Source organism: Thermobia domestica, chromosome 4 (assembly GCF_964235325.1).
Source record: "Thermobia domestica chromosome 4, izTheDome1.hap1.1, whole genome shotgun sequence".
NCBI classification, from domain to species: domain Eukaryota; kingdom Metazoa; phylum Arthropoda; class Insecta; order Zygentoma; family Lepismatidae; genus Thermobia; species Thermobia domestica.
Window position 1 is genome coordinate 89,395,813 of NC_137457.1, and position 72,089 is coordinate 89,467,901.

The following is a 72,089-nucleotide window of genomic DNA, read 5'->3' on the forward strand; positions in this document are numbered from 1 at the left end:
TCTCTGTTGTATTATTCTCGAGTCTTGGAACGCCTCCGTGGTTTTCCTATTTAATTTTCGTTATTTTCATTTATGTCTAACCGTATTCATACTATGGGCACTAGACGTTTTCTTAGACACAGTCACCATGTCTTTGCGATCATTTTGAAAACGGTGTCTCATGTCGAAAATTTTCTTACAGAAGCTGTTTGATATTAATTTGTCTATGTAACGTGATGTTACTCGCTTCAAGCTGCTATTTGAAATTTTCAAGTTGGCCCCGGATACCTTTCAGTTGGCCCTTGGAGTCACCCCGACAACACCTCTCGACGTGCCTTACGTCAGTTAGCTACTCCAGTTTTTCTTTTGTTGATTTATCTCCAATCGCTTTCATACTACGGGTGACCTTTTCTCTGACACGGATACTATGTTTCGGCGGCCTTTTGAGAACACTGCCATTTCCCATCAATCGTTTTCTCCTGCAATATGTTAGATTTTGCAAGATTTATCGAACGAGGTACCACTCGACTCATGTTACTATTTGAAATTTTGAAGTTAGCCCCCAAGACCCCTTTAGGGAGGCCACTGGGATCACAGGGACCATACCGTTCGATATGCCCTATGATATTTACGTATTTCAATTTTGTTCCATTCATTTACCTTCCATGGTTTTCACACTACGAGTACTGGAGTTTCCGAACCATATTATGGCGGCCATTTTGAAACCGATGCACAATATGGAACATCTTTTGGTACAGCGATACTTAGTTTTCCAAGACCTTTCGAACGAGGTATTACTCGACCCATGTTCCCATTTGATATTTCAAAGTTACCCACCGTTACCCCTATTTAGGGGGGGCGGAGAGGGGTACTTTTGGCGGAATTCGGTTTCCCCCTTAGCAATATATAACGTGTACTTGAAACATTTGTTCTATGTTTTATCATTTTTCAGATATTTCCGTGGATTAATTAAAATGGCCCACCCTGTATATATATATATATATATATATATATATATATATATATATATATATATATATATGTATGTATAGGGTGTTCATGAACTATATCGACAAACTGTAAGTGGTGATTCCTCACTCCAAAATGAGAGGAAAAGTTCATATCCACCTATTGCGAAAAGTGCATAGTTTCAGAGCTAGAGCTGTCCAAATTTGCGAAAAAGGTCAATTTCAACATACCCTGTTTCGAATTCCAGAAACTGTGGATGGTTGTCCTTATCAGCGTAAAGTAAGCCACGTAATACAAATCCAAAAGTGCATATTTCATCTATTTTCAATAAGTGTACAGGGTACTCCCTACAGGGTGTAATTCTCAGATATGCTCTCAATAGAATTTTCAGATATGCCTGGAGGAGGGTCCAAAGGAGGCAGTACTAAAGCCTTGAGGTACAATGGACATCCAATGTTTCGGAGGGAAGCCGGATGTGTTAAGAACCGGCAGCTCCTTGTTTTCTCTTGTGTGTGTGTGTGTGTTCGGAATAACGTGTGATGCGATGTATTTCGTCATGGTATAATTCACGTTTTTTCCACTTACAAGCGTGAAAGAAAATATCGCATCATGCGCTCTCCCGAGTACGAAAGACCATGCTGGTGACAATCCTTAAAACTTTCGACATTACGCCAAATCATTTCGTGTTCGCTGCTATCAAGGCTTATCCTTTGCCTACTTTGGAACAATCATAAAATCAGAACATATCTCAAAATTCGGTTGATAGCATGTTTGGGAATTTGACTCTACAAGGAATAGGTCTACTCTTCACATCCATTGAACATTAATGAAATATGCATTTTTGGATAGCGTATGCATGACTTCATTTACATTGATAAGGACCACCATCCACAGTCCTAGAAATTTGAAATAGGGCCGCTTGAAAGTTTGCGATTTTGGACAGCCCTAGCTCTGAAACTGCACTTTTCACCACAGATCCATATGAACTTTTTCTCTATATTGATGTGAGGAATCACGTCTTACAGTTTATCGATATAGTTCTTTAACACCCTATATATATATATATATATATATATATATATATATATATATATATATATATATATATATATAATATGCTCAATGATAATTTTCGTTAGAAAATATTCGATTTTGGCTAGTATGTCGTACTTTTCTTTGAGGCTTCCCGGTTATTCCGCATTCAGTGAGTTAACGTCAGTAAGAAATAAGTTAGTGGGTTTACCCTCCTAGCCCCCGTGCATTTCTTTTAGAGTTCAAGGATAAATTTTCAACAATTCATTCGGTTTCGATACAATATGATGTACAATTCCTATGACTCTTTTCCGTCATCCCCGTGGCTTGGGATTAAAATCCTCAAGAACGAGCGGTTAATTTAACCAACTCATGTAGCATGGATTACCCTCTTCCCCCTCGATTTAAAAAATAGTTTTCACGATAATTTCCGTTACAACTGTTCGATTTTAATGCGATATATCGTATATTTTCCTTAAGGCTCCACAATCATTTCCACTCCTTCGATTTGAACTGAGTGAACTTATCTCTCTCTCATCAGGTTAATTTAAATAATACTAGCTGAAATACCCATTCTTCTCATGGGTCAGATAAAATTTCTATGTAAACAAACTCAACAACGAAAGAAAAAATATCGATCATTTTCTACTACTTTTACATGTCTCAGTAGACGCCTTCCCCCCCTGAGACCAACTGATTCGAATTAAAAAAATAAAATCGGCTTGGACTGGGACCTGGACCAAAGTACTCGTGACTAAAATTATATATATATATATATATATATATATATATATATATATATATATATATATATATATATGTGTGTGTGTGTGTGTGTGTGTGTGTATGTGTGTTCTGTGGTAACTCTTGTCTAAAGGCAGAAAAGGTCCTACAATCGTTTTGTTATTGGGAAAAAAGAAAATGTTTATTAATGTAAAGCATGAACACAGGAAAAGATTAGAAGTATACACATACGTACGTGCATGGTAGAAACGAAAATTTGTATCATGGAAACAATATACACAAAGTAAGGGGATGCGAGTAGTAAAAATGGATCGATCTGGCTCACCTTCGGACAGCTTCGGACAACATAGGACAACTCACATAAAGCCCCTGGGAAATTGAACACCGTACACAGTGAACCCACGGTCTTTTACGACCTCCATTTTAAGGGTGAATTTGTTCCCTTTTTTGAGCATATTTTTCAACCCCTACGAACATCACACACCAGAGCAGATAACACATAAGAGTACGTAAAATAACAAGGGTGTATTCATTCTCTTTTATGAGCACTTTTTAGGGGTGTATTCATTCTCTTTTATGATCACTTTTCCAACCCCTATTTTAACATAGCACATAACACATAAGATTACGAACACATAAAAGAGCAGATAACACATAGCACTATTTTAACATAGCAGATAACATATAAGATTACCAACACACAACAGAACATAAGACTACCTAACATAACAAGGGTGTATTCATTCCCTTTTAAGATCACTTTTCCAACCCCTATTTTAACATAGCAGATAACACATAAGAGTACGTAACACATAGAAGATCAGATAACAGATAAGAATATGAAACATAGATGGGGTGTATTCGTTCTCTTTTATTATTACTTTTTCAACCCCTAGCAGAGACTATGAACACATAGCAGAGCAGATAATACATAGCACAGCTAATAAAAGAGTATGGCTTATTTTCTAACCCTTATTTTAACATAGCAGAAATTACACTAAGACTATGAACACATAGTATAGCATAAGACTACGTAACACACAACAACCTTCATTTTAGGGGTGGACTCGTTTCCAACCCCTATTTTAACATAGCATAAGACTACGAACACATAGCAGAGGTGTATTCGTTTTCAACCCCTTAGCATAAGACTATGTAACACATAGCAGAGCAGATAATAAACAAAACAATATCCATTATGAGCATATTTACAACCCCCTATTATAACATAGCACAGATTACATAGCAGATCTAATACGGCTTATTTTCCAACACTTATTTTACCATAACAGAGACTACGAAACAAAGCGGACATAGCACAGGGGATGTATTAATTTTCTCCACCCTAATTGAACATAGCAGAAATTACACTGAGACTACGAACACACAGCAGACAAGAGAATACATAAAATTCATTCCCTTTTATGAGTACATTTTAAGGGGTGTACTCGTTCTCATTTATAATTACTTTTGCAACCCCTATTTTACCATAGCAGAAATTACATAACATTTTTTTTAACCCCTGTTTTAAGACAATGAATACCTATGTAACATAGCGATTCGATATGCTCTTTGAACCGATTTGGATGAATCTCGGCATATGGGGGTTTTCGACCATGCTCAGTACGAATATCATACTTATTTATACCTGGGTCCTATAGTTTATGTGGCATACGCCCTTTCTATGACAATTTGAACCGATTTGGATGAAACTTGGCATATGGGGGTTTTCGACCATGCTGAGTACGAATATCACACTTATTTTTACCTGGGTCCTATAGTTTATGTGGCATACGCCTTTTCTATGACAAATTTAACAAATTTGGGTGAAACGCGGTATATGGAGGTTTTCGGACATGCTGATTGCGAATATCATACCTATTTTTACCTGGGTCTTATAGTTTATGTGGGATATGCCCTTTCTATGACAATTTTAACCTATTTGGATGAAACTCGGTATATGGGGGTTTTCGAACATGCTGATTACGAATATCATATTTATTTTTTACCTGGGTCTTATAGTTTATGTTGGATACGCCCATTGTATGACACTTAAAACCTAATCACTCGTAAACGAAGCAACATATTGAGGTGCTGTTTCCATATAAGTAATCGGTCATCAACTACTACAAGTTCCAAAAATAATGACCATCGAGTTCGAAGGTCAACTTACTTAAAACCTAATAGCCCGGAAACAGAGTCAAATATTGAGGTGTTGTTTTCGCATTTAGTAATAGTTCTTCAATCACTGCAAGTTTCAAAATAATGACCATCGAGGTCAAAGGTCAAAATACTTAAACCTAATAACTCGAAAACGGAGCCAAATATTGAGGTGGTGTTTTCACATTTAGTAATTGGTCATCAACTACTACAAGTTTCAAAATAATGATAATCGAGGTCAAAGGTCAACATACTTAAAACCTAATAATTCGAAAACTGATACACATATTGAGATGCTGTTTCCACATTTAGTAATCGACCACCAACTACTACAAGTTCCAAAATAATGAGCATCGAGGTCAAAGGTCAAAATACTTAAAATCTAATAACTCGAAAACCGAGCCACATATTGGTATGATGTTTCCACATTTAGTAATCGGTGTCCAAAGACCACATGTCGCAAAAGTGTAGACCATCGATGTCAAAGGTCAAAATACTTAAACCTAATAACACGAAAACGGTGCCAAATATTGTGGTGGTGTTTCCACATTTAGTAATAGTTCATCAATCACTGCAAGTTCCAAAATAATGACCATCGAAAGCTCGTAAACGGAGGAACGGATAAATTTTGTACCAAGCAGAAAAAGTGAAGGAGGAATAAATTTGAGTGGCCTATTGAATTTTGCACCAACAAGCAATCTAATTTGTAACTAGCTCAGAATTTCTATACCTGTTGGGTTATTCCAAATAAACGAAAAGAATAATTTGGATGGACTAACAAAAAAGAAAGCAAATATATGTCATTTTAACTAGCTGAGAATTATAAGTCTTCTCGTACTAATTAAATAAACGATGGAATATTATACCAATGACAAATGTCATTTTTCTATACCATGTTCTAATATTTAAACAAACGAAGGGGTGAATTTGAGTGACCTATTCAATTTTGCACCAACGAGAAAAAACCGTATTTTAAATCATTTTGTACTATTTAAAGAAACAAACAATCGGATAAATTTAACCGGCTCAGAAGTTCAATACTATTTTGTACTCTTGAGTGAGCTTTCCAATTTTGTAGCAAGAAGGACCATTTTTTAAACTAACACAGAATTTCATTTCATTTTTGTAATACTCAAATTTGGATGGAGTGTTTAGTTTTGTACGAACCAGAAAAATTTGATTGGATTATTTCCTTAGGTACCAACTGGAAAAAGTGAAGGGCCATTATTCAAATAAACGAAGGAATAGAGTATTTAGTTTTTTACCAACTAGAAAAAAAGAAGTGAAGTATGAATAAAATTTAGGTGGACTATTTTCTTTTGTACCAACTGGAAAAGAGAAGATCTACTTTAACTAGCTCTTTATGCACTGTTTAAAGAAACGAAAATTGACCATTATGTAACTTTTGAACTACTGAAATGTTCTATTTTTGTATCAATCAGGAAAAAACGAAGAAGAGCCATTTTAACAAGTTCATAATTTCTGTAACGAAAGAATAATTTCGATGTTCTACTTTTTATACCAACGAGAAAAAATGAACTAGCTGAATATTTAAATATACGAAAGAATAATTTTAAGTGTCCTATTCAATTTTGTACCAATGAGAAATGGCTCAGCAAAAGGCGAAGGACTATTTTATATAATTTTACTACTCCTTCTTCTCCTTTTCTGGTTAGTACAAATTTATACCTTCGTTTACTTGATTAGTACAAAGTGTTAATTCTTTCCTTTTTTCTGCTTGGCTAGTTAAAATGACCCTTCTTTGATTTTCTTCTGATTGGTACAAAAATAAAATTTCGTTTATTGGAGTAGTACAACATGGAATAAAGATCTGGGTTAGTTAAAATGGTTCTTTTTCACTTCTTTTTTCTGGTTCATACAAAGCTAAATACTCCATCCAAATTTGAGTAAAATAGTTCATGTTCGCTTTCTCAAATTTAGCCCTTCGTTTTGTTTAAATAATACAACATGCACTAGAAATTATAAGCTAGATAAAAATGGCATTTCTCCTTGGTACAAAATGGAATAGATCACTTAAATTTATCCCTTCGTTTATTTAAATGGTTAATATGGCATATCTTTGCTTTCTTTCTTGTTACTCCATCCAAATTAATTTTTGCGTTACAGAAATTCTGCGCTAGTTAAAAAGGTCTTTTTTCGCTTTTTCTTTCTTTTATTTGAGTAGTACAAAATGGTACAAAATACTCAGCAAGTTAAAATGGTTCTTCCTTGCTTGGTATAAAAAAGTAGAACACCCAAATTTTTTCTTTCGTTCATTGAGCTAGTATAAAGGTATATAAATTCTGAGTTAGCTAAATTGGAACTTCTTCGATTTTTCTTGTTAGTACAAAAAACAGGTCACTCAAATTTATCCCATCGTTTGTTTAAATACTACAAAAAGGTACATAAACTCTCAGTTAGTTAAAATGGGTCTTCTTCGCTTTTTCTGATTACTTCGTTTAATTGATTTTAGAGTTGACACAAATTATAAGTCACTCAAATTTATTCCTTTGTTTATTTGAATACTCCAAAATGGTGCAATTTCTTTTTTTCTTGGTGGTACAAAACTAAATACTTCATTGTTTATTTGAGTAGTAAAATTATATAAAATAGTCCTTCTTCGCCTTTTGCTGAGCCATTTCTCATTGGTACAAAATTGAATAGATCACTTAAATTTATTCTTTCGTATATTTAAATATTCAGCTAGTTCATTTTTTGTCGTTGGTATAAAAAGTAGAACATCGAAATTATTCTTTCGTTACAGATTATTATGAACTTGTTAAAATGGCTCTTCGTTTTTTTCTGATTGATACAAAAATAGAACATTTCAGTAGTTCAAAAGTTACATAATGGTCAATTTTCGTTTCTTTAAACAGTACATAATGAGCTAGTTAAAGTAGCTCTTCTTCTCTTTTCCAGTTGGTACATGTGGTCTTTGGTGACCGATTACTAAATGTGGGAACATCATCTCAATATGTGGCTTGGTTTTCGAGTTATTAGGTTTTAAGTATTTTGACCTTTGACCTCGATGGTCATTATTTCGGAACTTGTAGTTGGTGGTGGTCGATTACTAAATGTGGTAACAGCATCTCAATATGTGTCTCAGTTTTCGAATTATTAGGTTTTAAGTATGTTGACCTTTGACCTCGATGATCATTATTTTGAAACTTGTAGTAGTTGATGACCAATTACTAAATGTGAAAATACCACCTCAATATTTGGCTCCGTTTTCGAGTTATTAGGTTTCAGTATTTTGACCTTTGACCTCGATGGTCATTATTTTGAAACTTGCAGTGATTAATGAACTATTACTAAATGTGAAAACACCACCTCAATATTTGACTCCGTGTCCGGGCTATTAGGTTTTAAGTATGTTGACCTTCGAACTCGATTGTCGTTATATTTGGAACTTGTAGTAGTTGATGACCGATTACTAAATGTGGAAACAGCACCTCAATATGTTGCTTCGTTTACGAGTGATTGGGTTTTAAGTGTCATACAATGGGCGTATCCAACATAAACTATAAGACCCAGGTAAAAATAAATATGATATTCGTACTCAGCATGGTCGAAAACCCCCATATGCCGAGTTTCATCCAAATCGGTTCAAATTGTCATAGAAAGGGCGTATGCCACATAAACTATAGGACCCAGGTATAAGTAAGTATGATATTCGTACTCAGCATGGTCGAAAACCACCATATGCCGAGTTTCATCCAAATCGGTTCAAAGAGCATATCGAATCGCTATGTTACATAGGTATTCATTGTCTTAAAATAGGGGTTGAAAAAAATCTTTTGTAATTTCTGCTATGGTAAAATAGGGGTTGCAAAAGTAATTATAAATGAGAACGAGTACACCCCTTAAAACGTACTCATAAAAGGGAATGAATTTTATGTATTCTCTGGTCTGCTATGTGTTCGTAGTCTCAGTGTAATTTCTGCTATGTTCAATTAGGGTGGAGAAAATGAATACACCCCCTGTGCTATGTCCGCTATATTTCGTAGTCTCTGTTATGGTAAAATAAGTGTTGGAAAATAAGCCATATTAGATCTGCTATGCAACCTGTGCTATGTTATAATAGGGGGTTGGAAATATGCTCATAATGGAGGTTGTTGTGTTTATTATCTGCTCTGCTATGTGTTACATAGTCTTATGCTAAGGGGTTGAAAACGAATACACCTCTGCTATGTGTTCGTAGTCTTATGCTATGTTAAAATAGGGGTTGGAAACGAGTCCACCCCTAAAATGAAGGTTGTTGTGTGTTACGTAGTCTTATGCTATACTATGTGTTCATAGTCTCAGTGTAATTTCTGCTATGTTAAAATAAGGGTTGGAAAATAAGCCATACTCTTTTATTAGCTGTGCTATGTATTATCTGCTCTGCTATGTGTTCATAGTCTCTGCTAGGGGTTGAAAAAGTAATCATAAAAGAGAACGAATACACCCCTTCTATGTTTCATATTCTTATCTGTTATCTGATCTTCTATGTGTTACGTACTCTTATGTGTTATCTGCTATGTTAAAATAGGGGTTGGAAAAGTGATCATAAAAGGGTATGAATACACCCTTGTTATGTTAGGTAGTCTTATGTTCTGCTGTGTGTTCGTAATCTTATATGTTATCTGCTATGTTAAAATAGTGCTATGTGTTACCTGCTCTTTTATGTGTTCGTAATCTTATGTGTTATGTGCTATGTTAAAATAGGGGTTGGAAAAGTGATCATAAAAGATAATGAATACACCCCTAAACAGTGCTCATAAAAGAGAATGAATACACCCTTGTTATTTTACGTATTCTTATGTGTTATCTGATCTGCTGTGTGATGTTCGTAGGGGTTGAAAATATGCTCATGAAAGGGAACGAGTTCACCCCTTAAAATGTGCTCATAAAAGAGAACGAATACACCCCCTAAAAAGTGCTCATAAAAGGGAACAAATTCACCCCAAAATGGAGGTCGTAAAAGACCGTGGGTGCACGGTGTACGGTGTTCAATTTCCCAGGGGCTCGTGAGTTGTTCTATGTTGTCCGAAGCTGTCCGAAGGTGAGCAAGATCGATCCATTTTCTACTACTGATGCGCTTTTCTTTTTTCTCTGAAAAAGCAGATTAGGGGGCAGAAGCCCTTCCGGAAGTTTTTAGGCTAGCTTTAAAGAATACAGTAAAGCACATCCAATTTCCTTTAAACTTAGTGCAAACATAGAAACAATAAAGAAGGTATAATGTTTATTCTCCTTTTCTGTGAAAACTGGAATAAAGAGTTAATGGTCCCTCTCGAAATATTTTGCAGCTAAATCCGAAAATAGAACAATGTGACCAATACAGTTGTAGCTTCGTTTATGCGTACATTACAACGATAAAATAAGGTAATATGATTTTATCTTTTATTTGGAAAGCCCGTTTAAGGGAAATATTTTCGCCCCTTCCGAAATATTGTAATGACAGTTGAGAAACGGTAGAACTTGTATATACGTACATACTAACGATAAAATATGAACGTTTCTTTCTTTCCTGCGGAAACCCGGGAATGGGACAACACATCTCTATACATTTTGCAGCTAACTCCGTAAGTGGCAAAATCCCCTTGGAATTATTTAGTAGAGGTGGTCGAATTCGTCATAACAATACGTACTATTAATTTGAAAATTTTTACAACAGCTGAATAGGAATGAATCCAGAGGTTAGCCTGGTGGAAAACACCACAGAAGTTCAGAATTTACGAGGTAAAAACATAAAACAATTTAATATTATCTAGGGTTTAGTTTTATGTATTTTAAGTGAATGAAGCAAACATGTAAAAAGTAGAATTTCTGTGTTACTGTATTTACAGTACAGTAGAACCTTAACAGATACAGATACAATTTATAGCCACTATTATTACACTAGAGTAACTCCGAGATTTTACTTTATTCACGTTGTTTTTAGAGAACTGAAATTCTATATTATTTTCTAAGGTTGCTAAACATATCGATTTATCGATTTATACAGAACACTCACTCCTTGCGGACGAGTGACCTGCGTGTTGCCTGGACGAGTGACCATATTAATTGTGTGGTAAGAAAAAATTGGAACACTTGGTCCAATATTCGATTCCAGATGAAACAGAGACTGGGTTGGTATCGTCTCGAATTATAAATTTATCTCTGCTTCGTGTCGACCTATCGAGTCTCGGTCTCATCTCGAGACAGTACCGTTCGTCTTAGTATAGGTGCCATTTTTGCTTTGAAGAAAAGTGTTTTACTACTCGTGTTTATTAGAAAGTTTGTCTGCTTTGCTATAATGAACTACATTCCATACTTGTGTATTTTTCATCCGCAGGCTGTATATAATTGCTGAATGTATGGCTACCAACAGTATATAGCTATGAAGTTGACAGCGCGGTAACTGGGAAGTTTTCCTGGAAGGGCAAGGACTAATATTTGGGTCCGCAGAATTTAAAATCTAATAAAGATTTGTATTACTTTTAGAATCACCAGTTGGTGTTTAGTGGAAGAAGAGTACGAATTACATTTATTTTATACGTCACTTTAGATTTTAAAGATGATGTTGGGCTAGCAGCAGCATTTTAAATTGTTTTCAGTTCTTTTAGAAATGACATAGTGGGTCCGGATAAGATCATTGAAAATATTCTCTACAAAGTGCTGGAGGGTCTTTAAGCAGAACGAAAATGAATTGAAAGGTCTTGAGAGGGGGAGGGCAATCCCTGCCTCTGAGCAGCACATCTGTTCGCAAAGATCAAATTGGAGCCGACAAACTTCAATGTTACCAAAAAATGTTCGTTACTCTTGATCTAAAATTAAGCGTGAAATTGAAACAATCATCCAACTTCTATTGCTTTTCTGTGTACATATGGTGCACTTTTAGTTATTGAGTACCATACTTCATTATATATTCATGAAGTAAAATTTACATGTTATCTTATGACTATGAGGACTGAGAAACCAGTTGTAAAAGGTATAAGAATCACAATATTTATTAGCAGATGTGAACTCACGTAGCCATAAATCCAAATTTTTCTGCTTGTTGATTGCTGAAGCCATAAACGATAGTGTGATGATCTGCATGAAATTCGTCTAAATTTTAGGACTATTTTCCCGAAGGTCTGCTTACACAGTTATCCTCAGGAACTCATTAGAACATGCTGTTAGTCGTTGGACGAGGGGATTATTTTCCAATGTTTTCACACACAAGAATATTTACAAACCAATGGCGTATGGCACGTTCATTCACCTGTCTTGGACCAAATGCACTGTCAGTATTTCGCTGCTAGATATAAACAATGTTCCAGCTTGAACTCTTGAAGAAAATACTAATCGCATTTAGGTGTTTTCCATGACACGCCTTCACGATTCTGTTTAATGACAATGGGCTGCAATGTTTCAGTAGTGGAGCATTTATCCCTGGTTCGTGTGGTCTTTAGTTCAATCCAAGCTCGCGCCAAGTCGGCTTTTGTGGTGAACAAGCCTCATGTGCGTGAGTTCTCCTGTTTCATTCCACTTCGTTGCCGTTGAACGATCCGCAGTGATAATTTCTCCTCGACACAGAAAGATATGATGGATCACCACCACCACAAAACATTATCATATCAGCATTTTCTGCGTGTGGATGGTGGTATTGGAAACAATGTTCCTGAAGTGATCACAATCCAACTACTGTCCTGACCATTTTCGGTGGTGTCTAAAGTCCTGATTGTTTACAATTGCAGATCTATTTTTCACAATCTAATGCAGGAAAACTTCTCGGCTTTTCCATACCTAAAGAATGGCATACCTTTTAACGGCAATATTAGCCGATGTCAACTCATGTAGACATTAATCCAAATTTTTCTGCTTGCTGATTGTGTGGAACCTCGAACAATAGTTTCATGAACTGTATGGAATTCGTTTACAATTTTAGGAATACTTTTCCGAAGATCTGCTTCCACAATCATCCTAAGCAGCTCATCAGAACATGCTATTGGTCGCTGGACGCGGGGTTTAGTTTTCAATGGTTTCACTGGCACGAAAGTTTACAAACCATTACCATATAGTATGTTCATTCACCACTTCTGGAACAAATGCACTTTGCATTTCGCGGCTAGATGTGAACAATATTTCAACTTGAACTCGTGAAAAAAATGCCAATCGCATTTATGATTTCTCCATGATGTATTTTCACACGATCCTGTTCAGCGACAAAGGACCGCGTGGCTCAGTGATAGAACATTCAATTTTTTGCGTGGGCGAAGGTAACATGAATTTATACGAGGATGACAATACATTTTGAGAGGATCTGGGAACTGCATTGAAAATCTTGAGCTTCGTTCCGTTGTAGTTTGCGTTAGCGCAATGCAAATTTTGTACTTTAAGTATTCTCTGATAGTCGACGTGGATATAATTACTTCTTTCATTATTTATTACATTGCGAAGACTCATGTAGACTGGGCTCCTTTGTCCTAATCGCATATTTCAGCGTTCTTTATAACTCGCACACAGTGACACACCAACTGCGTCCAACGGGTTTGGACTCCCCTCAAAACATCGTAACTCTACAAATATTTGTACACTTTCTCAATAAAACTATTTGTTCAACATGCAAATGATTGATGTAGCATGAAAATTTCATCTTACACTTAATCTGCACACTTTCTGTTATGAGGCAGCGGTGGTTCACTGGCAGAGCGTTTACTTCTAGTACGTGGGTTTCTGGTTCGATCTCCGCTCCGCTAATATAATAATAATAATAATAATAATAATAATAATAATAATAATAATATAATGTACAAGTGTTAAAAAGGTTAGTGGTAGCCCAAGCCATCAAACCAGTTTACTCCACTGCTATATACTAGTTTTCCTAATTCATAATCCTTTGTTCAGACGCGCTACTCCGTTTGATTTAGTCAATCTTAAGCAGTACTGAATGGGCAGAGTCGTAAATAATCTGTGCTCTACTGGTAAATCATTTGTAAAACTAATTTACGAATGACCTCGACTTTGACTTATTTCATTTTTTAAGAGAAAATACAGGCCAGGGCTACTCATCAAAGTACAAAAAACATAAAACAAATAGGTTTCTGTGGTGCAATATTTTCACAATTAATATTGAAACCTCAAAAGGTAGTAGATTTCTACCACTTCCGGTTTTAGTAGAGAGATCAGAATACAGACGAAATGTATATTTTTGAAACGCTTAACTGATCGCATAAAACATCTTCTTGTTATCTATTACAGCTTTTAATATATAACTAATAACGTTAAAACAGGAAGTTTCTGATTCTCTGCCACTTCCGGTTTCAATAAAGGCTTAAGACAGAAGATGGCAGCTATTTTTCAAATGTTGAATAGAATGCAGAAAACCGTTTCTCACTGTTACCATTTCTATTCTATAGATATGATCATTGAAACTGGAAGTGATTCATTCCTACGACTTCCGATTTCAATTGAAGATCAATAGAGGACATGAAAGGTATTCTTGCAGTTGCGTAGGGAGAAAATCATCAAAGGGGCGCTCACACACAAGCATTTCATATATATATATATATATATATATATATATATATATATAAGAGGGGGCTATAGGAGCTATAGCTACCCTTGACGCTCAGGTATACACTGGATAAAATGGGCTTCAATTCTGCTTTACACTGAATAAAGCTGCAAACTATGGTTTAGCCCCTCCCTTGATCATATCTTGCATCCGCCACTGCGTATATATATATATATATATATATATATATATATATATATATATATATATATATATATATATATATGGCCGGATTTAGGGTGCAAAGGTGCATGCACCTTCCCCCCTTCGTTGTAAATATACACTATCTATAATGAGAAGCTAGTAGTGAAGATAGCAGCACATTCCGAAATGTTTGCCATCATGTTTCTTTTTGGGGCTTAAAAGAAAGTAGAGCTTTGCAAGAGCAATAGTTTGAGTTGATTTTCTGAAGGTTGAAGGAAAAAGATTCACCAAGCAAAATAATATAACTTTTGTCAAGTGGGTAAGAAAATATAAGGCAAGAGAGAAGGACATTTTTGTTCTGCATTCCACTTGCGGCAATGTTTAAAATACTTTCCTTCATTCTATGCATCAAGGGTAAAGAATATTGTCATATGTCACTTTGAAGAGTTTCAGTATAATTGGTGCTTCTGGTAGTTATAGGTGCACCCCCTCAGACAATTCTGGATCCGGCCCTGCATACATATGTAAAGAAACAAACAAACAAACAAACTCTATGATCTTGTTGCTGGATTCATACTCCAGGTTTCGTCGCCAAAATCATTACGGGCATGAAAAGAAATATAGCGTTCGGAGCGAATAACTGACCATGTACAGGGCCAAATGAACACATTCTCACACCCAAGACTATAATTTAGCCCCTCCCCTTCCGTCAAACAAAATATATTCGTAGTTCTTGTATTGTAAATTGCAATGATCACATTGTTGTCACAATGAATTCTGCTTTTAGTCACAATTACAGAAAATTTCACTTAGAATGCTCGTTTGGGCCGCATCACTAAAACACAACAGTGAATTATAATATGTAATACAGAAATGCCCACACAGAAAATTTCTCTATGGATCTATTTAATATTTAATATACAAGGCGGGGGAGAGGGCGCAAAATATGTGGCCCTAGGTTGGACCCTTGGCCCTAAATAATGCCTGACCATTATCACCGGGACTTATGTGCACCGTGTGGCTGCTTAGAGTAATATTATTTTTAGTTTTCTTTAGTTGCACGGTTAGTGATGAGCAAATACAAGACCAAGACCGAGACCGGTCTCAGTCTTGGTCTTGCACATTCAGTCTTGGTCTTCGTCTTGCACTGGAACCCTTGGTCTTGGTCTTGGTCTTGGTCTTGGATTTGCTTGCAAGTGTCTTGGAAGTGTCTTAGAAGTTTTGCATTTAAGAAATCCAAAGCTTTTCATAGGTAAATTTTACTATGGATATAAGAGATAATAAACTCTACAATGCGCCAATAGTAACGGAAATATAATACATCTTTCTAAATGTAATATAGTTCAACTTTGTGTAAGTATCATGATGGTGTACAACCTTTCCTTTTTTAATGGGTGCCCACGCTTCACTGCTTGTAAGATAAGCCTAAATCACAACGTTTCGTAATCTGTTTATATTTTCCTTAAACAGATCCGACACTCCATTGGTTCGCAAAATTATTTTTACACTCTAAAGTCGTCAGATTTTTCTTTTCAACTACGATTGGATAATTTTTGCATTAATCAAACTTCAAATTAAATATTAAGATTTTGTTTTACAGATTCCAATATGTACTCTATGGGACAGAAACATTGACATTATGCAAAACTAATGAAAAATTGCAGATTTTTCATGGACAGGGAGAAAAAAGCAGAAATTAGCTGTGTTGAAAGGACAACGAATTAAAAGGTGTTAAAAAAAGTAGCAGTATTAAAAAAGGAAGAATTATAGATATTGTTAAGAGGAGGAAGAGGAACTGGTTAGGATATTGATTGAGGAGGAACTGTATTATGAGGGACGTGCTGGAGGGTATTCTTGAAGGAAAGAGAGGGAGAGAGCAAAGGAGACTAGTTGAAGGAAGGTATTAAAACAGAATATTGCTACGTCAAGACGAAGAGACTAGCTGAGGACCACCGAACGTCAAAGCTTCTCAGCTGCAGCAAGTAACCTGCCAATAGTAGCAAAGTAGCTATTATGAAGATGATGATATATTTAGCAATATTGACTAAAAAGGAGAGATTGAAAGTTAAAATAATAATTATTATAATCAAATTTCTTAATAGTTTAGAATAAGTTGAGTGAAAACTGAAAACGATTCAACAATCCATATAAATACTTTTGACGTGTATTGCAAATGCAAAATAACGGCATAAAACTGCAACTTATTTGAAGTCTCACTTGTGAATATGGATTACTAGCATCAATTACCCACTGTGTTGGGCAAAACTTAAAAAAAAATAATAATATATTTCGTTAGTCAGTCACTTTTTACTGTTAGTAAAGCGCCCTGTGATATTGGTTATTTTCGATTATTTTTATATTTCTCTCTCTCTCCTCCTTCCCAACTTAGGGGGCCGAATTTGAATTTAAACAGCATCAGAAGTGACACTGTTCGTCTCAGAGACCCCAAAAACTAAAGATTTGGCACTAATATCGGTCATTTTCAATAAACGTATATATCTCCTCCTCCCCCATGTTGCGAGGTACGGCATCGGAAGTGTCATTGTTCATCTTAATGACCTCGAAAACCATGCGTTCGACATTGATAATGGTAATATTTGATAATTTTATATATCTTGTTCCCCCTTCAAGTTGCGATGCTGAATTTGCATTTAAACGGGATCGGAAGTATCAACGTCCACCTTAGCGACGGCGGAAACTGGACTCGACACTAATATTTGGTCATTTTTGATCATTATTATGTATTTCTCTCTCCCCAAGTTACGAGGCTGAATTTGGTCGTAAATGGTATCGGAAGTGTCAGTTTTCAACTCAGCGAAATGTAAAACTCCGAATTCATATTTGTCAATATTTGTCATTTTCGATCGTATATATTTTCTTCTCCTCCCTCCGCCATGATAGGGACTGAACTTAGATGTAAATATTATCGGAAGTGTCACTGTTTATCTCAGCGACCCCTAAAACTATAGACTCCATTTCAATATCGGTGATTTTCGATCAATTTTAAATATCTTTCATTCCCCATCCCCTAAACTGCACCGTCAAGGTGATATGACAGGAACCATCTCAGGTCCGATCCTCATCTATGTTGAAAATTCGATCGAGATCGATTGGATGGTTCAACAGTGATGAATTCAGGAAGACATCACTTATATTTTTATTTTTTTAACACACACACACATGTATTATATATATATATATATATATATATATATATATATATATATATATATATATATATATATATATATATATCCCTTACTCCACCCGTAGGTTCAACTATCAAAGTGAAACAAACTCTAAAAAACTTTCTAGAACCTAACCACATAATGTTAAAAATTTGATTGAGATTGGTCGTTTGGTTCAATAGTTATTAAGTTTTATTTATTAATTTATAAATCCCCATTCTCCCATCCCCTAAGTTTTACCGTCAAAGTGAAATGATGCCAACACTCCCAGGTGCAAACCTCATCTATGTTGAAAATTTGATCGAGATCGGTCAGCTGGTTCAAGAGATTAGAAGTCACAAAAATAGTCACTTTCAATTTTATAATATAAATTTATTGTTGTAGTATAATGTTATATCGTTCAATCCTCGATGTGCCGTATACCTAAGGAGGCTATAAGTTATATTAATAAACAACTATTCAATGTATAAGCATCCGCCCATGAAATCAAACTTGCGGTCATATGCACTTAGTTTTTGTCAATGTCATAAACATGTTATTTCGATATTAGTTTTAAGAGTACACATTGAAAATTTGCAACGGATGCTTGAGTCTCGGAGCCAAGGCCATGCCCACGTAGTCGACACCTATGGTGTAGTTAATTACCGATGTTCAATAATACATTTCTCTTTAGTTTTGGAAGAAGAACACCCCGAATATGCTTTGAATTGAAATGAAGTATCTAGTTTAACGTCCCACGGATGTGCACCAAGTGAGACAGTGATAATGAGAAATGACTGAAATGGTGGAATGAAGAAAATAGGAGAAAACGAAAAAATGCCGAGAAAACCAACGCACAAGGTGTTTACCCACAAAAAAAACTCACATGGTGCGAGATGACACCTGTGTGGCTTGATAACGAGTAATATCTACAGAAAATACGAACAACCAATTCAGAAAACGACATACTGTTGCTATAAGCTACATGAGCAGATCGACTTGCACGGATTGCATAAACTACATTATATATACATTTTTACATTATATATATATATATATATATATATATATATATATATATATATAAAATCAAGTAGTGCCGATACTTGTGCAAACCTCTTGCGCAAAAGTCTTGGTCTTGGTCTTGCAGGTATGGTATTGCCCCCCTTGGTCTTGGTCTTGGTGTTGCATCAAGGTTCCTGGTCTTGGTCTTAATCTTGCATGCAAGACTCTTGTAAAAACTCCAAGACCAAGACTCTTGCGCTCATCACTATGCACGGTATTGAGAAATTGATTAAATTTGCTTAGAGGTAGAGGGAATTTGTATTAAATTTCATTTCACCACAGACCATAAAGATCTCTGACCTGCCAGATGGCGCTCTATCTACTCGGTTATGAGTGGCTAGCCAATCACAGCCCAAACGCCATTATTTTGGCTTCCCGGACTGGAGTTTGATAGCTTTGGATTCAGATAGCACCCCAATTGACTCATGATACTAAATTAACACTCGATAATTTTAGTGCTACCACAGGGAGTAATGGACCCTTCACATCAAAGTAGCGCACACAAACAATTATTCTAAGCTGGAGCTCAGTAATGTAAAAACACTCCGGTATATATTTAATTTTAACAAACATTTTTTGTTTAATGCCTTCCATTTGCTATCGAAGTTAGAAAAATAATAATGCCACTGAAAAAGATGAAGGATACTGTACATAATAATGTGTTGGAATCTTATGTAGGATTAAATCCTGAACGTCCAGGATTTTTTTAAAACATGACTAATTGTTTATTTCTTTGTGATAAATTATAACTAGGAGAATACCGCCAGTGGTTGGAAGCTCGAACTCGGAAGCTCCTAGTGTGCGTAGCTGTGGAACACAGCCTCTGCGGCCGATCCCAGCCGAGCCGAGCCTGTATATGGCCAGGCTTGGAAACCAAATAAAGTGATATTTATTCTTAGATTATAAGGTACTTGTCTAGCAAATTTCCTTCAGATCCGGCCAGTATTTACTAAGAAATAAAGTACTATATACAAGCAGAGCCGAGCCTGTCCTAAGCCGAGTCGGCCACCAAGTGTACCGATCCTTGTTCTTTGGATGATGGGCTACATGTCGACCAAGTTTCGATATTCGGCCAGTAGTTACCGAAAAACAAGATACATCATAAAAGGCAAGTCTAGCCGAAACTGTCGGCGACCGAACCCAGACATACTATAAAATGATCTTTATTCCTTAGGCGATACTTGGCCACCAAATTTGATTCAAATCTGGCTAATAGTTACAGAAAAATAAAGTACCACATACAAACAGAGCCGAACTGATCCTTTCCTTTGCCCAGTCGGCCACCAAGTATAGATTACTTTATTCTTTGGACAATGGACTATCTGCGCACCAAATTTCGATGACATTCAGCCAGTAGTTATGGAGAAATAAAATAGAATATACAAGGCAAGCCGAGCCGAGCCGGTCGCCGACCGAGCTCAGCCATCACATGTAGTGATATTTATTCCTTAGATCATTATATATTGCATCAAATTTGGTTTAAATTTAAGAGGTAGTTACCGAAAATTAAGTACGTACATAATTACATCTGGAGTAAAACTACAAACTCCCTTATGCTTGCGAAGGGAACTAAAAAGAAAAGTTCTGACATTACAAATGGAACATACTTCATGTAAGCATACTATACTTTCAACATCACAACAGTCATGGGGGAGCTTGGGCACCTGACTACGCCACTGTACTTTTCAGACACTTGAGAGCGATTACATTGGAGAAAACTGCTTTCATCTATCTTTTACCGCTCTTGCTCTATGTAGATCAATACGTATTGAAACGAGAAATTACAGTTGAATGAACCACTTCTAGTTTTAGTATAGAGTTAATAATAGAGATTAAATATGTTCTTATGAAACAGAAACCCGGATCTTAATACGTATTACTGTTTTCGATCTATGATGAACAATGATCAAACCGGAAATGGCTTATTTAAACCACTTTCGGTTTGAGAAGACTATTTTAATAATAAACTAAATTCCTAATGCTTGACTCTTTGTGTTTTGACCAAGTTTGGTGATGATCCATGAAATACTTCTTTAGTTTTTTTTGTATATATATAAAAGAGTTTTGGTAAACCAAACTCTAGTTATTCAAAAAAAAAAACTTTGAACGAAAACTTGGTTTTTGTTATCCCTGCCCTGCAAACAATTAATTCGTTCTAACCACAGAAACATCGTGCTATGTGTTTTTGTGATAAATAATATAAAATGAAGAGAAATCTATACTTTCTGAAAGCAAAAGAAATAGGAAAATATATAAGAAGCGTTTAGACTTCAATTGGTTGTAAATCTGTGAAGGAAAATGAAATGGAATGAAATGAAATTTCTGAGTTTTACGTCCCACGGTTATGCCGGTTAGGCTAATGGAGACGGTGATGATGAGTAATGAGTGAAATGGTGGAATGAAGAAAGTGGGAGGAAACGGGAGAACCCCGAGAAAACCCACGCACACGGTGTTTGTCCACCACAAAGTTCGCTTGGCGGGGGCTGGGATCGAACGCGGGACCCAAAGCATCAGAGGTGAACGCTCTACCACTGAGCCACCGCGGCCCAATGTGTGAATGGAAGACGAAAGCTACTGCTTCGAAGGAGAATCCATCCGTTTCAAGCAACAAAAGATGTAGAAAAGCAATACAGCAGGATAGGAAAGAAATTGCAAAGATATTCTATACTGAGGTTTCAAAGATCATTATCTTTGTTTTACGAAGTATTTTGTTGACACGTGAATCACACCAACTTCTTCCGAAAATGCAAATTCAGATAGTTGTCGTCGTAAAGTTGTGGGAACTCAGTAGGGAAGTGGGGGTGGGAATGGGAAGGGAGACTGCTCAAGATGTAAATGATTATGAAACTGGAGGGGTAGACACGGGTTTCACTTTTCAAATTGTCACAATGCATCCCTCCTCAGCATTTGTTCTTCAAAAAATGTCATCCGTAGTAATTGATGAAGTTTGCAGGTTATCTTTTGACTCTTTATCTGCAGTATCTCAATACGGAAGAATGCATTACAACTAATCCAAGTAATTAGGTGCAAAATTGTGACAGTCATCTGAATTGTATTACTCTTTGGGAACAAAATTACCATCTTTGTACAAAATTACAAGTTCCTAAATGCAGTATTTTCTAAGATATTTATGAATTAAATTTTACATGTTATCTTATGGAGATTCTCAAGCCTCTGATGATAGGAAGACATCCCCTTAAGCTGTAGATCATGTCTGACAGTGACGTAGCCAGGGAGTCACCCGGCTCAACCCCCTCGTGAGTGTTGCGACGTTGAAAGAGGATTCCACTTACATAAAGTATGTTCTAATTGTGATTCTGATGTAAGGAATTTTCTTTTTAGTCCCCGGCGTAAACGTACGGGAGCTTGTAGTTTTATTTCAGATGTACTGTAAGATGTACTATGTGTATGTAGCACTTTATTCCTCGGTAACTGCCAGCTAAATTTAAACTAAGCTTTATGCGCAAATACCCAATCATCTAAGACAGGCTTGCTCGGCTTGCCTTGTATGTTTTATTTTATTTTTCCGTAACTGCTGACTGAATATTATTGAAATTTGGTGCACAGATAGCCCATTGTGCAGATAATGAAGATCTCTATACTTGGTGGCCGACTCGGCAAAGGACAGGCTCGGCTCGTCTCTCTTCGTATGTGGTTCTTTATTTCTCGGTAACTACTGGCAAGATTTAAATTACATTTAGTGGCTAAGTATCTCATGGCCTAAGGAATAAAGATAATTATATATTGTGTCTGGGCATGGTCGGCTCAACTTGCCTTGTATGTTGTACTTTATTTCTCGGTAACACTGGCCGAATATAATCCAAATTTGGTGGACAGGTTGCCCATTATCCAACGAATAAATATAGCAAGACTCGGTGGCCTCGGCCGAGGTCTCGGCTCGGTTCTGATTATGCATTTTACTTTATATTTTACTAACTACTGGCCGAATCGAAAGGAAATTTGCCGGACAAGTAGCACATCGTCCAAGAATAAAGATAACTTTATTTGGTGTCCAAGCTTGGCCATATACAGGCTCAGCTCGGCAACAGAGTCAGTGTTCTACAGCTATGCACGCCAGGAGCTTCCGAGTTCGGTTCTCTGACTGTGTTCCCTTGTTATAATATATTACAAAGAAAAATAAGGATTAGTCATGTTTAAAAAAGTCCTGGAAGCTCTACATTTAACCCTTCAGAATATTTCGACTAATTGTTATATACAGTATCCTTCAATCTTTTCGATCCCTTTTTCTGTGGCATATGTATCAAAATTTACTAACTTCGATTGCATATAGAGAGCATTAAAAATGTTAAAATTAAATGTATATTGTTCTTACATTCCTCAGCTCCAGCTTAACCGAATTTTTTGTATGCGCTACTTTGACGTGAAGGTTCCATTACTTATAATGGGAGGGCTATCACTAAAATTATCCAGTGTTAATTCAGTATCATGAGGCAATTGGGATGCTATCTGAATAAAGAACTATCAAACTCCAGTCCATGAAGTCAAAAATAATGGCGTATGGGCAGTGATGGGCTAACTAAGCATCACCGAGTAGATAGAGCGCCACCTGACCGGCCAGGGATTTTTACGGGCTGTAGCGGAAGGAAGTTCACAACTTCTCTGTGCACATAAGTACCGGTGATAGGGCTCAGACTTAATTTAGCGACTAGGCTCCAACCTAGGCGCACATATTTGGTTCCCTCTTTCTCACTCTAAATAAATTGATCCATTTTACTAGAAATTTCCTGTGTGGGTGTTTCAGTATTAGACCCTACATGATATAATACACTGTTATCTTTTAGAGTGATCCGGCGTATAAACATGCACTCAAAGTAAAATTTTATGTTGTCGCGACTAAATGCAGAATTCAGTATGCGGACAATTTGGTCACTGTAATTTACAACACAAGAACTACGAATATATTTTGTTTGGCTTAATGGGGAGGGGCTGAAGTATAATTTTGGGTGTGAGAATGTGTTCGTTTGGCCCTGTACATGTTAGTTATTCGCATCAAACACCATATTTCTGACCTTTTCATGCCGGCAAATGTAATGACTTCTATACAGTGACTCAAAAAAGTATTGGTCTGTCAAGATATGTAATATGTCAGGATGTGAAATGGAAGGAAAATGCAATAATAAACGAACATTCACTGTACTTCAGCTTATGTATTATCCCATGTAGCAGGTGATGTGGGAGAAACAAGAGGTAACCGCAAAAGAGCAAAACTACGAAAATAAAATAAACATATCACAATTGCCACCAAAAAAGTATTGGGGAGGTCACGACAAACATTGTTACCATTCTTATTACTTGGTAGTTCTTTCGTTACTTTCGATAACTGCCCACAACCTATCTGGCACCAAACGTACCAAGCTGTATGTGGTCTCACGATAAGATTTACTCCATTCTACTAGTAATACACATTGCAGGTCCTTTTTGTTAGAGATGTCATGTTTGCGAGTGTTTTGTTCCAAACAGTGCAATAAATTCTCGATTGGGTTGACATTCTCGATTGCGATGGTGTTTCCAAACAACGAGGTGTGTTATATAACAATCAGAGTCAGGTATTTAGGGCCGTATGCTTGGGGTCGTTTTCCTGTGTGAAGACATATTGGGGAGGGAGACCCATTTTTCACATTCGGAGGAAGATGTGTCATTAGAATGTTGATGTAAGCCTTGTGGTCCATTGTCCCTTCAATAAACTATAAATCACCCACACCATTTGTACTCATACAACCCATATCATGACAGAACCTCCTACATGTTTCACAGAGGCTGTAAAAATGCTTCCTATCTAGTTCTGCATTCTCCTTCGTCGGCAATATCACAAGTCCGTCTGATTTCAAGATTTAAATTCACTCTCATCGGTAAAAATGACTGTTTTCCAGAACTCATAAGTGTCATTTTTGTGCTCTTTCAGGTACGTCAATCTCTTTTTCTTGTTCGTCTTGCTTATGTAGAGCTTTCAACGGATTGTGCTTCCCATATATTCCCTATCACGAAGCACATTCTGATGGTTTCAGCACACACAGTCATTCCCACATCACGTTCCACTTTAGCAGCTAACTTTGGCGCAATTAACTCGGATTGTTGGCTAATTGATGCATAATGTTTCGTTTTGCTGTCACTGAAAGCATTGACAGGCGGCAGGTTCTCGGTGCATGTATCTACTCTTTTGCTTTTCTTATACAATATTTTCTTATACAATATTCCTAAACAGTATTATGAACTGTTGTTCTTGGTATTTGAATAGTTTTGCTGATTTCCGCAAACGTTTTTCCGTTCGAAAACAGCTCCACTACAATCTTCCTTTCTTCTTCCATTATTTCCTCCGCTTTTCTCCTCATTACTGCTTCACGAAAGGCACGATGTTACCGCTGTAAACTTTCCTACAACTAGAGTCTTCTGTTTATAAATATACACAGGTCTTAGAGGATGAAACAACCTCAGAGAGCGCGTGTTCATAACCAAGATGTTTGCTCACCCAATACTTATTTGGCGTTGAATGCTGCCCGTCCTTCAGTATTGCTGTTTTGTTGGAAAACAACGGTATATATGCCGGTTATCTTGATGTGTTCGTCATGTACACATTTACATGAATATCCTCCATAAGTTTTACGATCACACGTAACATTGTTGTTCTACTATTCCTACTTTTGTCTCATACCTCTTATCCGCCAAATACTTTTTTGAGCCACTGTATATTGATTTTCTATATATTACAAGCACGCCACGAAACATCTCACCTCAATCCAGCAACAAGATAATAGAGTATTTTTTTGTCTTTTGCAAGATAAATTTATGCAAATGTCAATCGCCAAACTAAAATAGTCAGTCACTAATGGCGACCTGGAAATCGAACATTCCAACCTGGTGATCAATTTTTTGCATAGGTAGGGCTGCGCACGAGACGAGTCGAGACATAATTTTCTTGAAAAGATTCGAGTCGAGACACCCGTTCCAATAGAGAAGAATACATTTTTCATTCGACACTTTACTTTTACAGTCCATTTTCGAGACGAGAGTGCCTCAAATGTTGTCTCGTGCGCATCCGTATACATAGGTGTACAGGGTTTGGTTTTATATTAGTTAGGCACCAGAATCGGGGTTGGAAAAAATACAGTTTTATTTGAAATAGAACAAACCATGTGTTTAAAACATGAAAAATATGTTCAAAATGTTTTAAACATGTTTTAAAACACAGACGAAAAAATCATGTTTTAAACATTTTGAACAGTTTAAAACACGATTTTTAACATGTTTCAAAATCATGTAATAACTTATTTCTTAAGACTTTTTGCTCTTTATTTGCAACCGACCTTTTCATTTATTTTATCCTAATTAATAACACTGTGCTGGGTACAGAATGTTTCAGTGTAGATTGGTAATTCTCAACTTATTTAATATCCCAACCCCTTTTATTACGCCCTCTGGTCAATGACTCTCATAAGTACTTTCTTGGTTGTAATAAGCGTTTTAGGTAGATTTTAAAATCTACCTACTATAGAGATTTCACACAATCTATCAATATGCTTGGTGAAAGAAAAGTCCTCACCACGCGTGTGCGTTGAGAACGGGTTGAAGGACAATGATGAATCTTTTAAGTGCTCTAAGTGCATCCGATAGTGCTATCAAGCATCATGGCCGATATTTTGATTGGAATTAAAAATTTCAAACACAAATGGATTCATGTTACATCTTTTAAGGCTAGACGTTTACCAGAAATACGCTTATGCGGTTACCTTAGCCTTAAAACAAGTCATTTCGGAGTTACTGCTTCTGAAAGTTTTCAAATTATGCTCTTAAGGACTAAGATCGCGTTTCGTGGAGGCAGATGTGATTTTTAGTTGCAAAAATTTGACTACTATTTCAGAACACTCCTGCTAATAAAATTATCTTAACATAATACATTTTTGAAAAGTAATGTTAGTTTTAAGCACACTTCATGTTGTGCTAACTTTAAAATATTTTCTGCAAGCCTATATAATTGGTTGTTTTTCAAGTCAATAATTCATTGAAGAAAAGTAATTTTTGAGTCGTTCAGGCCACAATGGATCCAAGTCCATTTTCAATAAGGTTCAGGTTTGCTCAGCAAATGGATTCTATTTCCAAACGTAATATCTTCGCAGTCAAGAGTCCGCAATAAATACAAGTAAAACCTCGTGGAATTCTTTAGTTTCATATGACAGCCGCTAGATAAGGGCGTCAGTGTCGCAGGGGGCATCCGCCCCCACATCACCCTGAATTTCAGATTTTGGGGCCAGTAAGGCAGTTTTAGAAACCTTTCGATAAGCAAGGTCCAACAAAACAAGTTTATATACTCTGCTTGTAGTATTTTTTTCAGTTAGTAATTGTTTTTATTTGTCACCGTAAAAAACGTAAGCGTAACTGATATTAACTGCAATGTCTATTCGCGAAGTGCCTGGAGGGAATGAACATGTAATACCTTCCAAACGGTACCAGCTACGGTAAAATACACTTCACCAGTGAATTTCCAGAAAATTGTGAATGTCCGATGTATCACTCCACCTATTTCCATTTGAAAAACCTAAAGTAAAATCTAATATGGTGGATCTAAGGCGGCGATTGGGGTGGGTAACATGTGTCAGAAGCAATACTTATCCAATTGGTTTTGCATATACCCATATTCATGTCCAGTGACATCTAAAGAAACTAAAAGCAATTTTGAGCGTTATAGTAGTGTATGATAGAATTCCGGATATATAAAGGCCCATAAATATACCAATTACCGGCATGGACAGCTAAATTTAGTACAATACACATTAGACAGCAGAGAACTTTGCATTTGAATCAATTTCACACGGATCTTGACGGGACACTTCCCAAATGTACCTAATGCGAACAAACATGTAGGCTACTGTCTCAACGAATGCCTGCGATATTTTAATTTAGGAACCACAATTTAGCAAAGAACCCTTTGCTTGTTTTCTGAATACAACACAAAAACTTGTTTCCGTGATAATTCTTTTATTTACTTTTCAATATCAGTTCTACAAGCAGTCCAACCTTCTTCTATGACACTTTTTCGCAAGTTAACTTACAAACATTTAAACAATACAATGAACATTAAAAACAAAAGGAAGAAAATGAGACAAAATAAATTGTAGATTGCCACAATGACCTGCTGCAGCTACGTGAAGTCATAATATTCACATGAGAAGAAAATTGTCTTCTGAATTAATAGTACTTTTTGAGAATTTTCTTTTTCTGGCAGATTTTTGTTAACAAAAATAAGATAAAATAAAAACATGTTTTAAAAGGTCTTAAAAATACATATGTTTAAAACAAAATATTTAAAACGTATATAACATTTGGTTTAAACAAAACCAATTGTTTAAAACAAGTTTTAACCACTTGTTTTAAACAAAACAACCATCCATCGTACTCGTATTTCTAGCTGCCATGGTGACCTGGCACTGCTGATTTATCAACCCATACACACACACACAAACATATATATATATCGGGTGTTGCAAAATAAGTGTTACAACTCTTGGGAGGTGACTCCTGCCACTGAGACAAGAAAAAAAGTTTTCTTTAACTTTCTGCTATCGGACATAGTTTCAGATTTACAAGGTGCCGAAAGCGTGGGAAAATGACTTTCGGACGCCAATAGTTCGGAAACTATCCAACATAAAGAGGGCGGGTAAAAAATTCACTGAAGAAGTCATACCTGCTCTATTGAATTTTGCATGTTTCCCAATCCTACCATGCGCGCGCAAGGGATTCCCCAAAGGAACGTAGGGAGTCCCGGATTTTCTGCCAAAGGAAACTTGGTCTAAATGGATATGAATTGATAGTCTTTCTACCAGGTAACAATAATTCGTTTGAATTAAGTCGATATCTGGAACAAATACAAAATGGCCGACACCTTCATGCCCGTTGTGTGTGGTTGCATAATCGCCAGGTACGGATACTGGCCAACAGTGACGTTCTGAGTATTAATTGTAGCGAAGTGGTACTCAAATGCTCTAGAAAGACAACTGGAGTGTCGGTAGAGCACAACAGATGAAGCAGGGTGATTCACATATGGAAACACTTAACGAAAAATGCCCAGAAATGCACTCATACTCAGTAAACGTGAGTTCAAAGCGTCGGAAATGTTAGGATTAGCGTCAAGAACATGAAAGCCATTGCCAATTCACCAATAATATTCCTTCAAACCGATGCAATATGATGTGCACAGTTGCACACCAATAAGGATGCAACAACAGAGGTCAAGTTCAAATTGTACAATTGGACACAAAGAAACTGGGTAAACTAAAGGAATGTCACTAGTGGGATCACATGATCGATATTGAAATGTGGAAAATGTGTGTGTTGGTATCAACATGTAGCTAATGAACAAATGTCAACATGTCGCACCGTCTCACATGCGATTACATCTGGTGCACCTTGTCGTAGAACGTTAATAGAACACAATGATATCAATGTCCCTCTTTGTTTGGGACATTGTCCCACAGTCGATACATATGAAAAGAAATCTCGTAAAGCATGGTTCAAATTCTGATAGAGCGTGAAAATAACAAACTTGTATCATGTCCCACGTCTTCTGAGATTTATGACGTACTCGAAATATAGGAAAATACCTCCAGAAATTCGTATCTTACACACAGTGCACATGCCAAGACAAAGACGAAAATGTACCGATTTGGCACATTTAACACTACAGCTGAAACACTATACATATGAAAATAAAACGACATGAGGAATAGCAAGAAACATCTTAAAGCTCTGATTGCTTACAACTGTGCAGTAGGAGTAAAAAAATGACACACACAAGTATGTCGGGAGGCTCTACAAGAGGGCTTGCCAAACAAAGTAGATACTTCTCAAAGAAATGAGTACAGAGAAAGTGAGGCTCATTCGAACCTCAGGGCTAGAGCGCTCTCTTTTGCTCGCCTGATCGCAGTTTCCAATCCTACTGGGAGCCCAATGCCTCAGATTCAAGATCCGAGTAGTTATTTTCCTTTTTTTCGCACGTGGGACAATATCACAGCAGTAGTGGGACATGTTGACATTTGTTCATTAGCTACATGTTGATACCAACACACACATTTTCCACATTTCAATATCGATCATGAGATCCCACTAGTGACATTCCTTTAGTTTACCCAGTTTCTTAGTGAGTCCAATTGCACAACTTCAACTTGGCCTCAGTTGTGGCATCCTTATTGGTATGCAACTGTGCACATCATATTGCATCGGTTTGAAGGAATATTATTGGTGAATTGGCAATGGCTTTCATGTTCTTGACGCTAATCCTTACATTTCCGATGCTTTGAACTCACGTTTACTGAGTATGAGTGCATTTCTGGGCATTTTTCATTAAGTGTTTCCATATGTGAATCACCCTGCTTCATCTGTTATGCTCTACCGACACTCCAGTTGTCTTTCTAGAGCATTTGAGTACCACTTCGCTACAATTAATACTCAAAACGTCACTGTTGGCCAGTATCCGTACCTGGCGATTATGCAACCACACACAACGGGCATGAAGGTGTCGGCCATTTTGTATTTGTTCCAGATATCGACTTAATTCAAACGAATTATTGTTACCTGGTAGAAAGCCTATCAATTCATATCCATTTAGACCAAGTTTCATTTGGCAGAATATCCGGGACTCCCTACGTTCCTTTGGGGAATCCCTTGCGCGCGCATGGTAGGATTGTGAAACATGCAAAATTCAATAGAGCAGGTATGACTTCTTCAGTGAATTTTTTACCCGCCCTCTTTATGTTGGATAGTTTCCGAACTATTGGCGTCCGAAAGTCATTTTCCCACGCTTTCGGCAGCTTGTAGATATGAAACTATGTCCGATAGCAGAAAGTTGAAGAGAACTTTTTTCTTGTCTCAGTGGCAGGAGTCACCTCCCAAGAGTAGTAACACTTATTTTGCAAGACCCGATATATATATATATATATATATATATATATATATATATATATTGTGCAGACTCTTTTTAATTATTTAGCTCGTAATTTCCACACAAAGATGAGATCTGCTCGCACTATAGGTTAGTGGATGTCACAAAAGTATTATAATCAAGTTACACCATGACTTTCATGGGAAAAGTGGATTAACCTAGGGGAAATGACAACATAAATTGAAGTTATTTAGTTTATTATACAACTAAAATGATAGTATACATCAACATTTAATTTAGGTATTTACAAAAGTAATTTGATATTTGCCTCTTCATTGATATTTGACTACATTATCAGAGATTGAATAATTGAATGGACTTTCAAGTATTTGAGTTAGCAAAGATGAAAAATGAATTACGAGTATGCGACTTTTTAGTCTTAGTCGTGAGAGTTTTACTATCGACTGATGAATCATTTTGCAGTGCTGATTGACATACTATTACTTGAACTCAAAATAGCAATTGTGCATGTACATACCTTGAATAGAAGTCTTGTTACACCCTGCAACTTGGTGTCCCGAAGGTCTGAGTTCCTATACTCCTAGTCACTACGTCGTTGCCGCCCGAATAATAATTATCTAGACCTTGAGGTCCCTTTTTATTATTTTTGCAAGGGCCACTCCCAAACCTCACATCAGTCATCACATCCTGGTCGTCAGATTCACAAATATGGAAACTTGTTGCTCTTTGCATTCTGATTGGCTATTAGCAAGTAACCGCACCCAAAATTATGGCGTGATCCAGCACACACGTGGATGGCGTGACTGTTACCGCCGGAAGATTTCAATAACAGGATTTCCAGAATTATCCACATCTATCTATGACTTATCCAGAGATTCTTAACTATTAACCAAAATTTCCGCAAATGCGGCGTCACGTTGACAAAATTGTAATTGTTCATCCTGTTAGTAACCAAGCATAAGTAAACATCCTATGAATTTTTGCGCAGTAAAACAACCATAATCACCTTCGAGGCTTTGCGTAGTTCCGTTCTCTGTTACCAGCTCATGATAAGCTAAAAGAGAAAACCGTCCTGTAATTGCACATTAATCCAAAATAGCCTTTTTCAATTCCTTCAATAAAGAGCAATGTAACCATATTTTGAATCCGGCGTCACATTCCCACTGCTTCATAATTTTCGTCCTCGAAAATCATCAAGAAGCGAGCGCTAAAGCGAGCTGAAGTAACCATACTTTTTCGAATGACCCTCGTATTAAATGAAGATTTACAAATATGTGAATTGTATGTCATGCACATAATATGAGTTGACTAATATGAGTTTGATGTCATCATAGTCGTAATTCGTCTTTTCTATACAATAAGATAAAGAACATTTGCAATATAATGATATTTTCCGTCTCTTCATTAAAATAACTCAACAGACGGATACTTTAGTAGAAAAACATCAAGTGAATAATCATAGAAATTGGCATAACATAGCATATTGAAGTGGCACGTTATGATAACATATTGCTGCTGTATTAAGTTAAGGAAGTACGATATTAAGAGTTAACAACGGTTAACAACTTTTGAAACATTGTGTTGAAAACATTTGGAATTTCTACAACTGCAATTAATGTCCTGAACAAAATACTACATAGATAATGAAGAGTTGATAATAATTTGAACATGCTACTGTGACTGAATGTCACGGACTTATTACATTAAGGTTAAAAATAAAACAAAAGGACAGTTATTACTTGCTTGCTACATGCATATAAGTTACTGAATGAAATTACCACATTATACGTTAATAAGGTTAATAATAGGTCGAATACGCAACCTTGCAAGAAATTACGTAACTGAAATACTACATATATTGAAAATCAATAATATTTTGAATCATGCGTCATTAGCAAAAGTGAATAGTACAATAATCTATTAATGCCCTGGAAGGTCAGTATAGTTAACAGGTTCCATGTCTTTCAAAATTCATTACAACTGATTCGAGAATAATCAGTGAATCGATAAATATCAACATTTAATTTGAACTGTTCTGTGCATGGAGAGGGCATAGGGCAAAAGTAAAGATAATTAATAAATTAGACTAAATAGTAATAACAAGGAACTGTCAGGATTATCGTCCTAACGATACAGATATAACGCTATCTTTGATTCGAACTTAGTTCTGTTAGGACTGTTGAGTCTGTATACGGTTTTATGTACGTTAAATACGCATAACTTAGTGAGATGTATGTTAGGTTAAGTTAAACGAAATAGGGTCTCATTAGGGTTGAACGATACACAATTAAAGATGAATTAGTATTGTCTACTCAGGAACACAGTTAGTTAATGTTATTTTAACATTATTCCATTGTTTTCATAGATGGTAGTACCAATATCATGATTATGAAATTGTTGATCAAGATTTAATAATTGATTAGAGATTAATGACTAATAGATCAATTACTTTAGCAATTTAAATGACATTAACAATCTATAACAAAATAACGAGTTTGTTTTGCCTTACAAGGCAATTAACCTTATTCAGTTGCTTACAGGAATGAATGAATATTTACAATATAGTCACCCCAATTGAAGGTGAAGAACAAGGAATTTAATAATTTAAAAGTTAATTTCCATAAGTAGATTGCAATAAGAATTTTACAGACTTGAGTTGTCCATGAGGGACGTGAGAGAGTTATTATTATTGATTTAACATGTAGAGTCAAGGAGGCTATGGCAATAGATTTGAAGTGCAATTTATATTTCAAATTTTGAAAAATTATCAAAACAGACAAAACACAAAGACTTAAAATGAAGACGGCCCTTTGGTACGCCTTGAGTCTACATGGCATGAGACCCTATTTAGTTATGATTACTCTACTTTTATACCCAATATAAAGAGTGAGTTCTTCTCTTTCCTTTCTCCTCTTTCTGTGCATTTTAAAAGTTTACAGATGTATTCAAAAGGAGCGAGGAAGGAAAAAGTTTTCCTTTTTGTTTATTATTCGGGGACTTCGGATAATTGAACCAATACTTAGTTAGATTTTTAACCTCCACACCTAGTGGCTTACTTCTGCTAGAGGTCGTGGGTGAGTTGTTAGGTATATCGAATTTAGCCAATTATATAATTTTAATCATTTACATTTTATTAACTTCTCGCTGGCATTAAAGTATAGTGCCACAGGCGATTATTCGCAATCTTAGATTTAGGAGGGGCAGGGGCAATAGTCGTTTCTGTAACCTTTCGATTAAGGAACAATCGTCTCTCCTTTCTCCTACTATTTACTTTAAGTAGCCAATGGAGCGAGGAGAGAGGATTTTAGATTGTCGATCTGTGACGAGGGGGAATCGAACCTCAGAGTACTTGTATTAAGGAACTAAATCGTATCCTTAATATAATTTTGAATCAACATGGAATCAACGTTTCCAGGGGGCTATTTCACTAACATCACGACAATTGAACAGATACTTAGAATGAAAAAAAATACAATTTCATGCATAGACGAGGTACATCAGATGAAATATTAGATAACAAGTATTATGAGCTACGCCGTGGATAACCACAATGCTTGATAGTGGTTTCCTGCTTACACATTAAAATGCTATTACAGGAACTTGTGTGAGGAATGCTATTACAGGAACGAAGAAAGTTGCAGCAATATTTCAATCTGTAAGTATGAGTTTTATACCAAGATAGGGTATTACATAATTCTACAAATTATATTCTTCGAGCTGTTTATGTGCGATATCGATATACTAGTAAAAAAAATGTGGGGATGGAACGTTTTAATTCTTACTAATGTTAGCAAGCGAACCCATAACACCTAATATGGGTTGAAAATATGTTTTCTGTTATTCGATTGGTGGTTGCGATTTATTAGTGGAAATCCGTTCGGGCGTTGTCCGGAAACGATTCGTATCGAAGTATACTATTGTTCTTCAATATTCAGTCCTAGAATTCAGAAGGTATGCCAAGTGGGTGGTGTACAGTGTACAGTGTATTTAGTGCAATTTAGTGCAGTTACTTAGTGAAGTGAACGATGAAGTGTAAAAAAATTTTGTAGAATTAGTATAAAAACGTAAGTATTAAGATGAGAACAAGAAAAGGAAAGTTTCGTTAACCAGGTAAGTAAATAGGCATTTTCGAATGTCTTTTCCGTAGTCTTACCAAACATCATATAGACCACCACGAATAATACATTAGTGATACTGCAGGTGCTCCAGGAATACTATTTTTGAAGGGTGGACTATCCTTGTAAAGATCACAGTCATTCACTTGTCCGTCCAATAGCTGTTTCAAATGCCTGAAGACTTAACCAATTTTAGAAGTATCCCCTTCCAGTGCTGGTTGTTAATTTTGAACGAGGCGCCTCTCGAGCCGTAGTCAAGAGTTACTCATGAAAAGACAATTTAAAATATGTTAATTCATAATTTTATTAGCTCTAAATAATGACTAAATAAACTCTAATTAACAAATCCAAATCATTAATACATAACAATAAATATTAATCACCATTAACGAATTTTAATACATTAATACTTAATAATAACTTCTATAACAACACAACACAATTAAATAGAATGGATAGATAGTATGGAAGGATAAATAATTTATTCTATATTCTTGTATTGCTCTTTTATATTCTTGTTAACCCTTGTTTTTTTTCTTGTTTTTTTATGAATATGAAAACGTTGGTAGTATAATCTAAAGTGCATGCGTAACCGCATAATAATGCATTTGTCTGTTCATTCATATGTGTGTCCTTGTTCTGCTGATAGCGAGTCATTGGAATTTTGTGATGATAAAGTCTTCCGGGCTTCCAACTGTACGTAATGATTTGTTATATAAGTTAAGTAATAGTGAAGTTGAAGAGTATAAAATGTTTGCATGCAAATGTTTGCATAGACTTTCTCTGTCTCTCTTTTTTAATATATATATTTCTCTTAAAAATAGTAAATAGATAAGAGGAATCCACACAATTGATATTAGGCAAACCCCTGTTCATATGATTAATTATTTATGGTGTTATTTGTTTATTTACCTAATCAAGAGGCTACCTGTGTCTTTTAATAATAGAATTCGTATTAAGAGATATTAGGGGTCTGTAGTCGGCTAAAAATGAGAATACATTTTAAATAACTTGATTGTACTTACAACTTGTGGCAAAACAAGCTTTTATCTGTATAGAAAGGAACTAGATTATTACAAAATTATTTTATTTTCTTTGTTAAATACCAAGTTGTACCATATAAATTAGTGCGATAAAATTTATTAGATAATGAAAATGAATTGAAGTTCTTGAATTACGTCCCATGATTATGCCTGTTAGGCCAATGGAGACGGTGGCGATGAGTAATGAATGAAAATGATGAGATGAAGGACGTGGGAAAAACAGGAAAATCTCGAGAAAACACACGGTGTTGTCCACCATAATTATTAAGATAAGAACAATAATGAGTAAGAACTTAGAATATAAGGTTAGAATGCACGTTGAAGAGGAAAAAGGCACTCATCAACATTCAATGACATTTAAGAGGACACACTCACTGGCCGCTCAAAATACTACCGGAACAATTTAGGAAAATTTACGCCAATTATTCGGGGACGCCGGTAGCAGAAAGTTAAACTATACCATAGATGTTTGCATGATGTAACGCCCTGTCTGGTGTGTAGATGGACCCTTACAGTCTGCAATGGGGTTGATGGCACTATGTTGATTACTAATAACTTCCGTTAGGGGCAACCCTGACTCTAGCGTGATTTTAATTAAACTCCGTTAGGCAGGGGTGTCCCTGGGGGAATGTTGTTAATTCACCTCGCATGCTCTCAGCAAGTGGATGTGAGAGGACTGAAGAATTTCACCAATTAACACCTACACATTGGAACAAGACTTGAATGCATGGAGTCTAGAGTATATGTAGAATTAGTAATTAGAGGGAATGTAGCATGAGTAATGACATGTAATGCATGTAGTAGTGTAATATGTAGTATTGACATAACTTGCTTGATTTCCTTTTCACTTTTCTTATTATCACAATATAGTTTATTATCAGGTATATAACAGATGCAACGCAAAGGTTTTATGCATGTTTCATGTGCAAGGTTTTGTTCAGTGTTTTTGTTTTATTTTGTTTTAGTTTTTTTTTCATAATTAGTAGTGCACTCAAGGGAGTTATATCTATATGTGTACTAACTGTATCCATAAGTAATATACTATTGGGATGTATGAGTAATATACTAATTAATAAGCTAGACAATAAGTTACTGAACATAGTGTTCTTATATAAAATATGGGAACGAAGTCAACACTATATATATGTATTACACATAAGGAATGATAATGACTCGGTCTTTGCTTAAAATCATCATAAGCTAATAGCATCTTGTGCAAAAATATTGACAATGTGCAAAATATGTCATAATCTAACAATTTAACTAAATAACTATTACATATACATATTCAAATAAATCTAGCAATTAGATAACGTTACTTCTACACTTCTAATGATAAAACAACAGTAAATCAATATTAATCAATAATACAAAGATAATCAACATTAGCCTGAAACATAACTTGCGCAACACATATAATTATGTACTAATAATATCACCATAACTACATTATCATCTGTAATCAAAGCTAATCTGTAATCAAAACAATATAACGTTCATAATAGTACCTTAATAAGGAGTAGTAAGGCGCATAACTCAATAACATTTAATATATTCAGATAGTCATCACAGGTAAGAGGGAAACTGTCTAGGAAATGGAAATCACTCTTAGGACTGAAGCTTCATCCAACCTAAAGCGGTCAGAGTAAGAGCACTCGTACGCAGAAAGCCTTCTTGGGAAAGGATACTGTGGAGCACATATTCCTTATTAGCCAATGGAACAATAATATTTTTTTAGCTAATTTAATGATGACAATTAGATAACAATTTAAAGGTCATGATTAAAGACAAACGTCTAAACAGAATTCGAAGTGGAGCAGTGGGCGAACAAGGATCAGCCTCCATTTTGTAACACAATATCAAAGGCAATTCCGTGCTCACTCGAGAACGGAAGGCTTCCTATCCGAGAGCATCCTAAATTCTTTAAATTTTCAGCTTTGATTAAATAACTTTAGAGTTCATTTAATGTTATTAATTTTCCTTGCAGTATAATTTGCTATTTGGTGTGAGTAAGGTGGAAAGCAGTTCCTGTACTGCTGAAATAGAGATCTCAGCAGAGTAGGACCAATCCAAAACATGAATTTAGTGGTCTGAAAGTGAATACGTTTTGATAATATGCACCCTTGAGAAAATAAAAGGTATTTATAGTGATTACTGCCTTGTAATTAGCAATGATGAATGAACTATGGCTATTAATGGATGTTAATTAATTATTAATCTTATTATTGTTTCCAGATTATAGAATGCTCATGACTATTAATTTGTTTTAATGTACGGTACAATTTAGTTACCCTTTTATTATTATTATTATTATTATTATTATTATTATTATTATTGCATAAAAACTTTCTGAGTGAGGCTGTTACCATTCAACTGGACCTAATTCCAATAATAGAGCATTAATCTCAATTAGTAATAATGGTGATTTTATAATTTAGAATCTTCTTCTTTTTAAAGTATTGCGCTTCATTTCATGCAATTTGTAGATAAAGATTGTTGTGCTGAGAGTGTGTGCTGATAACAGTTGAGTAAGGAAGTAGATAACTTACTTCCGGAATACAGAAAATACTCAAGAAAACACTATTGCATAATAACAGATAATACTGTTATGAAGTAAGATCGTTAAAAAAAGAACAATGTTTGATTTAACAATTATGAAGTATATTGCAATATATATATGTATTTTTTTTTAACAAGTATGAAATATATTACAAAACATATACTTGCTTAGAGAAAGAGACCTTTTTAAAAAAAGTACAGAACGTTGCTGGATAAGGGCGGAAATAAACCGGAAATAAAAAAAAGTAAAGGGGAAGAAGGCGTCCTTGCATCGTAACAGAGTACTATACCTACATTCATGCCAATCCTAAAAAAAAAAAAAGGGGGGGTACACAGGTATTTCGGGGCTACCTATAGTGCTCAAACAAACGGTGAATTGTGAATTGTCATCCATCTGCAGTATCTGTAATACAATGATGTATGTAACTTTAATACAAACAAAGCAAGACATACTTACTTACGACCAATGACAATTTATAGAGGCATTATCTGTAAAAGGAAGCAAAACATGATTATACAAAATTAAAATTATTGTTGCTCGTGTACTTTTCTTCTCTGTTTCTGTTTTCAAATGACAATTTCATCGTTCTCACTGCTTCATTATCTAATGCTTTAGAGTAAAATAATACTAATAGAAATATGGAAACGTACACCTTTCTGCTATACGAGGACAAAGCACACAGTGATTTATGATTGGTTATCTTATGATATAAGGGAATATAAATTATTATATCAGTCCCTTTTATATATTTTTATTTCCTTAGCTATCTCTTCTAACTACTAATTACCTGCGCAGAAATATAAACAGTAAAAGGAAAGAAAATAAAATTGAAAGAAATACAATGAATAAGATCAAAAAAATACCAATGCTCGCTTATTTTTGAGTTTTATCTATAGGTCTTACATTTTGAGAGTTCTATCCTTATTGTTAATCTGTCTATCACGGCTGGCCTCTAATATTATAATGACCTCCTATACCACGGCCTCTATTATTATAGAATCATTGTCCTCCATGATTTATCAGTACACTCTGTCGATTGATTTTACTTTGGGTTGACTGTATTTCACATTATTGAGTTCCAAGGGAACACCAGAAAGAACACGTAAACCTACTTAACCTTAGCAGATCCATTCAACTTTAGTCAATCAACTTTATTTATACACAACCTGGCTTAAGAGTAAGATATTTTCTAAGATATTTTCCAACGCGCGGGGTCCAAACCTTCTAATATTTATCGTTTTCACTCATATTAAATCTAGTTTGTTACATACTATTTGAACTGCAAAAAAAAAAAAAAATCGAAAAGCTTTTATGACATTTTTTTTCCATCTTTCCAATCAAGGCAAGTGGTTCACTAAGCTCAAATGAGGCTGCGAAGGCAAGAGACTATCTTTACCTACAAAATACAAAGGCGTATCCTGTTTTTTAATTATTATTCTCTCTTTGTAATTATATTCTCATTAATGCGATTCTCAATTCTTCTAACGGAAGTTTTACCTTTAGCAAATAAAACTAACTTTTGTTTTTCTACCCATTTCTCTCTTTTCTTTCATTTGGTGTTTTTCTTTTTGTTTGTCTGTCTGTCTGTCTGGCCATCGGTCTGTCTGTCAACACCAGGAATATAATACCTACGCAAGGAATTAAGTTGTTTCCTTAGTTGTATGTTTATATTTTCTTCTTATTCTCTTTTCTCCCTTTTTTTTATAGCAGGGTTTCCGACCATGCATGGATTTAAAACCATTTTGTACTTCTCTAAACTACTCTTTTCTCTATTTATTCCTTCTATACATATAAATATTTGATTGGGTACCCATTTACTTACTTAATTATTTATTTAGGTATTAATATAACATTTCTTTCAGAAAGCCTGCATCAACATTGAATTTCACGTTAGAAGTTCCTACGCCTATCGCGATAACTTTTTTTTTTAACTATGAAATGATCGAACAATTCGATCAGGTTGAAACTAGAGAACTTGGACAACATAACTTCGTTCGTTCAACATTAACTTTCTTAATGATGCACGTTGCATACATTTAGGAAATAACCTCGGCTTAGTTACCAATTTTCTAATCAGGTCTAATCATTTTCTTTTTACATATGGGCTTTCCTACGCTTATCAATTTTGGCTTTTTGTTTTTACTGCTGACTAGTTAAGGCATTTGTGCTAATTTTCTTTATACGATCAAGATTCTTTTTCGCGAGTTTTCCATACGGGGTTCGGCATGGAGTCTCGAGTTCGAGTCCTAATTCAGCCTTTCTACCAAACACCAATTCAAAAGGAGAACAAGGATGGTGTTTGTGTTTTATAGTATTATAAGAGTAACAAGCAGTTCTAACAAATAGGGACCAATCTTTCTCGGAAGTAGACATATATTTCTTCAAATAGTTTACCAAAGCTTGATCATATTTCTCCATTCGTGAATTTATTCTATGATGGTAATTAATACTAAACTTTTGATATATACCGAGTACAGTCATAATTTCGCTAGTTACTTGTGTGTGGAATTTAGAACCAAGGTCTGACAATATATGGCGGGGTGGACCAAAATAGCAAATAATATCCTCTAATAAAAACTTTGCAACATTCTTGGCTGTTATTGTTCTTAATGGTCGTGCCACTACATAGTTTGAAAACATATCGACAGCGATTATGACATACTTATAACCATTAGAGGGGGGCAGTGGGCCAAATACTTCCAAATTTAAGGTATGGAAAGGAGCTATTGGTTTAATTGGTTCATGCAACCCTAATGGTGTAGTGGTTGAGTCTTTACGTTCTTGACATTCGCGACATGTCTTAATATACTGTTTGATATCAAATCCCATTCGAGGCCAATAAAATCGCTCATTGACACGAGAAAACACCTTGCTCTCTCCAAGATGTCCGCCTTCTAGACATGATGTATGGATAGCATATAGCACCTCAGAAACCAGACTTCGAGGAACACATTTTTTTAAATCATTATTAGACTTACGATATAACACCTCATCTACTAATACATAAGGACGAGCCTCAATATTAGTAGGATCAGACCTTACTAAATCACGAATTCTACCAAAATATTCGTCTTCTTTCTGTGCCTTGATTACATCAGTCGCGTCAATTTTCATCATGTTTATTCACAGCCCTTCGTCGCGATTGGCGTTTTCTTCCACACTTAAGGTTTGCGTCGGATATCTGGACATGCAGTCCGAATGTCGATTAGAGGGGTTACCTCTTAATCGAGAAGTTATAAGATTGCAACCTGATTATCCAAAGAAGATATTTGCCTTTTAGATGTTTCATGTTCCTTAAATAGCAAACACAACAACTATCAGTAAATGCAGTGAAGTGAGACACTCTTATTAGATATTCATGAAAGTGTAATACGGCTTGTACCAAAGCCATGGTCTCTTTTTCTGGGATCGTTAAGGACTTAGCTTCATGGTCTGAAATTTTTCTGCTATAATAAGCAATCGGTTTCTTCTCTCCATTTTTGATTTGCATTAATACGGCGCCAATTCCGTATTCACAATCATCTACATACAATTCGGTAGCGTCTGCTTCAGGATCAAAGATGGCTAATACTGGGGCAGTAACGAGCTTCTCCTTTAAAATATTAAAGGCTTGACGTTCTTTATCTCCAAATTGAAAGATTACATCAGGCTTAGTCAATTCTATTAAGGGCTTCGCGATAACTGAAAAGTTTTTAATAAATCTTCGATTATAACTAGCCAATCCAACGAAACTGCGTACATCACGAACTGCTTTTGGTTCGGGAAAGTTAGTGATAGCCTCGACTCGTTTAGGATCTATCTTAACCCCTTCGCGCCCTACGATGAATCCTAAGATTGGTAGTTCAGCATACATAAAGTGAGATTTTGAGGGATTTAATTTTAGATTGGCTTCTCGCAAACGAGTGAATACTTTCCGAAGTCTATCTAACTTTTCGTCTATAGATTTTCCAAAAACAATCAAGTCATCCACGAAGCATGCCATAATATTGAATTTTAACCCTGCAAACACTTTGTCGATCATTCTTTGAAATGCTACGGAGGAAGTGGAGAGACCTTTTGGGAGAACATTAAAATTAAACAAACCGGCACTACAAATGAATTCAGTTTTTAATTTATCCTCTTCCTTTAAGGGAATTTGTAGAATCCCAGATCTGAGGTTTATTGAACTTATGAATTGAATATTTGTGAATAAATCTATTAGGTCGTTGAGTGATGGAAGAGCGTAACTGTCAGGAGATATGACGGAGTTCAATTTTCTATAGTCCACTATGAGTTTCTTAGAATTATCTCTCTTCTTAACTAAAATAAGTGGTGAAGCGTATGAAGACCGACAACTAGAGATGATGTTTTGTTTAAGCAAATTGTCAATCTCTTCTTTCATGGCTCTTTTTGTCTCTAATGTCTCTCTGTAGGGTGGTGAAGATACAGGAATGTTTGAAATTAATTCTATGCTATGCTGATATTCGTGTGTTACAGTTATATCATTTATTGTCCACGCAATAATATCTTGAAATTCATTCAAGAGATCTACTACCCTTTTTCGATCTTCAGACGAAAGGTCACGGGAAATGTCAATTTCTTTACCAACATCGTGTTGTAATATAGATTTCGAATTATCGACTTTCTCAGCGGAGAGTGGGCTGGCTTTAACCGTGTTCACTCTTATCTCTGGTGTAGGAATACATTTCTCCAAATGTCCTATGATTTGAGCATCTGGAATAGTCACGTCCCGCTTACTCAAGTTAAACACAGGCAGTTTAGCATACCCATTTTCTTCTACATACATTGTAGGTGGTATTAAACATGAGTAAGTTCGATGCAAAACATCATTCGGTTCAACATAATGATCTCCAGTTATAGGATAACATGGCTTAACTTGCACTAAACCAACTTTCCCAGCAGGTATTTGCATGCGCTCGGCAGTTGTGATCAAGTTACGAGATGTTTGCTGCTCAATACAGTTGATTTTCAATATAGGACATTCGTCCTCAGGTTGGGAATCACAATGTGCGTCTTCAGAAGGGGAGATTGAATCATGAAATTCTAAACTACTTTGAGGCACGTCAATGTTCGTAGGTGATACTGATGTTGATCTAACGTTTCTATTCTTCCTAGAGTTACCATTTTTGTTGTAAAACTGAACATGTGACAGATTTAATACTGTTTGTTCCTTGCGGCTTGGCAAATACTGAACATAAAACTTCATGTTAGGATGTCTTTGATTGCCATTAATAGTTATAGACTGTAACCCTATACCGTACGTGTAACGCTGAATGAAATCTATTCCTAGAACCATTTTCTCGTCTAATTGAGACTGTCTAACTAATGCCACATTTAACCATAAACGACGCGATCTTCGATCATAAGTTCCAACTTGGAAACTTAACCGAACCACTGGTAGTGGTTCAGTTAACTTATCCCCTAATGTGCGCAAACGAATAGTGGCACGCATTCGCTTAGCAATTGGAAAATTTTGAGGGATCATTTCTTCAGCCAACACAGAGACTTGCGAACCACTGTCTAATAATGCGTCTACCTTTTTATCAAAAATTCGAATTGGAATCGTGGGCAATCTGTGATCACACAATTTCGTTCGAGCTCCTTTCACTTCAATTGGCCTACCATCTCTCCCGATTTCACGTTTATATGTCCACATTCTTTTAACAAACGAATTGTTTTTAGCACCCATATAAGGTTTTACATGATGTGGTCTTAATTCTTTACATTTTCTCTTCATTTCCCGATGAGATTCAGTATAAATGTCAGCTAAATACAATAAACGCAACACATGAATAGCTTGATCTATTGTCGATACTTCCTTTAATACTAAGGCCTGGACATAATTTGAAGGCAACGCTTTATACAATAGGCGTAACAATTCTCCCTCTCCCATTTCAGGTCTTAAGAACTTCCAGTCTCGTATTAAAGTATATGCGAAGTTATCAGGTGGGAAACGAGGAGGGAGTCGTTTTCTCTTTAATTTTTGTTCAAGCTGTCCTTTATATAAATCGTCAGGAAATGCTCGAGAAATCATTTGCTTTACTTCTCGAAACTGCAACTGTTGGATATCATCCTTATGACATAGGAACCAATCAAGGGCCGAATTTTCGAGACAGGCCGCTAGATATATACATTGCTCCTGGTCGAGCCAATTGAGGGCACGAGATATGATCTGATATTCATCAAGGAATCTGGTAACAGATTCTTTAGGGCTTCCTTTAAATTTCGGCAATTTCAATACCGGTACACTGGCTACTCGATCGTCAGTTTCTTCCTGTGCACTTGATTCATCACGATTTTGCCTATTTTCTATTTCGGGTTCTTTCGGAGGGGGTGTATTAACTTCTATTGGCTTATTCTCGTCCAAGTGTAATGAATCCTCTGAGGGAGTCTTCACTTCGTGATTATCTAAAATTTCTTGCCTAATATTATTATATAACAAAAGTGCAAGTTCGTTATCGGCAGTGGGGGAATATTTCGCTTGAGGAGGGTGAGAAGCAATTTGCGGATATTTAAGAAAACTTAGATGTTCAATACAAGGTTCTTTATTTATAAACTCTTTGAGTTCTTCACCTGAGTCATATTAGAAGGGACTTGGTGTTAGTACGTCACGTGCAGTCTTTTCCTGATAGAACTCCTTCTTTGCCAATTCTTTAATTTCGTCTTCTGAATCATATTTACTTGATTCAGGTGGTGAATTTTCTGGGAGTTTACTTTTCAAGGGGTCGCCCACATGAGACGGTATGTCAAATGGAAAATAAACTTCATCGTTGACTGCTTCTGAAGCAACTACTTGCCGCTGTTCTTCTTTCTTTAAAGGTGTTGACGCTAATTTAGGGTCAAACTCAAAATCACTCGTCATAATGCCAGGAGACTCTTCGGATGAACTATCTGCACCTTCATTAGAAGGGTTAGTCAGTTGTTCTGGCTTAAGAAAAATTGTGCGTTTCGCGACCACTGGTTTATATTGTGTACTGTCCAAAGGAGTCAAGGATGGAATTTTATTACAAGTTTCTTCAAACTTAGCTAAATTTTCATTATAACGCTGCGTTTGTGTTATCGGTTGCCTATCCACAGGATCTGGTAAACTATACTGCTGTGGATGATTTATCCGCGGTTCAAGAGAAGTAGGCGAACTAGCTACTGGCAAACTAGCCTGCTGCACTGGCAAATCGGTTGCTTCTTGTGCCATGGGACATAACTCGGAACGCAAAGTCTTCGTGAGCGCAGTTTTCTGAGCGAGAGATTTCCTACAATATTTGCAATTTGCCTCTCCGGATTTTGTAATATACCAGTCATGAAACTTCGGCGGTGATTTCTTAGGTTTGAAAAAGGGGAACCAATGGAAAGACATTTTGAATTATTAATTAAAATTTTCGTTTTTTCTAATCGAAGGAAAGAAAGAAAAAAATATATGGGGTATTTCACTATGAGTAATGTAATCAATCACTAATTGCCATTATAATCCACAATAATACATTGGTAAAATTACAACAATTCACATAATTTACTTAAATTATAATGCACTATGAACAATATACCAAAACAAAATATAAAACAAAACAGAAAAAAAGAAGGATGTCATAGCAGCACTACAAAATGTTTCGTCCCGAAAAATGGAAAAGGAAGAAAAGGCTTTGGACGAGCCCCCATTTGTGACGATGTGCAGACTCTTTTTAATTATTTAGCTCATAATTTCCACACAAAGATGAGATCTGCTCGCACTATAGGTTAGTGGATGTCACAAAAGTATTATAATCAAATTACACCATGACTTTCATGGGAAAAGTGGATTAACCTAGGGGAAATGACAACATAAATTGAAGTTATTTAGTTTATTATACAACTAAAATGATAGTATACATCAACATTTAATTTAGGTATTTACAAAAGTAATTTGATATTTGCCTCTTCATTGATATTTGACTACATTATCAGAGATTGAATAATTGAATGGACTTTCAAGTATTTGAGTTAGCAAAGATGAAAAATGAATTACGAGTATGCGACTTTTTAGTCTTAGTCGTGAGAGTTTTACTATCGACTGATGAATCATTTTGCAGTGCTGATTGACATACTATTACTTGAACTCAAAATAGCAATTGTGCATGTACATACCTTGAATAGAAGTCTTGTTACACCCTGCAACTTGGTGTCCCGAAGGTCTGAGTTCCTATACTCCTAGTCACTACGTCGTTGCCGCCCGAATAATAATTATCTAGACCTTGAGGTCCCTTTTTATTATTTTTGCAAGGGCCACTCCCAAACCTCACATCAGTCATCACATCCTGGTCGTCAGATTCACAAATATGGAAACTTGTTGCTCTTTGCATTCTGATTGGCTATTAGCAAGTAACCGCACCCAAAATTATGGCGTGATCCAGCACACACGTGGATGGCGTGACTGTTACCGCCGGAAGATTTCAATAACAGGATTTCCAGAATTATCCACATCTATCTATGACTTATCCAGAGATTCTTAACTATTAACCAAAATTTCCGCAAATGCGGCGTCACGTTGACAAAATTGTAATTGTTCATCCTGTTAGTAACCAAGCATAAGTAAACATCCTATGAATTTTTGCGCAGTAAAACAACCATAATCACCTTCGAGGCTTTGCGTAGTTCCGTTCTCTGTTACCAGCTCATGATAAGCTAAAAGAGAAAACCGTCCTGTAATTGCACATTAATCCAAAATAGCCTTTTTCAATTCCTTCAATAAAGAGCAATGTAACCATATTTTGAATCCGGCGTCACAATATATATATGACCGGATTTAGGAGGGTGCAAATGTGTAAATATACAGTACCTAAAGTGAGAAGCTGAGAGTGAAAATAGCAACACTTTCTGTAAATTTCTGTTGTCATGTTTCGATTTCGGCTTGAATCAAAATGGAGTTTTGCAAAATCGATAGTTTAAGTCAATTTTCTAAACGCTCAACAAAAGGATTCACCTAGAACAGATACTTAGCATTTCCAGGGCATTTTCTCATTCACACCACAGGTGCCTAAAGGCATTTTAAAAATTTCAATCCAAACCAATGAACTGGTAGTTATTGGCGCACCTCCTCTAGAAAATCCTGGGTCCGACCCTATATATATATAATGTTTGTGTGCGGGCCTCCCTTGATGAGTTTCTTGCTGCGCCACTGATATGCATTTGATTTATAAACGAAAATTACTTGCAAGCAAATGAAATGTTCTTCCTGCTACCCTGGTGGCCAGTGTATGCGTAACTTTGATGTATGTAGTCCCGGATTCATCCTTGCTGGGAAGTGAGCTCGAGATTCAATGACATTGGTCAGTGCAAGTCTGTTGTAAATTAGACATATATGGTGAGCTCCTTCATGGCAAAGCTCTTAGCGTACGTGCCTTTGGCCTGGGAGACCAGGGTTTGATTCCCGGAGTGAGATCATGTGGTTCGGATTTCACGTTCGGATTTCACGGTCACGTCTCATAAAGCCTGGCTGCCGAAAGGGACGTTAAACTCCAAATCAACTCTCAACTACCGGCAGTGTCATAACAAGAAGTAAAAGTCTTATCAACAACCTTATATTAAAAACTTCACTATTTGATCATTTTTCTTTTTCTTCTTTTTAAATACTGAACAATCAAAGTAATGCTATACTCAAAGGACCGGTGCCTGGGCCGTAAGGTGTTTAGTCAATTTTAAGTATGAGGAAAAAGAAAGCAGACTGAAAAACGTGGAATTTATTTACTAGTATAATGGAGATTCTTATTAAGCCCACCTTAAACCCCTGTCGTCAAGGATGTTTAAACGTTACTTAAGCGTAACTCAAGACCATCAGAACTGAAGAAGAAGAAATACAGGTACAAAAAGTAACCGAGAAAGAGAAAAACATAGAAATGGTACTCATCTTACCAAAAATATGTCTACTTACACAAAAATGTTCTGTAAGAATTTCAATACGTTTCATATCGATAAAATCAAAAAACAAAACCCCTTGGATTCGAGGGAAAACTGGTATTTATTGGAACTAGTTTTATCTTAACAATCTCAAGCAGGTACGATATAGGTGGGTATTTGGAGTAACGCTAATCCCTTGGTGACTGTAACTACAATATCAAAACGCAGAATGTTCTGGTGAGTTACGTTACTCAGAGTAACGCTATTCAGAGCGTACCATTTTGAAAGTTACACTGACTAATAACGTTATTAACTAGGTGCAGAAATGGGTTACAAAATAGTAACCGTAACAGATAACGAATTGTAAATATTGCACATTTCTTTAAGTTTTCCACCCTTGATTTATTTCTGCTTTATAAACAAGACCTTTGCATTTCCCAGGTTAATTAGTGAATATTTCCGGTTATTAAAATAATAAGTCTAACAGCTGATTGTGGTCATCGGTTTTCTGAAGTGCAGAAATTATATCTTTGTCCGTGGCGTATTGCTACTGAAAAATTTCAGGTTCGCTAATTTCTACGCGATTAACGTGTTGACACTGTAAGTCACTACTGTCCGTGTGTTCGTCTTCGCTATCATCTGTGGTGGACTGTACCGGAACGGGGAGTAGAGAAACGATGACCCTAATGTTCTCGTGTTCTAAAGAAAATGTTCCCTGACTGAAATTAATAATACTTTGTAACTGTGACAGTGCGTTCACACCAAAAATAAAACGCTCATTCAAATCTTGGACAACGTACAATTGAAGCGAAAAAGGCAATACATCGATTTGGACTGGAACTATTCTTTAGCCCTTGCACTTTCGTTTAAAACGACCACTATAGTCTACTAAAAGAACGTCAACAGCTCATTGTAACCTGGGGGCATTGATATCCTTACTGATTTGTTTCCAAAATTTGTGCGAAATTAACGAAGCATCAGCTCACATATCGAGCAACGGTTTGACTGGAATATCACTTAATTTAGTCTTGATGTATGCGGAATAGTCTCGACTATATGCGGTAAGAAATTCTTTTTCTTCGCGATCTTTTCCATGTCACTCCTTTCGTCACTATCGGGGGTATCATCCAAAACAAAAGTATAAATTCTAACGCGTATAAAAGTTTGGGAATTTTCGAGAGGACAACATTCGATGGACGCGACCCCTTTGTGTCCATCGGAGTTTAGTATTTCTGTTGACTTCAGTCAGAATTGTGCCCACCGTCTCTTTCGGGTATCGTGCTCGCCAATTCTGACCGTCGTTACGTGGATGTGACAATATTTCTCCGTGTCGTACTATTATTTCTATTATTTCCTCTTCGACAATCGTTCCGGTTTCCGAATTGTTAATATTAGCATTACGTTGTTGCATTGGAAGATTATCTCATTGTTCGTTGCCTGCCTGGGTATTGCCCATAAAATTCTGCTCACTGCCATTCTGTCGGTTATTTCTCCAATTGTTTAGTTGGTTTGTATAATCACTGCACGGATAAAATGCAAATATTTCCCTATACTTATACGTGTAGCTACGATGCGGGCTAATGTATTCGCGGGTGAGCTTTCCGAGTTCAAATCACTCATCGCGTGGTTACAAATTCTAGAACTAAACTATGCACACGAGTATCAAATGACGTATATCGAAGAGCGGTCAGCCTACTCACTACAATAGCCTCCGATTCAAATGCATCGATCAAAGCATTACTAACTGTGTGAAAGTTGTAAACAAATGCTGGCGAGTTCAGAACAACTCTAAGCAGGGGTTCTATAATAAGCCAGCGGCAACACTGCATCTTCATGCACGTATAATAATTCGGGGTCCAGTCTCTCTTCGGTCGAGTCGCTTTTCGGGCTGCCATATATTTGTAATCGACCACGTATCCTGTCGTTGTTCGTGGTTCGTTGTCCTGCCAACAAGTATTCTTCTGTGGCCTGGACTTACCTGGGTAGGACGTTGAAGGACATTTCCAAGAAGGGGGTTACAAATTGTTTCAAAATCGCTCGTCGTTGTCATGATGAGGTGAGCATTAGGCGCCGAGAGATTCGGATATCTCGTAGCAATAACCCCACGGATGATCAGACGGTCATCCGGACCATAACGCACTCAGATATCATTCACACACACAACGAAAACTATATTTATTTGTTAGAATAATATTAATAAAAAAATAATGAAGAGAAATGATCACAACACTTAACACAGAATATGAATAATTATCTTCATCATCACCATCTCACTTTACATTTCACTATATTGTAGCCCTTTATCGCACTGATAAAATTATAATTGAGATTTCACTATAAATGCTTTTCTCACACCATTAAAAAACTTGGGCAATTAGCACTGGGGAAAAGTTGCTGGGATAATCCCACGCAACAATCTAGTTGTTGCTCCAAACAATCCTGAAGAGCTGAGATGAGTCTTCAGCAAAGTGCATTCAAAGTGGAATGCTAATGTTGGAGGACGCGTTCATAATTTATGCGCACAAGTTCTGTGAACCTGGGACTTCACTAGTTGGGGCTGGCCGTAAGAAAAAATCCTTCACCGGCTAATAACTTGTGACCCTTAAGAGAAAGGCGTACTTAATTCCCGACGCAACGTGCGTGGTTACGGCTTCCAAACCTGGAGTCAAAGTCCTCGATCGCAAATGTTCGAAATACGAGCTGCAATGGTTCACTAAAGAATGTTGGCAGTTCATTCTAAAAACCACTCAGTTAAATCACCTGTATGCACATGCAAACAGAATACGGAAAAGCATTTATGTTATCTTTAGACTACTGGCCATGACGCACCAGACATTCTTATGACTCGGGCGTGAGAAAGTACAATTAACGAACTGAAAAAGCGATGAGGCTGGCGTCGCTCTTGTCGCTTCTGCACCTGATATGCTCCAAATCGCAGTATTTCCATAAACAATTAAAGAAATCACTTAATTCAGCTCCAAATGACTGTAGCATATATAATGTGCATATTAATAAATCAGGGTGAAACACTAAGAAGATTCGTCTCTTACTTAAACGTTCTCACCAAAAAGTAATGTTTTAAATATATTTGAAAAAAATGAAATGAAATCTTTGAATTTTACGTACCACGGTTATGCGTTTTAGGCTAAAGGAGACGGTGATTATGAGAAATGAATAAAATTGTGGAATGAAGAAAGTGAGAGGAAACGGGAGAACCCCGAGGAAACCCACGCACACGGTGATATTTGAAAAACAATGAAAGATTTCTTTGTCCAGTTGCGTGGGATGGAAGCAATTCATACCAAAGAAAGGACTCATTTTAGTCGCAAAATGAAGTATAAATCGGAAAAAAATAATCACTGTATTTACTAAATTTACAAAGCGTCCACAAAAGATAATTCTATAGCCTTGTGTCGGTTATAGATTTGACCGTCGACAAAAGGGCCAACGTGTCGACTGTCTGCATTGAAAGGTTGAAACCTCCTGCCAGTTTAATGAAATTTGAGTAAAATTAGGTAAAATTTAAAATCAGTTAGTTGGTAACACCGTGAATGGTGTGAGACTTGCGTGCATAAACGTGGAATAGGGCTATTTAACCTGAAAAGGGCTATTTAAAATAGTTAAATAACTTTCTGTTCACTCACTACAATATGATGAGGTTCCTGCATGAGCAGTATCCAATCCAGGTGTTCCATGAAGTAATAAGATCCTTTAAAATTGTCTTCTGTAGTTGAGTTTCCTTATCTTCCGTTTTTCCTATGTTTGAAATCAATGCTATCTTGATGTGTTGAATATCCTCCGTGCTACTCCATCGATGAGTTGATGAGGGGAGGAGAGCTTTTTAATACTGGTGTGAGAAACGAGGTATGGTTAAAATACCTGTATGATATTTTTCCCTGATAGCGCGCAAAAAGTTTTTTAATACTTATAAATACTTTTCGTAAAATATGTTAAGTGTTTCGTTTCGATCACTTCATTTGGTATAATATGAAGTAAATATACACAATTAATAACTATTGATTAAAATATCGACTTTAAAAATTATCAAGCATCTCATTAAAATCAGTAAATGGCTTCTTTTAAAATTTACTGGTACCTCTATTTAAAGTATTAAAATATAAATGAATTTGCAAATAGCAAACATGTTAAACGTATTAAAATAAAATTTTTGTCATTGTTTCAATATTACTAGAATTTATTTGAAAAATATAAAATCATTGAAAGAGTAAAATGAATGAAAATGTAAACATATTATAAACTGACAATTTGCAAACAATATAAGGTTTTCACCTGTATGACCTTTTTCTAATACAAAAGAACATATTAAAAATCGTTGAAAACTATACAGTGTTGATCCAAGTTTCTTGAAGGTCTTAATGAAGGAAGTTGATTCACTAGTCCAAACATTCCTGAAAATAAACGGTCATTTCAGATGAACTGGTCAAAAGCATTGGTGGGAAAAATGTGTAATACTACACGTACTTACACAAAAATATGCAATCGAAGCAAAACTAGAAACTTGAAAAGGCCTGCAAAAAAAGGCACTCACAACATGTTTCTATACAAAACTGAAATATAAACACTTTTACATTCAGTAAAATACACGTATGTTCCCTGGAACAACGTATGTCTCCCACCTAGAAATGATGTGTAAACACTTAAAATACAAATGCTCTCCTAGCATCGTAAAATATATCTATAAGACCAAATACATAAGACTTATTAACAGAAAAGCATGGGATACAAACGTCAAAATATAGTCAACGACATTACAACTTTCTGGTCGGCATGAAAAACCAAAATTAAATTACCTACTAAACAGTTATGTCATACCACAATAGTTAAATTTTCTTAGGCATCTACGCTACAAAATATGCAAAATGGTCTTATTAACACACTAAAATTCAGTCATCGAGAATATGAAATAATTGACAGAAAGTATTTTTCATAAATGATTATGGCTTCATACTGATGGAAAAAATAGGTTTATTTTCGAGATCTATATCGAATTCAAATAGTCTCTAGGACATACTGTAACTAAAATACAATTTTCTCCAAAATTAATATCAAAAATATTACAACGTATTACCATACCAATACATATATATTTACGATTCATAACATTAAAATATTCGCTAAAATGCTACTAGAAATAAAATATACTGAAAAATCTAACCTAAGAATATATGTTAGTTAGGAGTTACTATAAAGGAACAAAATAAATGAAAAACTATATTTTGCGATTGATGGCAAAAATACAGTTAGGTAAGGAATACCCAATAGATTAGCCACGACCATTTTGTAAGAGATCTGCAATTCCAGGAAATATTGAATCCCTGAAAAGCTATATTTATCCCCATGAAATATACTACTCGAAGAAGTTTCCCAACGGACGTTCAGGGGTCTAAAGAAGACGAAATGAACGTTAATCAGAAATCACAAGAAAATATAGTAATTAAACATATTTGACATACATATCAAAGTAAAAAAAAACACCGTTCAACATCATAGTATCTCTTCATATAATTCCCTCTGAAATAAAATAATTACTAGTTTAGTTCAGAGGATATGCTATTGACATGACATTCCTACACATACTATTAACCAACAAGGAAATGCGAGTTTCAGCCGCTTAAGGTTTAACCCATTTTCCTTTCTAAACTTTTCCCTTCAAAGGAAATATATCATGTCACATCTAGTTAATTCAAATAAGTCAAAATCGGGTAAATGACATAAATGAGATTCAACAAAACTACAGTAACCACTTAAAAATGAAAACGAAAATCAAAGAAATTTTATACTGATTATAAGTTAAAAATTCCATAATCTACGAATGAGATTACATACTAAATTTCAATTACAAATATACAATGTATATATAATTAACAACTAAACATGTTGTCATCATGAGCATCTTGATATGTCTTTTTTAAAGGATTCTGAAAAGAAAAGTAAACATTAAATGTGAGTCATACATTTGATAACATGTTTAAGAATTTGGAAAGTATGAAGGGATTCTAAAAAGAAGTTTAAAATTTAAATCACTTAATAAAATATATTATATAGCCAAAACATCTTCCACTAGCTAGGGATACGGAACTGCGCTACTAGCTCAAAATTGCTTTTCGATAAATCCAATTTCCCTAAATATGTAAAATGCGTTTTTACTAAAAATCCTAAATTCAAGCATCTGAAATAAAAAACAATAATGACACCACATCTAAAAGTAAATTATTAATATGGTTTGCAACTTTGGTATATAGTTGAGTATATGAAGTATGACACTTAGCAAGGGCAAAAAAGAAAAACAGTCAATCAGCTGTGTGTCGCCCGTTATCCATAGCCATAAGCTCAAGTGGTCGAAAATCCAGCGGCTGTCTTATCAAAATAAAACGAGAGAAAAACGTAATAACTGCTCTTCGCTGAACAGTTACAAGCTAAAACAAGAAGAAAGATGATGAATACATAATTATCACCTAACAGTTGGAAGAAAGATTACAAGAAATGCGTAGTTATTTCCTGTCTTTTTTAATGAAGTGAATCTCACTTAACATCTGTTTTAATTTCTCTCTGCAAAACTTCTTCGCAATTGTAGTCCACCAGTAAGGTTGGGTGCGATCAATGGAACACATGTAGGCTCCCAATATGGTGAATTGAAGTAATAATGTAACCAAGGGTTTCCTAAACAAGGAGATAACAAACGGGTGGTTGGTAAGTTGTTGACCTGTAAGAGATTTGAATTATTATCATCGGACTTGTTTTCGAATTTAGACAAAGTGACTTCTCCTGTAGAGGAAAAAGAGATTGGTTCTTGAATTTCATTAACAGGTGAAGATCAAAGTCATACAAAAGATATTCTGGTACTTGGCCACGTGCCAACGCCATCCAAATTTCACGGGTTTCTGGCATACGACCCAATAGTTTCGTCCTATCTATGGAAGTCCTAAGTATTCATCTGTGGAAGGGTCAACAAGTTCAACAACACGATAATTAATAACATTAACACTTAAAAGGGGCCCACGGTACAAATCAATAAATTTCAAGAGTTCGCCTCTTAGAACACTACTAATGTTACGCTGCTTTAGAAAAAATAAACTTCCTTGTTGTATCCGTCATCGTCGTTGTTGGGTCTCGTTCCATCGTGCGCTCTTTTTTCAATTATGGCTTTTCGTCGGTGGTCTGCAATTAGTAATTCGTTTGACCAACTAATCCCTTCTTCCTTATCAAAATCTTCAGATACCTGTAAACCGAAATGCTTAAAAATGAGACAGAAAAATGAATATTAAGATACAAACTTGCTGCTGAAACACCTAGACTTTCAACGATTTAGTAGTTATGTAATAGAACTGCTTGTCTAAGGTTTTCGGCCAATTTGTTATATGACTGGCGACATACTAACCTAAGGGTAGATAACAGATTTTTTATCAGAGTGTTCTGTGATGTTACTTATAGGGTTTTATGATGAACTTTAACACTGTACTCATGCATTTACATAAAAAACTTTTTGCTGTGAAACACTGCAGAGTTATCTGTCAGCACCGCTTCCACGATACCTAAATGTAGCATGTATATATAAAGTAAACATTTGATAACTGAAGTAGCAGTGGCGTTCTTCAAGCAATAAGCTGTACAATATTGAGTTAACACATCGACGGTAACCAATTCAAAGCGCACTATATTTCCCTGATGGGTATGGACCTAAAAAATCAAGGGTAACAAATCTCTAGGTGCTGAATATGATTTAGTGGACAAGAAACGAGCTGGTGGGTGATGATCGGATTTAAATTGCATGCATTTAACACAATCCTTTTAATTTTTCTTGACATCTGATCTTATTTTACTCTAATACAATGATTTTGAAATTTTCCGAAGCGTTTTATCTACTCCTGGGTGATCTAAATCATCGTGGTAAGCAGTCTGAACAGTTTTCAGTAATGACCTCGGAATACAAATTTTATGAGTCTGGGAAATGAAAATCTCTATACAAAAGAATACCGTTATCAAGTTTAAGAAATTCCTCCCAAATATGTGAATTTCTTGGGAGCTCCTCTATTTTTTCCCCTGCTAAAAAGGAAACAATGAGGAAACAATCAGAATCTTCCTTTTCAGCGTTATGTAACTCTTCAAGTGAAATATTTTTGACTTTGTCTTGAATAACCTGTAAAAGATGAACACTTTTAGTTGGAAATTCTGTAGAAGGGAATAGACGTGAAAGCGCATCTGCACAAAGATTCTCAGAACCTTTCTTGAAACGTATTTCGTAGTCCAGCTGTTGTAATTCCAGAGACCATTTCAAAAGACGAGTGTTCCAAGGCTTGGCATTATCTAACCAACTAAGATTTTTATGCTCTGTATTAAAAATAACATGGTGACCAATTAGTAATTGACGCCATTTTGGACTGCAAATAAGATTACAAGCCATTCCAGTTCACTAACACTATAGTGAGATTCAGTTGTTAGGGTACGACTAGGGAACTGGATTACTGGTGAGACAAGAGAACATCTTTAGAAATATCGCTTTAAATTTGTCGAAAAGATTGTTCGTGTTCCTCAAGCCATTGCCAAGCAATTTTCCTTTTTTGAGAAGTTGAAAAAGAGGTTGCATTTTTTCTGAGAAATGAGGAATAAAATTTCGTGACCAATTAAATAGACCAATTACAGATTGTAAAGATTTAATATTGTTAGGTCTGAGTAAGTTACGAATTGCTTCCATGGTCTTTGGATTCTTTTTGATGGCTTCGAGAGTAATCATTAAACCTTAAAAAGGTATTGAATTAGTACAAAATAAACACTTTTCAATCTTAAGGTAGAGGTTGTGTTCTCTAAAGTTTTCAGACTTGTCTCACCAAGGCAAGCTGTTCTTGGAAGCTATCTGTAAAGGAAGCCAAATCGTCGATATATCGTAAGATTTTTGCATGTAAATCTGGTCCCAATATTTTCGAGGCATACTGTTTAATACACTGCTATCATTATTGTAGCCAAAACATAAGACTCGATATTGGTAACGCTGACCTTAGAAATTGAATGCTGTATATTCCCGGGACTTAGGAGTAAAGCAAGGCTTGATTATAGCTACTTACGTGATTCAGAGAGCTAAGGAAATGTTTACATTTTAGTTTTAATAACAAGTCCTGTATTGCCCTCAGGTTGTGAATGGCGAAGTTCCACATACTGTTTCGGCAAACGAAAATCAACACATACCCTTTCCGTTTCCCGTTTTTCTTGCGAAAAGCAATGATAGGATTGCTGTGAACTGAAACTGAATGATAAATTAATCCTAATTCTAGTAACTTATGAATCTCATCTCGTACATCTTGGAGATACTTATGCGGGATGGGATATTGTTTACGTACCAAGGGCTTGTCTGTATTCACCACAATCTCGTAAACAATGCCTTTACAAAGGCCTGGATATTTTGTGAAAGGGAATATCATAGTATGCTATATTGTGATAAAAGGGAATATAGTTTCCTTTTCTGTTGGTTGTTTAAATTAAAAGTGTGGTTAACAATATCTCCAATTTGTTGGCCTGTAGCGCATTGTTTTACAAAAGTGGCAGATGAAACAGAAAAATTGTTATCTATCGTATCTCTCTCTTCATCTTCGAAGATTTCCTGAAAGTCAAAAGATTTTTTTGGTAAAAGATTAACAATGGTTTTCAAATTATTATATTCCTTGGAAATCGTACCATCCAAAAGATTAATTTAGCTTCTCACGGCACTAAATGCATCAAGTCCTAAAATGAGATCTTGCTTAAGAGATTCTGTAACATAAACTTTTACATAAACAGAAATGTTATCGATTTGCATAGTGACTAATATGTGACCTCTTACTTTTCTTCTGTCTGACCCAGTGAAATCCACTAAAAGTACATCGTCAGCTGGACTGAGTTTGAGTGACCGTCACATCTGCACTAATGCGTTTCCAAAGCGCTAAACACATGAGGCAGGTATCGGTCCGCCAAACATTAAACTTCACAACTTCAGTATTGCAAGCCAAAACTTTAGGTTTAGCAGATATGGGGTTGGGTTGTGCATTACTATAATGGTCTAGACAGTCGGTGTCCGATTGACAGTAACTTCTAGCAAAATCGGGATTATTTGTACTACAAATGTGAGTATGTGATATCAGAAAATGTTTAGTTGGACCTGCGGTAGGATAGTATGTGTTGGCCGGTACTCGATCCACAGTAACGCCTTCTAGTGGTTTTTCGGGTAGCCAGAATTCCGTTGGACCGGCTTGATTTGTTCCTAATGTTATGATTTTGCCTATTGTTGTTATTTCTACTATTATTATTCCTCCTTTCATTATTGCCACTATTGTTTCGTCGAACCTAGCATTATTATTCTTTCGTTCAGGTCTAGTGTTAGAATTATCGCGCGAGTTGCGATTCTTCTTTCGTTCCTCATTATTGCTCTGATCACGTGATCTCGAGGGTCGATTCTTACTATTTCTACTATTGTCTACGACCTCGGTTCTGATTCCTATCAATTATCATACTATCTACACGTTGATCTGTGTATCTCTGATTATTACTCTTATTATATGAACAATTTCGTTGATTGCTTTGAAAATTGGAATCTTGATTACCATTATAATTATTACATTGCTTGTATCTTTCCTTTCTTGACTTTGCTGATATAAAGTTTCAAAGTTTTGAATTGCGGCCAAAAAATCGCAGATATTGTTACATTAATAAAGGAAGAGTTCAGTTTTAAATCTATTAAACAAACTTTGTATTACGTCTGTGAGTATGAGAAATTCAGGCAACTGCGGTGTAAATTCACGAAGTTTATTAAATTGATGTAACGCGAAATCATGTACTGAATTATGTTTGATAGCCTGTGCTGTACTGTTGCTTTTCCCGCAAAAGCTTCAATAAGTGCTTGTTTGATTTGATCATAGTAAAGTTGTCTTTCCTATTGTTATACCAGCTCAATGAAACTGCTAGCAACAAATGTGGAATGAGCTTAAACGGAGCTTTTTCGGAAAGATGAGCTAATTGAGCTGTAAGCTCTAACCTTTGCAAATAATTGTGAATTGAATCGCTGGATCACCCTGAAGCTTGGGAAAACACTGGATTTCTTTAAGCATGACGTCATCTTTCAATTTCATATTCTTTCTCTGATGACTTGTGAAAGTAACATTTTTACAACCCTTACGCCTTCGCTCATATACGCCCTTGATTTCTGAATCATCACTTGCACTGTCACTTTTATCGGTGTCCTTAAATTCCGAATAAGCCGAATCAGTATAATGCCTATATCTAACTTGTCTAGGAATATTTGTCTGTACTTGAGGAACGTATTCCGTCGTTCTATTTTCTGTACTTTCTATTCTCTGAGCAATCTCTATCATATCACGCCTAATTTCTTTTATATTCTTATCCATTTCCCGTATTCGAGCACATTCTGCATTAGATTCAGCTCTTACTTTTATGTTATAATCTATGAGTTTCGCTTCTTCGTACACCATCTTCATGTCTTTCCCTTGCATTTCTACGCGTACGTAAATTTCCCCAATGCAGTCATGCATCTCAACTAATTTATAGACTATATCTATGTGTAAACTAACGAAGCGTTTCTTATTATCCTGGCACACATCTCGGGCTGATTTCAACTGGCAATGGAGGGTTTGTGTGTATTCATGCAAACCTCCTAAGTGGTTCTGAATTTTAAAAAAAAAACTTTTGTTTCCATTTGTTCTACATGATTTTGTTTCCATCTGTTTCTTCAATTTCATGCCTAACTTCGGCGCTCGTCTGTGTGGCGAATTCGATTGCCTGTTTAGTACTATGACTAACTTCGTGAAGCTTGTCATGAATCCTTAGTGATATGAAATCGTATTTTGTTCGAAGTTTCTATAGTCCTAATACTTTTTCTAATTTTGGTTATTTTCGCGACATTCTTTTTGTACAGCGTGTAACTTCCGACCTAACTCACTCTTGAACTCTTTCTCTAATCTGTCAATATTCTCTTTATTTTCCTGTTTTATTCTATTAAATTCTCTTCGTTTTAATCTGTTTTTTTTAACCTGACAAAATTATCTTCGATTTTGTCTGCTTTTGGTTCTAACCTAGCAAAATTCTCTTCGCTTGTATTTGCTTTTTGTTCTAACCTAGCAAAATTCTATTCATTTTTAGCGCGAATCTCTTTATGGTCTCTCATTATTTCTTCAAAAAGTGAATTCATCTTCTTTATCATCTCTAATTCCTGGTGTTTATTTTGGACAAGAATAAAACTTAAAACGTATGATTAGAATAAAATATACTATCACAAAACAATATGATTAAAATCGCCTGAAAGAGAATTGTTTTTTTTAAATTCCTGGAACTAAGCTGAAAGAGTAATAGTATAATAAAATATTGATCTTATAAGTATTAGAGCACCAACGGTCTCGATTCGGGTCGGAAGTTCGGGCGTCATTTATTTTTAACCATTTCGATGTCTAGTCTCTGTTAGTTCGGGTCGCTGTTCGGGCTGCCGTTTATTTGTAATCGACCAGGTATCCTGTCGCTATCCTGGTTCGTTGTCCTACCAATAAGTATTCTTCTGGGACCTGGACTTACCATGGTAGGACGTTGAGGGACCTCTACAAGAAGGGATTACAGATTGTTTCAAAATCGCTCGTCGGTCTAAATGATGAGATGAGCATGAGGCTCCGAGAGATTCGGATATCTCGTAGCGATTACCCCACGGACGATCAGACAGTCATCCAGACCATAACGCACTAAGATAACATTCACACACAAAACGAAAACACACTGGATAAAATAATACTATATTTATTTATTAGAATACTATTAAGAAAAAAATAACGAAGAGAAATGATCACAACACTTAACACAGATTATGAATAATTATCTTCATCATCACCATCTCACTTTACTTTTTACTATATTGTAGCTCTTTATCGCATTGATAAAATTATAATTGAGATTTCACTATAAATGCTTTTCTCACACCATTAACGAACTTGGGCGACTAGCACTGGAGAAAAAGTTGCTGGGATACCCCACGTAACAATCTAGTTGTTGCTCCAAACAATCCTGAAGAGCTGAGATGAGTCTTCAGCAAAGTGTCTCCAAAGTGGAATGCTAATGTTGGAGGACACGTTTATAATTTATGCGCACAATGTCTGTGAACCTGGGACTTCACTAGTTGGGGCTGGCCGTAAGAAAACGTCCTTCACCGGCTAATAGCTTGTGTCCCTTAACACAAAGTCATACTTAATTCCCGAAGCAATGTGCGTGGTTGCCGCTTCCAAATCTGGAGTCAAGCACTTCGAGTGGAATGTTTCATTGAAGAATGTTGGAAGTTTATTCTGAAAATAACTCAGTTACGTCACCTGTATGCACATGCAAACAGAACACGGAAAAGCATTTATGTTAATTTTAGTCCACTGGCCACGACGCCAGACATTGCGATAACTCGGGCGTGAGAAAGTATAGATATTGAACTGAAAAAGCGATGAGGCTGGCGTCGCTCTTGTCGCTTCTGCACGTGATGTGCTCCAAATCGCAGCTCTACCTCTTCCTTATATGAGACGTAATTACACAAAGTTTTACACTATAAACAATTAAAGAAAGCACTTAATTCAGTTCTAAATGACTGTAGTATATATACTGTGCATTAGGTATATGACTTTTTTCAAATTGAAAAGCCTGGGGCGGCAAACAATGAACATTTGGCTGCAAACCTCAAAAGTGTCTTTGATTTTGTTTAATTGTGAAAAAAGCTCCCGCACCTACATTGATGCTGTTTTTGCTTTAAAAGAAAATTCGTATACATACACAGTCTGCATTTGGCACTGAATATTCTAGACAGTATATTAGTAAAATGGTTTTAAATTTGTGAATTACTGTTAATGAACATGCTGTTGAGATATTTGTCACTTTTGCAAGTGTAGTGATGCTGTTGCATCACTTTCACAGCTCGCTCGGCCACTATATTTGAGCGAGGCACATCCAGCATAGACCGTTATTTTACCCAGTGAGCGGAAAAATACTTTAAAGCTTTAGGACAGTTTAGGTCGGAGATAGCAGCATGCAATTTATTGTGTGTCTTCTGTATAGTGCTGAATTGAAAAACATACCTTTGTCCATCTAGTTGCGATGAAGTCGCAAGTACGTTGTAGCTGTTCTCCCCATTTTGGAAGGAGAAAAAAGGCATTCATGCATAGATTGCACGTGAATTCCACCTAGCCTTGTTGAGGGAAGGTAGTTCTGCCAGTTCAACTGAGATCAATTGTTCTCCTTCAGGTAGAAATTATATCCTTCACAAAGTTCAAATAAAAACCGGAAATCATTTCTCCATCCTGGGTTTTGACGTGGTGGTACCTTTCCCGTGCATGAATAGTTTTCTTGTAAGTCCTCACACCCAGCCAAAACATCTTCAATGAATTGATAGTTGAAGCTGAGTGGCCGAGACTTTATGGGGAACACTGAATCCATCCAGTTTCGAAGAACCAGGTCAAGAATATGGTGCTGACATCCTATAAACTGAGGCTCATCGAAACCCATTTGTTTAGAATGTCTCTGGAGTCTAACAACAACACCACTTTTGTGCCCTATATTCAATGCTGTGATGTCAGAATGATCAATTTATACTCTTGCATGCATTATACTCTTCCACAAGCCTTGCAGTAAGATATACGAGTAAGATATGCAGTAAGATGCGGATCCGCTTTCACAAACCAAAACTCCAAGGTGAAGACTTCTTTCACAATTCTCCACTTGATAATCTTTTCTTCCTATTCACGTCCCATCAAAATGCAAGCAGAATTCCTGTTCACCGAAAATTTCTTTAAGCCGGTTCTTCATTGTTTCAGCTTCCTTGATCACTCGACGCCAAATCTCCAACTGTGAAGTTTTAGGTACATTTATCTCTTCCTCAGATAACTTCTGAAGAACTTTCGCTGCTTTTCTTGTAGACAGAGACAGTTTTGACACGAGTTTGGCTGCAGATTTTGTTGCTTGATAATTACGTTTCATAGGAGGAGGCTCTTCTGAAAATTCAGTCACTGCTGATATTACTTTCTTCAGTATCACTGATACGCACATGTTGTACTTAGCTTGTCCACGGACCAATTGAGCTATCTATTTCGCCTTTCTGAAGGATGGATCGTTGATATAGAGTCAACTTTCTCTGTAGTGTATCCGACTCGGCCACCAGATTCAAGTTGTTTTCTATACAATTCTTTGTCTTCACTGCAAAGCCAGTTTCCTTTTTCTTTTGTAATATCGAAGACACTAGTGAGAGATTTTTCAAATACCTAATTCCTCCTTTTTCTATATTTTACGAACAACTTTATCAGCTTGGCAACTTTTGCTGAAATTTGCTGCATAGCAAGCAAAGTAAAATTCAGCTTCTCCCAATGTCTACACTGTTCTTGAGCGATTATCTTTCTTATATCCGACTGCCCTTTCAGTTCATCGTACAACCCGAAATATCTACCAACTGTGTATCTGTTTGTAGGCATTGTACACATTTCACTCATGTCAGTTTTCATTTCTGGTATGCTGGGACGGCATTCTCTACATGTCGCTAAGTATTATGTCCACTTTTTCCCAGCTGATTCAACTGCTGATTTTCATCTTTTGGTTTTGAATGACATTTTTAATCTGAAAATAGAAGAGATCTCAATTAGAAAGACAATTGAGGGAAGCACTGTTGCAAATACGTATAAAAGCAAGGAATACTAAAGTTTTATGAGCAAAGCAAACTACTATGCTCGTAACACCAATAAAACTGATTTTCAAAAGTGTTTAATGTGCATACTATAAATTAAAATTCGGAAAATAACTTTATCTATGTTGCTTACTTATAACTTACAAAAAATCACAATGTGTTAGTTACATAGAAATCTTTGAATTTCTGCATGCCTGATGGGTTGATGTGCAGATAAAGATCAGCACATTTTGATTGTAAATATACGATAAATAGATTACATGACTACAATTTATATTATATTAATGTCTATTAAACCTTTCCCAGATGCCAGACTTCTTTTCATTATCATGTTTTGCGAATCAAAAATTCTTATCATATACAGTTTTTTTTTCACTTACCTCGCATATGACAATAGATTAGGTGCGGGACGTTTTTCCAACCCCGAACTAAAATAGCACCATAGAAGTAACGTATAGTTCATTAAATACAACATCAGAAAAATTAAAATTTTGTAAAAATTTAGAACATTATATCCCTACTGTGCATATTAATAAATCAGGGTGAAACACTGAAAAGATTCGCCTCTTACTGAAACCTTCTCACCAAAAAGCAATGTTTTAAATTAAAAAAAACAATGAAATACTTCTTTGTCCAGTTGCGTGGGAAGAAAGCAATTCCCACCAAAGAAAGGACTTATTTTCGTCGCAGAATGAAGTATAAATCGAAAAGATAACCACTGTCTTTACGAAATATACAAATCGTCCAGAAAAAAGTAATTCTATAACCTGGTGGCGATTATACACGCTTAATAAATCAAGTTTATGTTTGAGATTACGCAAATACGAGCAAGCTGTTTTATTATCTGGCATTCCATTGTATAAAAGCAAATCACGACTTTTTTGTATAGTGATACGTCGGAAAGGTTTCCGCTTTCTAATGAGAAACAAACTACTCTTTAATCTAGTTTTCGATTGATCAGACTCGTAACCTTCTGTATTGTCATCTTTTTCTCTACAATTATCAACTAACTGCGTGAAAGTACCTGAATTTTCATTATTCTTGTGATCACGCATCTGGTTAATGTTATTTGGTAAATTACTTATTTCTTGATCCAACCTAAAGACCCTACTTCTAACTTCCTGCTCCCCCTCTGACTTCAAAGCTGGTCGTAATGAAATGTCTCGTACTTTGTGTATAATTTTTTCGACAGACTGTGTCGTGTGTTTCTCTAACCTGTCTACATATGTGGTTAACTTTGTGATATTGGCAGTGTTTTGTAAAGTTAACTGTTTAATTTCGGCAACGACGTTCTGAATATCGCTTACTTTTCGACATTGTTCATGTAAACCTGACATATTTCCCATATTGCATATTTTGTGCGCCTATTGTTGCCTCAAACTCGAAAATCTGATTTTCAATTTGTGTATGGTGTTGGTTATCCCTAAGTTCCAACAAAGCTTCCCTATGCTCTAATTCCTCAAATCTCTTTTGATATTCTTTGCGATCATGTATAATTTCGGTCCTGAAATCAACAATCTCTGACTTCGCGGACTCTAAGTTTCTCTTATATTCTTCCCTGTATTCCTCTATTTTCCTCTCTATGCCCACTCTATGCCCTCAATTTTGATATTCGCAACAGAATTCTTAGTTTCCAGAACATGTTTGCTAATTTGCTCTAATTTACTTTCCAATTTTTTCTTAAATTGGTAATACTTTCCTCTAATTTATTGTTATTTTTGGAAGCATGTTCAAGCAATGCAGTAAGCATTTGATGTAACTCTGCGGGGTTTGACATTTTGTATACTTACTTCTATACTGTCCCTAAGATAGGCTAATATCTCTAAAAGTATCTAAAGGTTCCTTAAACTGCAACTAATATCTCTAATACACGTATATGAACACAATCATAGACATACACTTCACTTTTGTAATGCACAAATCATCATACGCGTTTAGATACATTTTCTTTCATTCTTTCTAATTTTTTCTTTTTTTTTCAATGTTGGTATTTAAGTGGCACAAAATATTCGCGTTTAAGCGGATAGTAGGCAGTCTATAAAAATAAACAATTATGCTATTGCTACTAATTACTAGGCTCGCGGGTTCTACTACACATATTAAGCCAATTATTTTAATCTGATCTCCCGTTTCGTGCATCAATTAAATATGTTACTGCTAGTGTTAGAGGTCACGCCACTCTATGCTTGCGATCACAGCTGAGAGGTATCAAAAAATGAAAAGGCCGAATCATCTTCTCCACTAGGACACATATCATGCTTTGTCAATTGTTATTTAAACTAGGAAGATTTAAACAACAAATTGATAGGCAACGTGGTCTGTTACGTACGAACTATCAAAGTATCAAAAATTAACTGAATTATTCTTTTTCTCTTTTCTACTGTATTGCTACCTATTGCGAGGGATAGCTCAGTACTTCGACGTTGGATGCAAAGCACATCACGTAACCTACAACCTCGCGTTAATGAAGGAAGAATTTACAAAGCAAAATGATTACTCAAACAATAATTAAGTTTAACTACTCATATTTTCACTTTAAGATTGTTACTACATTTTATATTACACTTCGATTATCAAAACTTAATAACCTTCTAAATATGTAAGAACACTAGTTCCATTAAGTAAGAAAATAATAATGATTACAGAATTTACGCAATATACGGCCATAAAATAAGAATATCAGATTTTAACTTTTTGAGAATTTCAACTAATTATTCCTCTGTTTTCTTTTACATTAATACAAGATTTTGCACATTTATTTATATGTAAGTGGCTCGTTGTGCGTAAGCAATTGCAAGCTATTATTACTTTTTCTACAATAGCAATTTACTACTTGGCGTGCTAATTGTACATCTTGTCTCAAAAAGGTTGAGCGCATTCTTTATTGCTGTTTCGAGGCAAAAATTTTCTAAGTCCAACTTCGGGTATCTAAGTCCAACTTCGGAAAAAAGTAAACCAGGTTCAAACCTCGAAGTCAACCTTTGCAATCAGGAAACAGTTTGCAGATGTGGTTTTCTTCTTTTGAATGTAATAAGACTTGTTACCAAGTGTATAAAAAAGCAATAATGATTTAAAAAACTTAATGATACAGTATTTCGAAACTTTGTATTAATGTCAGCACATGCTTGTTTGTCATTTTGCTCTCCTTACTTAATGGAACATTTAGATACGTAAACCAATCATTACATATGTAAGAGAATGGTGAAAATTAAGGCATAGAACACAATTCTGGCGTGACTACTAAAATAAAAGTAAAAGTAGAAGAAAACCAGCGTTTCCAGTGGATATAAATGTCATAATTATGTTAAATACCACTATATATGGCTAGATGTATTTTTCTAGCAGCGCTTGTGTTAGCTCAGTGGTAAGCCGTTGGATTTTAAATCGTAAGGTTATGAGTTCGATTCCTATCTGGGTCGATGCTTTTTTTATGAAATTCTATTTTCCGCAACGCATGAAAAATTATATAAAATAATTACATTGAAATACATCAGTTGTGTGTGTGTATATATAATATATCATTATTGTAGAACATAGTGATTATTATGTATAAAGTATAACAGGTGTCACAGTACGTTGGTATTCTATATCACTATATGTGAATATTAAATACAAATTTAAAAAATATTATCATCGCAATAAATAAATTAAGTAGTGTATTTATTTGCAGCTATTTGTCATATAGAGGTTACTTCTCAACATTCGTATTACAGCATGACATTGATGTTCTTGAAAATTTATCCAATGCATAAAAAGAGGGTATAAACAGAGAATCCAAAGTCGGAACGCTCGCAAGAAATTCATGAACCCGAAAGGTCACGTGAGCAGACTGGAATTGTCCTTATGAAGCATGCCGCAGCAGAAGGTCCTTACATATATTTTCAATTCAATACCTGATATATATGCTTTTGCAATGTGGAATTGGTGATGCCTTTGGCCGCTCTCTCTCACTTTCTAGCTCGCTCACTCTGTATTTATATATTTAAAAGTGGACGTATGTGTGCGTTTTAACATAATTCTGATATGTCTAGAGCAATTTTAACCATATTTCTTACAATCTGGAAAAGAGTACTCTTGGGATACATATCAAAAATGCTAGAAAAGGATCGATATTAATATCGAATCCATAGTTTCGTGGTCGCTTAGGTAAACAATTCTTCTTTCAATTCAAGTCCAATTAAGCTCCCATTAGCACCCAGGGTGGTTACGTAGCGTAATAAAAACATCGAAATCAACCGATATTAGAGTCAAATCGTAAGTTTTCAGTGCCGCTAATAGTGCCGCATTTTCCATTAGTCCAAATAGGCCCATTTGAAGAGCGCAAATTTTAAAATTTTAATTCTTTTTTCGTATGAAAAAGTCAAAAAATTAAGAGCAAATATACTATATCATGAGCAATCCTCTTTTTCTATTCTAATATATTTAATGATGGCGTATTTAATCTAGAAATAATTCAGAACATGTTTTCCATTTATTTTTTGTTAGGCAGTTGTAGCTGTAGCATCTAGTGAGTGGTATTTAACTGTAATAAATTCACTAATTAAGGATATTCGAATTAAGTTTACTTGTAAGTTAGGGATCATGGGCCGGAGAAATATGTAGTTATTGGGGGCGCCGAGAGCAAAGGTGCGGAAGGACGCCGAGTTTCTAAATGCATCACTGGTCGCTAAATAATTTGTAGAAATATTAATGCCATTTAAGAACAAATTTAGTCCTAGTAGTGGCTGTACCCGTTTGCTGTCCTATGAGAAAGGAAAGGGGCTGACATAAAAATTATATAAAAACCGACATTAGTGTCGAATCTATAATTTTGGAGGTCGCTTAGATAAAGAGTGGCACTCCGGATGCCATGTAAGTTAAGCACCCATTAGCATCCTGAAGGAGTGTGTGAAATTTCTGACATGTAGAAGTAATTGAAAATGACCAATGTTAGTATTCAATCCATATCTTTCGTGGTCCCCAAGTTCATTGGGAGCAGTTCTGATGACCTTTAAGTTTAAGTTCAACTTCCAGTAGGAGTAAGATCCCCCAGCACATCTAATAAGGAGAGTCGAAGGGAGTAACATATACAATGTTTCAAAACGACCGATATTAGTGTCCATATTTTCGTCCATATTTTCGTTATCCCCGAGATAAATAGCAACACTTCTGAACGAACATGTCAGCTAGATTTTGAAGTTACAGGGACAGCATCGAAGGCATTGCTCGCACACCTCTAAGTATTTTAATGTTTCTGTATAAATGAATATTCCAGCGTATTTCTGGAATGTCTGGGACAACCTTTACCGAACTTGGGGGACATATTACTTTGAACCTAAGAAGAAAATATTGTAGTAGTATGAAGTTATGGAAGTTGGGAGGTGTGACATGTAAAAATAATGTAAAACTACTGATCTTAGTGTTTTATCCATACTTTTCTCGGTCATTGAGATGAATAGTGGTGCCCCCAATTTAATTTACATCCAAATTCATCCCCATCCTCACAGAATGATGGCCTGGGAGAGCTAATAATAAAATCTCAAAAATTACTAAATAATTGTCGAATTTATAGTTTTCGGGGTGAGAAAGCGTTTCTAATGACTTTGGAAGGTAATGTGTACCCATTTCAAGATGGGCTTTTTAATCATATCAATTTCTTATCTTAAGAGAAATTACCATTTAAACCATGATATTAAGCCAACCTTCGCAATCGTTGATAAAATTCTGTGGATATATGTTTCGTCTTTTAAATGAAATAGAACATGTTAAAATAAAAGATGGAGTGGGTCAATGGATCGGTTGGTAAGTTGGTGAAATGGGTCAAGATTTGTGAGTAAGTCAGTGGATCGTGGGTCAAAAAGACGTGACCTACTGCGAAACACCACTCACCGTGACTCACATTGACCCACCGGGTGACCACCCTTTTCGTCCAAAGACATTTCGTCCAAAGAACATTCGTCCAGAGACATTTAATCCAAAGACATTTGGTCCAAAGGACAATTCGTCCAAATGACATTTCGTCCAAAAGACAATTGGTGCAAAGGACATTTCGTTCAGGGATGTTTAGTTCAAAGCACATTTCGTCCAAAGAACATTTGGTCCGGTAACGCTTGGGGGTACCGAGTTTGTTTCTACTAGAAGAGAAAAAGTGATGCATATAACATTATGACTCAGTAGCTTCTTATTTTTAAAGGAAATTTGAAATAGAGATTTATTCCTCAATTTTCATTTCGATAGAACAATATAGAGATATTCAGAAAAACATAAACGTCTGAAAACAAAACGGCCGAACAACAGGAAGGAGGGAAACGTTGCAGTGTGAAGTATGTTGCTGTAATAACTGCTATCATGACATCTAAAATTTTCATGTGGTGTATGAAATAGTTCTAAAATAAGTACCGGTAACTAAAATTATTGGAGTTTAAATTTGAGTAAGTAAAAAAATAAGAAACCTTTGTGTTAGAAAAGCGAAAAATAATGCGTCAAGAATCTTTGAAGAAATAGTGAGAATAGAAAAATACACATGTGTGAAACATATTCTTAGTGTCCAAAGACAATACTCTTAAACAGTCAGATTCTTGGCTGCAACACTGTGAAAAGTGATTGACAAATATAAGATGAAAGTTGGAACATTTCGTGTAGAATATACGTATCTTTTCAAGTTAACCACAAGTCTGGTTTCTATTCGTAGACTATTGATATTGATAGTGATAGTCTGACTTCGGCAGACGTTTCTACATAATCAGTGAGGTTCGACAAACCAGAATTGTTAACTTTTCTTGTATTTTTATTTCAGTGTTACTCCTTATGCAAATACAGTATATACTTTGTCTTTCATATTGATTTTCCCGGTACAGTACAGTACATGATTTAAGATATCCATTGCAAAGTCTCAAACAAAATACAAGATTCACATTACCATACGTAGGCAATGTTGTCCTTAAATGAAAAGGGAGTTTGCTCTTCAAAGGGTTGTTTATTATTTCGGGTGGAGATGAATTCCTTAACCAACTGTATTTCTGCGAAGCTAAAACTGTATTTTTGTATAATTATTTGTATGAAACCAAAGAAAGGTGGCCATTTAGTTTTCAGGCGTTTACGTTTTTCTGAATATCTCAGCATATATTTGTTCTATTGAAATGAAAATTGCGGAATAAATCTCTATTTCAAAATTTCCTTTAGAAATTAGAAGCAACTGACAAGTAACACTTCTTTTCTCTCAGAGAAAAGAAAAACTGTTGAGCGGACCGAGGCGTTGAGTGGCGGAAGGTGTGGACCGAAGCGAATGAAATTGTATGTAGATATTGGAACGTAAAATAAGGCCTTTCGTGTTTCACAAGTTTCCATCCGATTTTTTTTAAATTTGGCTGATCAACAAGAAGCACAACAAGTATAGTGTATTTTATAGCTTTTCAGGTGGTACCTTTAACCCTTACAATGTTTTTCCGCATAAACAAAAAAACGTGTCGATTAATTTCCTGTTTGGTGTTGATGTGCCAAATTTGAAGCAAAACGGATAGGGACACTTGAGAAATACGAAAGGCCTTATTTTACATAGGGTCTCTAAAATATCTACCCACAATTTCATTTGCTTTGGTCCACTACTTCCTGCGCTATTACGGTAATATTTTTTTTTCGGAGAAGGCCTAGGTCCCAATAATGTTTTTCCTCCCAAATTAAAACACGTTTCGTTTATTCTTTTGCGAATTGTCCCTACACGAGGTTTCGTTGCTATTCTCCATACTTTTAAGTACTTCTGACGTATAATTATTTTCACTTTTGACATTTCGTACTCAACGGTTTAAAAGGTCCGTGATATACGCAACCGCTTTTTTTTTTCAGGAAACTACGAAACCCATTTATCTCAATTTACGTCTACAATATCTGTGCACAGTTTCATTCAATTCTGTGCACTTCTTCTTGCCTTTTAGCCCACAAATTTCAAAATTTTGGATTGGGGATTTTGTCCCTTAAAACTGTTTTTCAGCAGAAAATAAAACCGTATTCGTTTATTTTTTTGCATATTGTCCTTACACAATGTATCGTTCCAATTCTACATGTCCTTTAAGCACTTCTGACATACTGTTATTAGCACTTTTGATATTTCGTAATCAAAGGGTTGGAAGGGTCCGCTCTCCACGTA